General features: G+C 32.6%; 2 protein-coding genes, 1 non-coding gene and 2 pseudogenes across 4 annotated transcripts; 3 read left to right on the top strand and 2 right to left on the bottom strand.

Moving 5' to 3' along the window:
- Positions 1 to 36434: 36434 nt before the first annotated feature.
- On the top strand, positions 36435 to 39301 carry LOC120172217 (annotated as a pseudogene).
- A 3262-nt stretch (positions 39302 to 42563) lies between these two features.
- On the top strand, positions 42564 to 46354 carry LOC120172216 (ubiquitin receptor RAD23d-like). The gene is made up of 8 exons (XM_039179737.1): positions 42564 to 42597; positions 42704 to 42780; positions 43188 to 43349; positions 43400 to 43456; positions 43569 to 43620; positions 46011 to 46080; positions 46133 to 46190; positions 46307 to 46354. The coding sequence occupies exons 1-8, from the start codon at positions 42564 to 42566 to the stop codon at positions 46352 to 46354; spliced, it is 558 nt and encodes a 185-aa protein (XP_039035668.1).
- Positions 46355 to 46740: 386 nt separating this feature from the next.
- Positions 46741 to 46813, top strand: TRNAK-CUU. The gene has a single exon. It is a non-coding gene; the product is annotated as a tRNA-Lys (tRNA).
- A 1240-nt stretch (positions 46814 to 48053) lies between these two features.
- LOC120172233 lies at positions 48054 to 51652 on the bottom strand (annotated as a pseudogene).
- A 4568-nt stretch (positions 51653 to 56220) lies between these two features.
- LOC120172185 (50S ribosomal protein L19, chloroplastic-like) lies at positions 56221 to 58643 on the bottom strand. Of its 2 annotated transcripts, none has more exons than XM_039179713.1 (5): positions 58363 to 58643; positions 57958 to 58158; positions 57726 to 57812; positions 57494 to 57627; positions 56221 to 56412 (listed from the first exon to the last, which is right to left on the bottom strand). In XM_039179713.1, the coding sequence occupies exons 1-5, from the start codon at positions 58543 to 58545 to the stop codon at positions 56313 to 56315; spliced, it is 705 nt and encodes a 234-aa protein (XP_039035644.1). In that variant the 5' UTR covers positions 58546 to 58643; the 3' UTR covers positions 56221 to 56312. The 2 variants fall into 2 exon arrangements, with proteins under 2 accessions (XP_039035644.1, XP_039035646.1); XM_039179715.1 differs by having other exon boundaries at positions 57958 to 58155.
- Between the last annotated feature and the right edge of the window lie 13446 nt (positions 58644 to 72089).

Below are 72089 nucleotides of genomic sequence, written 5' to 3'. Positions count from 1 at the left end.
ATTTAAACATAATTAGTGACTAAAATGGAAAATTATAAAACTAGAGGGACTGTGAAGGGGTTTTCCCACTCACAAATTACATAGATACCCTACCCAAAATGACGCCATTTGGGAAGGGGTATAAATAGCCAAAACCAACCATTTTAGGCTTTAAGCCTTCATTTTCTCATTTCATTTCTCTCTCTAAGATAGAGAAGAGAGAATTCTCTCTCGCTTTTCTCTAGAAAACATCACTGGAGGGAAAGTCGGCCACTACCGGTCTCCGTCTGTCGTCGATTTTGGCCGCCGTCGGCCACCGTTCACGGTCGTAGAAAATAAAAAATAGCCCAAATTCTATTAAACCCGAATTCAACCTCGGTTTCTCCTAAAAATTCTCCAAACTCTCTAGATCTAAAGTGATACCTTCGAAGTTTCGACTCTCCAACTAAGTTTGAAGCCTCTGACGGTCGTGTATAAGTCTCTAGGTCTCCTCTTTTTGCTTTCGGCTTGGTACTGCTGGTTGTTGTCGTTGAGTTCCTCCCCTTTTTGTTCGTGTTTTTGTTTCCTCCTCCATTTCTCTCGTGTTTGTGTTTGTCTTTTTTCTTTGCAGGATGAATAGCCTTTTATAGGCCTCAGGATGCGTACTTTGGACCAGTTAATAGAGTGAACCCCGGTGAGTCACCGAAGCTATGGTGGTAACTCACCCTAGGGTGATGATGTGTGTGGTCACTGAACTTTTAGGGTGTTTGCATTTTGATCACTTAACTTTTGAAACTTGCAATATAGTCATTAAACTTTTAGTTCATTTTCAGTAAGGTCCCTACCATTACCTCCCGTTAGTTTTTACTAATGTAGCACTTAACGCTATTAACCCTCATTCTCCTTCTTCAAGAGCTTAAACCCATAGCTTCTTCAAATGTTGAAACCCATAGCAATTAAAAAATAAAACAATGTTAACCCTTTTTCCCATCTGGACTAAAGGTCCGAAACCATATCCGAATTACATTTATCTAGAATGTAAAAACTCATCATAAAACCAAAGAGATTGGGGTTCAAACAGTAAGAATATATCGATCCATGTTTTCAAAATGTGAACAATTTTGAGGTATTGGCCTTTGTTAGTCTTATCAAACAATGTCCCCCTCCCTGCGCCCCCACCACATGTGTTAAGAAACAGGTTTAGTTCTCATCAATCATCAACTTAAATGGTGATAATAAAGATTAAACACAAACATCCCCACTTAACAAGTGGAAATTACAATAATTTCCTCTAACAATCTTTTAAAGAAGAACTGAACCAATCAAAGCATTGATATTACAAAGAAAAACCCATGCACTGCTATTACAAAAAAAACTTACTATCAGCATCCCCACTCACCATTTTTTTGCAAAATTTCCCAAAATATTACCAAAATAATATGCACAAAAGCATCACCTTCCACGTCCCATTGCATGAAAAAATTTAAAAAAATAAAGATTCTTCTTCAGTTAGTTACTCAAATTTGCAATGAAAGGTCAGATATTTTTCCTGATCAAATGCATTATGAAGAAAAATCTATGTTTCTATTTGTTTGAGTAACTTAGATTACTAAAAACACAATAAATTCAAACTCCTAAAAAGATAATTGAAATGCTTAAACCCATAGCTTCTTCTTCTTATTATTATCAGGAGATAATTAGCTTAAAGAAAAGGAATCTAGGGTTTTTTCTTATTCTTTTTATTCTTTCTTCGAAGTGAAAAACATGAAAAGAAAAAAAAATCAAAGAATGTGAAGAGAGATGTAAAGATATAAGAAGAAGAAGAGGGGTTAACAAGGCTAATGGGAGTTAAGTGTCACATCAATAAAAAATAACGGGAGGTAACGACAGGGACATTACTGAAAACGAAATAAAAATTCAATGATTGTATTGCAAGTTTCAAAAGTTGGGTGACCAAAATGCAAGCGCCCTAAAGGTTTGGGGACTATTTATATGCTTTAACCTAAAAATAATATAAAGAAGAAGAATAAATCAAAAGACAAATATGAATACTTTACAATCTGACCTAATAAATGAATTATAGAGAGGGTTGAAAAATTAAAATAATATATAAAAATATTGATTTTTATAATTTAAATATATGTATGAATTTATCTTTACTAATTAAGTAATCATTGTATTAAGTAAAGTTATTAATGAATAATTTTCAATTATATATGAATTAAAGTGGAAGTTAAAAATGCAGAAACACACATAAAAAAGTATAATCCAAAAAATATGAAGTGAAAGATAAAAATATAGACGGGTACATAAATAAAGTTAAAATACAACTAAAAACATGAAGAAAATACAATTATAAGGTTTTATCATTTAGGTCAATATTTAGGAAGATACAAACAATGCTTTCTATTGTGGCCTTCACCCCAACAGTGACCACATAGCTATGGTAGATCTTTCTCTCTTTGAGGATCATCCATATCAGTATGAATTCGACTAGATTCAGGTTTATCCTTCAACTTCTTACGTAATTCTAGATTTGATAACCATTCTTTAGAAATAGTTGATGTAGGCCAATAAGCATCGTTTGAGAGATACTTAAACTCATAACTGTATATATTACACATATAATATAGGATATAACAATCATCAACATAAGAGTATGGGTCAACATTAACCTGAATACAAGCAGCGACAACGTAAGCGCATGAGACTCTAAAAGCTTGAAATCGATTGTAATCATATCATCTTCTATTTAGATTACCAATGTATACGGCAGAACTTCCTCCCTCATGTGGTCGAACAAGTGTTTGGATAGCGTAATCATAATCAAGTTTAGTGAAATTATGAATAAACATTGTTGTTATATGTGTTTGATTTTTTTCCATTTCCTTATCCAAATCTAAAGCCCAATTTCGCCTTTTTGTTAATCATGACATCTATTTGTACACTTTTGTCTGCCCAAACTTTACCCAACCTGATGTAAGTCTCCCTAACAATACTTGTTATCAGAAGATGTTGAGTCCCTTTAAGCACTAAGTTTATACATTTTACAAGGTTGATTGCCTAGGGATTTCGCTGCGAAGTTATAAACATCTTCTCCGTATCTTTTTAAATTTTCTAGTCGTGCACGGAAGTGCGATTGTAGTAAAGCATACCTTGAAAAATTGGATTTAAGAATGTAAAATGAAAAATATAAATGAAGCGTAAATAATTAACAAAAATTAATGTATTACTTACCTAAATTGATAATCTTTTTTTATCTTTTTGTTCTTAAACTTCTTCATAGTATTAGACACAATATAGCGTATATAATATGTCAGATATGCGTGGGAAGGCATCCATCTACTTCCCAATCTAGAAATTGTCTTTAACAAACCATTTGAATGATCCGATATCATGTAATCCTCATATTCAGTGACAACGTGAGAACGCAAATATGAGAGAAATAAATTTCAAATTTCGGCTGATTCATTTTTAACAATGAGAAGGAAAATGGAAAAATGTTTCTGTCACTATCTTATGCAACATCTATTGTCATGGTAAATTTGCATACCTCATACAAAAATGTCATATCGACTTGAAAAATTTATTTGAAAAATCGAAACCCTTTCAATAGATGATTTGAAAGCTCAAAATAAGCCACCAAAACTCTCTTTATAGGGATAACATATCCGTAAAGTGTGGTTGCATGAAGAATATAGGATCTTATAATGGTTCCCAAGATGAAAAAATTCATTGCTTGCAGCAGAAGTGGTATCTCATTATATGACTGATATCAATCATTATACAATAATTTCATTTCTTTCTTTCAGCCATATACTACTTGTAGTAAGACAAAATATAACTAAATGTATTTCAAATGGATGCCATTAACACTGAAACGAGTATTTTTGGATTTTTTTTATCAAAAGATTGATATATGAGCATATGACATCTGAATTTAAATGTTTGTGGTCTTGTATCAATGAGGTCATTGTACATGCGTGTTAACCATTAAACTTTATGACTTCCCATAACATCTTCTATTGTAAATATGAAACATGTATCCTCTAGTTACACCTGGTATCATGGTGTATACAAATTAAAGATATGTTTTTTATCAGAATCTACGACATAGAATTGAAGATGGACTTTGATACGGTACTCATTGATTACTAGTTGTGCATCCTTTATAGTTTCTAACTAGGATTCAATCGCTAACTCGGTTGATCCATTGTCTGAATAACCATAGTTGACAGCGCATATATCCAACATATCATGGATTTTAGGATTCCTCTTAGCATCGTAATTAATTTCATTCATTTTATCTGGATGATGATACTAAGACAAATTGTTTTTATGCATTTGGGGTTGAGGTTATGTTAGTGTATGGACCCAAACATTTGGAGCCTTTTGTAATCATGGTTCTTCTATTATCGGTGTAGTTGCTGATGAGATCGAAACATCTAATGCATTTTTCATTTCTATATAAATCTCGATCATATCATTATTTGTTAATTATTGCAGTCCAACCATAACAACAACATCGTTATCGTCATTAAGCCAGATTGTTGCATATGCGATTGAAATTGATGAGATCAGGTGCAAATAAATCAAACATGAAATAGAAGCTCCAAGTTTTCTTTCAATTTTGTTCTTCATTTGGCGATGAGATACATCTAGAGTGAGCATCATGTTAATGGGAATGGGCGACTTAAACACAACACCATCATCAATTTGTAAAATTTCACCATTGTAATGGAAAACTGTGAAGAATTTGTTGGTCATTGTTTGAAAGAGTTTTTTATAAATTTAACGAATGTGTCAAAATATAATTTTTTCAAGTAACATAAGCTAATTTATAATACCTTATCATAATATTTAAAAATGACAGAGAATCTTAACAATTTACATCTTTTACTTTTCAATGAAATAACACCTCAAATTAGAATATCTTTCATATTGAATGAAAAATCTTATTTGGTATAATAATAATTTTAAATGACCTAGAATCTTAACTATTCATGTCCATTTCTTTTTAGTTATATATTACGTCAATGGTTGTATGAAAGAGAACTTATAAGTCGTGTGCATGGTCATTTGACATTTAGTAATGTGAGAATGATGATATTGAGAGGGGTGGATAATTATTCAAACACAAATGAATTTGCAGGGCACATGTTATTTAACTGGAATATGTATTACGTTCAAAAGCTAAAGTCAGGTTTGAATCAGCCAAACCTACAGTTCTGATACCAATAAATGTAACACTCATTTTTATGTATACGTTTTTGCATACGAGTCCAGGATGTCTCATAGAATTTTCAAATCAGTTCTTTTTGGAAAACTAATAAAATTTTGTTTCTTTCTTAAATAATTCATTTATTATCAAGAATCTTTAAATATTTCATTTTGATAGCATTAAAAATCATTTATCTATAATATTAATTAGCTAATCTTTATTTATAAACAGTAATAATAAATACTATCCATCGAAACCAATTCAAACATAACTATTTTTAAGTATCACAAATATTTAGTATACAAGCCAACTAGTATAATCATCATTCAAAAAGATATCATACTGATTCTGGAGCAGACTTAATCTTCAAAAGTTTATGTTGAGCCTAGCTCTTTACTCTGTATGCTTACTTTTACCTACGCGTGAAAATCATCACACGCTAAGTATACACTTAGTGAGGCATTACAATGTTAATAGTAAGACATATGTTTAATAAAATATAGAACATGTGTCATAATAAGAAAACATTATATATAAAATGTTTAATAAAATCAATCTAACTGATCAAATTCATTTTCATATAAATTCACCTGTAAGTCAACAGTTCACATATAAGGCATTCAAAGCGAAATCAAAGTTCTCAGTGAAAACTTTGCTTTCAATAAAATCTATCAAACATGTATGTTTCATTTTCATTTTAATTTTAATACGCAACCCAATGTATGATGAATAATAATGAATGATAAATAAGCCATATTTGACTGTGCACAAATATGTAGTCGAAACTGTCGCGTAAATAATATGCACTTAAAGTGCCACGTAGAATATATAGGTACTGTAGAACACAACATCACTATATAAATCAGAAATATCATAATAATCAACATCATGAATTTCCTGAATGCACAAATAGTTCCACATAGAATTGCACATTTAGTGCCACATAGAATTGCGCATAAAGTGCCACGTAGAATTGCACATAAAGTGCCGCATAGAATGTACGAGTGTACCATGTAATATCGATCAATAATCACTCGAACTCTTGCCATGCCAATTATTCCACTTACTCTCAATGCACATACAATGGGCCTTATATTTAAATCCATATATCATTCTGTCCAGTTGACAGAAATCATGATATGATTATTTTATCAGATATTGTTTATCAGAATTTTCATTAGTTCAAGACTTAAAAGAAATCGACTTGGATAGGTTGGTTTGCCAGTTTAATGTTTTAATTCGAATTATTTTATTTATGTTTATTATATTTTTAGATTTTTTTCTTACCTTAGATTACTACTGCCTCACTAAGTTATACTTAGCGCGTGATGATTTTCATGAGTAAGTTCTAATAAGGATAAGTACGAGAAATAAGGAGCCATCGAAGTATCTTTTCGAAAAGTCATATCTATCATCAATATCAGTAAGATATCTATGTTGCTACTTTTTACTTTTAGTGGCATGTATAATTATGTCAGTAGTTCTATTTATCATATTTATTTTAAATAGTCTGTAATAGTAAACTATAACTAGTTTAGTTTATTTTACTTTGTTTAGTTTTATCAGTATTTATGCATAAAAAGAACAAATTATATTATTATGTTTTAAAAATATTTCACGAAAAGACTTGAATCGGTAAAATCATTGGTTAACCAATGGATTTATTTTCCTACAAACAAAGAATTTATTTATAAGTTGAGATATTCATAAAATAGTTTTTAAAGTTAAAATAAAATGTTTTAAAATTAAACAAATTTTTAGGCAAATTTCAATTCAGAGAATGTTTTATGAGTTGATGTAACATCTTTAACTCATATATCGAGATGTATACGGGTTAAGGGTGTTACATTATTTGTCTATAAACCATTCAATGCAATTTACACTATTTTTATTAAATTTTACTGTAAAATATAATAATTAAACTTGTATAGTTTCTTTTCCTATACTTACTCTTTTATTTCATGTACTAATATTTTCATTGTACTAATCTTTTTCCTATATCGTTCCTTTCACCGTATTGTTCCTTTTTCTGTGATGATTCCTTTACAGTATAATTTCTTTTATTATACTATTTCTCTTACTATTTCGTATCTTTTACAGTTATATATCTTTTACTTTTGTTTTATGGCCCAATGTATAATCATGAGAATACATGGCACGTGAGTCTATGCTTGAGTGTTATATGATATATGCAGTATAAATTGCATGTTTCTGTGTGACATATTTGTGCCCTATGTGCAACAGAGCTGTCTGTATTTTATGACTTTATGGCACATTTAGTGCCATCTGATTGCACCGCAAGTGTATTGTATTGTACTATATGCAACATAGTTGTCTGTGGTTTGTAGTTGTATGATACATTTAGTGCCCTATGATTGCATCGTAAGTGCATTGTGAATGTACAAGTACTGTAGAACACAACAACAGTGTATATATGATCCCGAATACATAAATGTGTCCGGTAACTATGTTGTACACGAATGTATCTATATATGTTCGATCAATAAAACTCCACCTTGCGTACCATTGTCTCTCAAGTCTTATACACTGGATTTAATTTTAAATCTTATATTATTCTTCCTATAAAAAATATTTATATAAAGATTATCAAATTTGTTTACTATTTTAATCATGTGTTCATACTTTAATTAATATAATAAAGTCATAATCGTATAAATATTCTTAAAATACCATTAATTTATATTCAATACTAATTGGCAAAAATTTGTTTAGGGAGTAAGGAGAAAGAAAAGATGGAAAAATAGGCACATCGATTTATAGTGGTTCGACTTCTCAACTAAGTCTACCTCCACTACCTTAGCTCCTCACTAAGGATTTTCCAAAAATTCACTAATTTGTTCTTTCTTTTTTAAGGGCAAAGAGATAACCTTTACAACTTTCTAGTTTTTCACTTGGCTAAACTAGAACCAATCCCCTTTTACAAAAGGAATAAAGAAGTAAACAAGAAAACCTCTCTAAGATAGGTGTTTACAAAATGAAACTCACAAGAACAAAAATATTTACAAGAGAATATAATAGAGAGTGAAAAGCTCTTCTCTTGTGTTTGATTGCTTTGATAGGTGTTCTCTAACCTTCTTCAAGTGTCTTGAATTTGTATTTATATGTTGGAATGAAGTTGTGGCCGTTTATAGCCGTTGGGAGTGATTTGGAGCCATTGGGGATGTTTTTCTCTGCAAAATAAAACTGCCCAGTACAGAGGGTATCGATAATCCTACATGGATTATCGATACTACCTTTGTTATTTTTAAATAAAACTAGTCGTTACTAGTTATTGGGCCTGACGATATCGATACTAAGCCTATGGTATCGATAGTACTATGTGAAGTAGTATCGGTGCCCCTTTGGGTATCAATATTATTTTTGCATTCTGGAATTTGAGCAATGTTGGTAGTATCGATACTACATAGTAAGTATCGATACTTCCCTTACCTTTGGTATCGGTACCATATGAAAAATATCGGTATTGTTCATGAGGTATCGATACTGTAAGAACAGTATCGGTACTTCTTGACCAGAAAAACATTTTGTGCTCAATTCCTAGTTAAATGGATTTTGAATTATTTTTGAAAACTTTGAATAAATTCAATTCAAGTCCAAAAATATTTTGTCATAAATTGCTATATCAAAACATAATTCAACAATCTCCCCCTTTTTGATATAACAAAATATTTGAAAATTTGTTTTTGGCAAAACCCCCCTTAATAAAATATTTAATAAAAAAGATATCAATTGTTGGAAAATATATGAAAATGTTCTACTTCCCCTTTTTCATTAAGAAATTGGATTTTTCAAACCATACTTCTCCCCCTTTTTGTTATATAAAAAATAATTCAACTTTAAAGTTCAAAAATAATTTTCGAGAGTAAGTGGTAATTTTGACATTAAAAATCATTTAAAAATCAAAGGCCCCCTCAAAAAGTGTTTTCCAAACAAAAAATTGACTTTTAAAAGATCGACACATAAACAAAATTGAATTTCAACAAAGAATAACAAACATGTTAGTAGCACATGAAATTCAATATATCCAAGTCTAATAAACTTTATGTAATATCAATTGTTGAAATTAAGTGCATATGCATAAAGCTTTCCAAAACTGTTATGCATTTGAAAATTTTGATATCAATTGTTAGAGAGATATCATTTTCATTTTGAATCACATGCATAAATATTTAATATTTAGGTAAAAAAATTAAAATTTGTAAAATCAAATCATTTGAAAATTTGATATCAATTGTAAGAGAGATATCATTTGCATTCAAAAACCAATTTTGACCAAAATTCATTATGATGAACTAAAAAATTATGAAAAACCATTAGAGCTTTAAAATGTTCATCAAAATATATATTTTCAGCATACATGAGATGAAAATATAAAATTATTTAAAATCAAAGCTCATGCATGCTTAAACCTAAATGAAAAACCAAATAACCAAAAACGAAAGCATTAAGCTTAGAGGTTACCCATTCCTTTTCAAGTGTGGCTAGAGCATTTGAGTGTCGTCACTTTCATCACCATTGCTCTCACACACCTACAAGAGACATTTAAGTAGATTTTGGCATTCAAATTGCTTTGGAACCTTGAACGCTAGTTTCAATGCCTCTTGTTCCCTTAGGAACCCATACTTGTCTAATTTTAAAAGATTTTCTTTTCTTTATAGGACAAGCATGTTCCATGTGACCATGAAAATGGCAATGTGATCATTTTGTCATTTTTAAACTTAATGAGTTATTTTTAGAAATTAATTTTTTTTCTTTTGTTAAGCTCTCAAGCTTAACTTTCAAATCAAAATTTTCTTTTTCTAAATCATTGATTTTGACTTTTGAAAGCTCTAAATCATTTTTAAAAGATTCATTTTGTTTTTCAAAATCAACTTTTGCTTTCAAAACCAAGTCATTTTCAACTTTAAGTTCTGAAATTAATTTCTTATATTTGATATTCATGGTCTCAAATTCTAAATACAACTCATGATAAGCAACTTGTAACTCATCAAAAGAATAAGAATCTAATTCATTTGAGTTATAAGTTACCATTGAATCTTCTTGGATGGCCATGAGGCATAGGTTGGCTACTTAATCTTCATCATTGGAGTCATCTTCATCACTCCAAGCTGCCACAAATGCCTTTTTTTGGTTGATCACTTCTTTAGGATGGGACAATCATACTTGACATGACTCATTCTTTGATAATTGAAGCACATCGGGGGACTATTCTTCTTGCTTGATTATTTTCCTTAGAAGTCATGAATCTCTTGAATCTTTTGAAGATCTTGGTCATCTCTTCTTCTTTATCATCGTCTTCATCCACCTCTTCACTTGAATCTTGATTGCTCTCATTGGTGGATTTTAATACAATGCCTATCTCATTCTTCTTCTTGTTTTGCTTCTCTTCTTTTTCTTCCTCTTCCTTCACCATCAACTCATGAGTGAGAAGAGAACCAATTAGCTCATCGAGAGTGAGAGACTTTAGATTCTTAGCCTCAATGATCGTCGTCTTCTTCGATTGCTACGACTTTGGAAGAGAGTATATCATCTTCCTCACAAGCTTCTCGTTAGGGATTACTTCTCCAAATACCTTTTAACCGTTGATAATCATGAAAAATCTATATGTCATAGCTTTGATATCTTCATCCGGTTTTGTCTTGAAATTCTTGTAGCTATGGTTGATAAGACTTATCTTGGTTCCCTCACTTCATTGGTTCCTTCATGAGTGACTTAGAGCTTATCTCATATATCATTGGCATTGGAACAAGAGGAGACTATTCCATATTCATTCGGGCCTAATGCACAAAAGAGGATGTGCATAGCCTTAGCATTGAGTTGGAACTTTATTCTCTCCATCACTCCAATATCCATCTCACCAGGTAGAATGAAGTATCCTTTCATGATTGAGTTCCAAGCTCATAGATCATTGGCTTGAATGAAGAACATCATCATATTCTTTCAATAGGCATAATTAGCTACATTGAAGCAATGTGCTTGTTGACCGGTTGTGAGTATTCAATGTAGTAAGAGCTAGAAGTTGAAGCCATTTTTTGTCAGTTGTGTCTGGAATCGATAGAACTTCTTCTAGGATCATCTCAAGGTTGTTAAATCTTATAATGAGTCAACCTCTGATACCAATTGTTAGGATTTATGAAGCTCGATTTGGACAACCAAAAATAGCACAAGGGGGTGAATTGGTAAAAATTTGTTTAGGGAGTAAGGAGAAAGAAAAGATGGAAAAATAGGCACAACAATTTATAGTGGTTCGACTTCTCAACTAAGTCTACCTCTACTACCTTAGCTCCTTACAAAGGATTTTCCAACAAATTCACTAATTTGTTCTTTCTTTTTAAGGACAAAGAGATAACCTTTACAACTCCCTAGTTTTTCACTTGGCTAAACTAGAACCAATCCTCTTTTACAAAAAGAATAAAAAAAAGTAAACAAGAAAGCCTCTATAAGGTAGGTGTTTACAAAATAAAGCTCATATGAACAAAAATATTTACAAGAGAATAGAATAAAGAGTGAAAAGCTCTTCTCTTGTGCTTGATTGCTTGGATAGGTGTTCTCTAACCTTCTTCAAGTGTCTTTAACTTGTATTTATACGTTGGAATGAAGTTGTGGTCGTTTCTAGATGTTGGGAGTAATTTGGAGCCGTTGGGGATGTTTTCCTCTACAAAATAAAACTGCCTAGTACAGAGGGTCGGCACTCCTACAGGGAGTATCGGTACTACCGTTGTTATTTTTAAATAAAACTAGCTGTTACTAGTCGTTGGGTCTGACGGTATCGATACTAAGCCTATGGTATCGATACTACTATGTGAAGTAGTATCGGTACCCCTTTGGGTATCGATACCATTTTTGCATTTTGGAATTTGAGCAATGCTGGTAGTATCGATACTACCTACTGAGTATCGATACTTCCCTTAGCTTAGTATGGTACCATATGAACATATCAATACTGTTCATGAGGTATCGATACTGTAATAACAGTATCGATACTTCTTGTCTAGAAAAACATTTTGTGCTCAATTCCAAGTTAAATGAACTTTGAATTATTTTTTGAAAACTTTAGAAACTTTGAATAAATTCAATTCAAGTCCAAAAACATTATCCCATAAATTGTTATATCAAAACAATTTCAACACTTCCAACATTTCACATTTAGCCACCATTAAAATTTCTTTCAATTATAATTCAATATTTCAAAATATCCAAATCAGTTCCTCAATATTCAATTTGAACCCATATAAATTATTTTCACACTATTTTTAATCTAATACATTAACTTATATATAATTATCATTTTACCGCCAACTTTCCTAAAACTTACAAACTATACCTCTATCTTATTCAACTGTCCATATTGATATAATTTCAATTTGCCCTCTTAATTATAATTTTCAATATACAAAATTTCTAACCTTTACAATTAATTCTTCAATTTATCAAGTAATGTAAAAATCCCCTTTTCAACTCAACCATAATTCAATTTGCCTTTCAAATCCCTCTAATAAACATTATTATTACTATTCACTTGAACCTCCCATATCATTTACACTAAATTTCTATTTTAATCCCATAATTTTTCCACCTTTTCAATTTGATCATTTGGCTTATACATATTTATAAATCAGTCTCAAATAATACTTTAATATCAGAGTCACCATTCTATTATTTACTACTCAAGTACTTTAATTATTCATATTTATTATGTAACCTTTAAGCTTACCTTTAAGCATTTTATATTTTTGTTCCCAAACTTTAACAAACTTACAAACTAGTCCAAAATCAACATTTCAATATTAAATCAATATTTTAATATTCGATTCCAATATGTTATTTAAAATCTTTTTTTAATAACTATACAATTGTATTTAAGTCTTCAATATCTTTCCATTTTGCGATTTAACTCTTATACCATTACAACTTTCCAAATTCAATTCTAAATCTATTATTCCATAATTTTAATCACAGGATACTTTTTTAAAAAAATTTCATCTCTACTTTTCTATTTTATTCAATACATCCTTTTTTTCTATCTAATCCTAAATTTAAGCATCATAAAATAAATTTGAACATTCCAATAACATGTTTAATTTCTACTTATTAACTTATACCAATTTCCATTTCATTAGTCTTCAATCTTAACAATCTTACATATTTAACTTCAATTCAAACTTTAATTAGCATAACCAAAGCTTCCAACATTTAACTAAAACATATCACTGCAAAAATTACAAAATTTTCACTTAAGTCCTTATCTTTTCCGTGTTTATGATTTAATCCCCAAACTATACTAATTTTCCAAAGTAATCCAATTTCATATTTTAACATTAATTCAATATTCTAAAAATATAATTTTTAGAATAGTACTTTAACTATTAAATAATTACACTTTAATCCTCATATTTTACAAGTATGAGAATTAGTTCTATTATTTTCATAATTTTAATATTTAATCCCAATAAATATCTTGATGTCAAATTCATCATTCCAACATTCAATTTCAACGTAACACATCAACTATTAAATAATTTCACATGAATCCCCATATTCTCAATTTATACAATTAAGTCCTCTTCTTTCAAAATTTTCCAAATTGGTCCTAATCATATTTTAAGCATGTAGAATCATTCACACATCATTTCTAGACCTTGTAAATTTTTCACAATTTTTCTTTGTCTTCTTTCCTTAGGCCTAATTGATTAAAGTATTAAGCTTGATTTTCAACTTGATTCAAGCATGATTTCATCTTCCTAACAACATTTCCATGGAATTTCAATCATTTCTATAACAAAAACTAATTAAAATGTTCATTCTTCATGAATCTTAACCATGACCGAATAGTATATAAAAATTTCTAAGTAATTTTGATCATTATTTAAACTTGAAAACAACTTTATAACATTAATAACACAAACATATATCCATAAACAATCAAAATCCAACTTTTTCATCATCCACTCTAGCAACAAGATCATTGATTCAAGCATTTAAATCATGTGATATTCATATTAAATGGTAGAGAATTTGATATAGATCATTTTTCTATTTCACACTTATTTCAAAAATTAAAGTAAAAAGGACTAAAATTAAGAAAAAAGGAAGAAAACATACCTTACTTTTTTTTCTATGGTGCAAGAAATTTATAGGGAGAAGAAGGAGCTTTCTTTATTTTTCGACAAAAATATTTGTGTACACTTGTTAAATTCTAATTAAAATGAATTTAAAATTCATTTTAGTCTAAAAGTCATTTCTACCCTTAATGAATCTTGATATTTGCCATTTTTCCATGCTTTCATCACCATTCTTACATCATCATATAAATATCAACATTTACTTGATTAATTTTATCTTAGCCCTTTCACTTTTCCAAATTTAATTTATCACTTAATTTCACTATTTAGCTTTAACATGGAAAAACCCCTTAATCTCACTATTCCATGTTAAATTATACTGATTAAAATTATAAATATAATATTTCAAACCCGTACTACCATTCTTCAAATTTTTGTAAACTTTCAATTCGATCCGATTATTCGAATATTTTATCGAACTTTATCGCTTACTAGTTCTTTCCACAAATTTCATATCGAAATGTTAATTGCATAAAGAATCTATTCTTAAAGATGAACTATTTATTTACAGAATAAATTTTCTTTTTTGGGAAAATTATCTCTTTGGACCTTGAACTTTTCTAAGTTTTTACTTTGACCACTAATCTTTCAAAAATTATGTTTTAGTCACTAATCATATTTTTGGGTTTCACACACTTACCTTTGAGTTTTATAAAATAAAATATGAAAAATTTAAATAAATAAAGAAGAAAATAAGATTGGGTTATTCTAACCTTTATTGCTTTGTTTTCAACCTTATTACAATAATTTCTCTCATTCCTCACTTTTTCTCTTTTCTTCTCTTCTTCTTTCTTTCCTATGTTTTTATGTGTGTTCTATGGAAAATGTCTCTATTTATAGATGAGCCTCCTTACTTCAAATGGTCTAGATTATTTACATCAACGACCTAGATTAAAAACATATCTACCCATTCACCTATTTAAGGAAATTAAATCAATCCTATCAATATATTTCATAGATATGAGATTACATAGGATAGGGAAAGAAATCAAAGGGAGTATTCTAACTATAATTAAATCCATTATTTTCTTACCATTTAAATTAAATTGATCGAATGAAAATAGGTGTCTACACTTAGTATCAATCTCTTTCTTTCATTTTTTTACCAAACCTCCTCTTATGAATATGACATTTGATATTTGCTTATCTGATTTCCCAAAGGAAAGCTTTAAGTTTGAAAAAACATCTAATGCACTATATAGAGAAGGTGTATCAGAGTTTTTGTTTCCAAAAATATTATGTCAATGGTGATATTGGGTGTGAGGTTTTGAAATAAGCATATACGATGGGTAAAATGAAAGCAATGTATACATTGGGAATCGATTGCTACATTTAGAGAGGAGGTTTTGAGAAGGATACAAAATGTTAAAAAATCTTCCTCGAATGCATGATATGAAGAGCCAAGGATAATTTGAACATTGTCAAAAAATAACTATGACAACCATATCCAAAATTCACTTAATTGCATCCATCGTTAGCAGCCATCGTTAAGTATCATAGACAAATATGCACATCGTTGGAATATGTTCATTGCCCAATGTTTATGCAATGACTAGAAATTTTAAATTCAAAAGAAATTCGTCAAGTGGGTGTAACAAGTTTCATATATTTAAAAAATTGTTTCACTCATAATTTAAGTAGTTACTTTTTCTCTGTAGCAATTACTTTCTTTTGTTGTCGGTTATCATAATTTTCTCTCTTCCAGGCAGCGACAATGGCTTTTTACGGCCATCTCCCTGCTATTTTTCTCTTTTCAGTTAATTATTATCTAATTTATTAGTTTTTAATTATATTAACATATTTATAATAATGTTTTTTCTTGGCCCTTTATCTGATAAAGAGTATCATGGCTATTAGTATTTTTGGATTTTAGGTGCATGATTTTTTATTGGTCTTCTTCCAGGTCTGTGATTCTACATGATTTCGTGGTTGGTTGCTTTCCTGATGTCTGGTTTCTCTGTTCGTTTATATATGACATTTCGTTGTTATCATTTATTTGTGCCTGATGAGATTGTTGTTAAAGGGAGATCAATTTTTCATTCATCTGTTTTGGATATTCTTTAAGTTTTTCTCCTCTATGTTTGGTGTTTGGGGACGTTGGAGTGATCCGTTTTTGTATGACATTGCCTCAAGTGTTCACGCTTTTACTTATCAGGCTATCACTAGTCGATCATTGTTATATTTTACTTATGATAGTCATGAATGTGTTTGTATAATATGTATTTGGCAAGACGTTGATGATGCTTTCGACAAATGAATATATCATAGTCCTACTTTCAAATAATTTTTAAATTAAAATTATTATTTTAATTAAATTTTTTAAATATATTTTTATAACTAATCACGTCGGTACGACGAGTTTAATGAAAAATACTCCCTTTGACCCTTTAAATTTGTCCCTTTTGTGTTTTAAAATTACCTCGTTTAAATGGTTTATTTAAAAAATCAACAACTTTATTCCTTTAAATTTGTACCTTTTGTGTTTTAAAATTATCTCATTTAAATTATTCATTTGAAAAAATCAATAACTTTTATGTTTCCTTTCTACTTTTTTTTTAGTTTACCAACAAAGTAAAATTTAACTTTTTCAAGATAAAATTATCATTTTAATTTTTTTATTATACATTTCTTACATAAACTTTTTATTCTTAAAACTATGTGAGAAATTAATAATAAAAAAATTAGTTGACCCTTATTCCCATATGTAATGGGATAAGGGGAGGTAGGATAGTAGATTGTCTCCAACACCAGGTTGAGAGTAGCTTCCGTAGGAGACCTCCGAATCATTTTAATTTTTTTATTATAAATTTCTTACATAAACTTTTTATTTTTAAAACTATGTGAGAAATTAACAATGAACAATATAAATTAGACAGAGAATAATAAAATGTTAAAACCCACAGACCCATAGACCTGTGGTCATTTAAAATATATATATATATAGCATTAGTTGTAGATTTCAAACTAAATTTACTGTTAATTTATTGGTCAATTAGTTAATCCGCTTTAATTATAAGTCCAAATTTTATGGGAAAAGTTGAGAGAGTGTCTTTCATCGGCATTTCGTCAAACACACAATCATCCAAGCACCTAACAATGGATTTTCAAACACTAACCAACCATCAGATCCACTAGTTCCGCGAATATTCCAAATTCGCTTTAAGAAAAGTGCGTGAGATTCCCTCGCACCTCCTTTAGATGTTTATTTGTTTCTTTTGCTTTTCCCCGTAATCGGCTGCGATCGAGAGCTACCTCTGTTATCGTGAAGCGCCAATGATCTCTGTTAACTCCATATATCGATGTCTTCCTTCTTGTTTACCCCCCACTCGACTCAGATCACGAATCGCTTCACTCGTTTTGGCGTTTATTTCCATCTGTGGAAGAAATCCCCCGCTCAGTAACTCGGTGAGTCTGTTGCCCCTGCGAGCTTCCTCCCTTTCACGTTTTAGATCTGTTGATTCTCTGTTGAATTTTGTTTTTGTTTTGAAGAATTAAAAGATGGAGCCGATGGATATCATAGGGAAATTGAAGGAGGACGCTTCGCTTCCCAAAGGTAAATGTTTTTCTTAGTTCCTCTGTTTTTCCGTCCTAATTTCCATTTTATTTATGTTTAATTATTCGGTGAATTTTCATGATATTTCGTCTAATTCCCCCTAAAACTTCCTCCTTTCTTTTTATTGTCTTATTATGTGCTAAATTTAAGAATTTGAAGTCTTGGATTTGCTGGGGGTTTTCTTATAGCTCCTATCAACATCAACTTAGAAGGGTAAATCATAGCAGTTTCGTAGCTCAATTCAGGTTTTGAATTATCTATGCCAACACATGCTGTGAATGAGTTGCCTTTAAAAGTTAATTAGTTCTTTATCCAAATTCAGCTACCTGAAGGATAGAGTTTTAATTTCATGATGCTAGGCTAGTATGATTTGATTAATTGAAGAAAGGTGCATCTTTAATGATATGATAGTCATGAATATGTTTGTTTAATATGTTCGTTTATGTTCATTCATTTATGTTTAACCCAATCTTCTTAAATAAATTTTGGTGACCAATTTGTAAGTATCTTAAAAATATTAATTAATCTGATATTCTGATGAACAACTCCATAATTAACCTAATTTTATTTGGAAAACCCAACAATATTAACATGGTTTAGTTTTTTTGAACGATCCATAAGCTGCATACCCAACACCGTCAACATCCACTGCGCCGGAACCCTATGTGACTGCACCACCAACAATACTTATGTTCGTGTTTTCGAGTTGAGTTGAGCTGACTTTGAAAGTTTTCGAGTTCGAGTCGAGCTCAGCAATATCGAGCTCGACTTGGCTCGTTTACACCCCTAGGTAGGGTCTCCAATGTTTATGTTCATTTATGTTCGTGTTCATTTATGTTCGTGTTCGTTTATGTTCGTTTATTTATTAAATGAACGAACATGAACAAGTTATATTCCTTAATAAACGAACATGAACAAAAAAAATTTTGTTCGTTTATGTTCGTGTTCGTTTATGTTCGTTTATTTATTAAATGAACGAACATGAACATACCTTCGTTCGTGTGTGTTCGGTTCGTTTACAGGCCTATCTCAAACCTAGTTTTGTTTTATGCTAGCTTTCTATTGTGAGGACTTTTAGATTCATGGGAGGCGATGTCTATATGATCGTTTTGTCTGTCAAAGGTGTCAGCTGGTCTTCCAATTTTTCTTTAAAATAATGTTGGTTGATTGTTCTATTTACAATCACCAAAAGAGGTTCTTGTCTAGAACATCTGTGTAGGGGAGCATTATGCTGGTTGGGGATGTGATGTCTTTGAGGATCGATGATAGAGGTTATTTAGAAAGGAGTTGATTTAAATGCTACCCAGGACATTATTAATTGAGAAACAATGAGCATATAGACAATTAAATTGAGAATGGTAGATTTTTTGGTTTTCTATGATGAACTTGTGTTACACAATGAAGTGGAGTTTCTGAGCTAATAACAAGGCTTTCATATTCTGAACAGTTTGCAGGGTTCACTTTTAGTGTAAGGATTTAAGATTTTGTGTTCCTTTTGTTTTTCAATGTAATAAAATAAGAATCAGGTTGTTTTCCTTTGTGTGCATGCAAATTATACTAACCCCATAACTTGTCCACCCATGGCTTTGCCTAGGCCCTGTTCTTTTGTTTGAGATTGGTTTATTTGCTTTATGATGTAAAATGTAAGTTATATGTAAATCTCTCCTTTTTGCAGCGACTATGACCAAAATTATAAAGGAAATGTTACCTCTAGATGTATGTGTTGCTAGAGATGCTCACGATCTTTTAATTAGTGTTGTGTAGGTAAGATAAGCTTTTTCTTTTCTTTTTAATCAGTACCAATTTAAGGTCTCTGTGGCCTCCATATTAATTTTAATTGTGGCACATCAAATTCCTTTCAAATGTTCTTCTCTAAAGTCGAGTGTCAACTTTTTTGTCAGTGATCTGTTAACCATTATTCTTTTTGTGCATACTATTGTTGCGGATGTCTTTCGGGTTGGTTCGGAATTGGGCTTCGACTTGAATAAAATGATTTAGAGTCGTCACTGATCATTTAAAAAAATATTTAGGTTGATCGGACACCAACCTACCTGATCTGAGTTTTACCAGAAATGTGTCGGGTTCGAGAGTCGGTTACAGTCAAGGAAGGATTAGCACCCTTGTACTGCTCTTTCGGTACTAATTAATTCGTCGGTTGTTTTAATTGCGAAAATTAAAATTTAAATCGAAATTTAAAAAGTCAATTCAAACTAATTACTTTTGATTGATTGAAAATATACCTAAAAAGTTGAAAATGTTGGATAAGAAATAATAAATAAATATTAAATAAATCAAAATATATATATATATATATATATATATATATAATATTAAATGAATCAAAGGGAAAAAATAAAAAAAGGTTAAATTCTAAAAGTAATAAAATAAAAATAATAAGAAGTAAAGAACATAAAATAAATAATAATAAAAAATGCTAAAATTAAAAAATAAAACCAACTTTTACACATACTATGATGGAGGATTTTATAATAATATAAAGTCAACCCTTTAGAGAATCAAGCGACGCTGCTTCGAGAAATAGTGAGCATCGAAGTCATCAAAGTCGAGCAGTGGCAGAGTGATACGGCAACATCGTTTCCAAGCAGAAACACGCTTCAACTGGACACCTAAAAATACAGTTGGGAGAGAGAACCCTTGATGACACATGGACGACGATGGTGCAGCGCTGGTTCCTGAATCATACTAAAATATTTTAATATGACTCAAATACGTTGGTTTGTTTTTGAATCATACTAAATCGGGGTTGTGAATCGTGGTGATGAGTATGGGGCCTGCAAAAATAATAAAATAAATAATAATAATAATAATATAAATAATAATAATATAATAAAATATTTTTGTAGACCCAGACAAAAACGGGTGTCTACAACTAGCATACTATTTGTTTTTCTCTTGCCCCCCAGACATGTGACTTTTAAACAAAAAATCCTATCTTATTAGTATGAATTTGTTTTGGTCAATTTCATTTTGTAACATTGCTTTTTCAAATAAGTGTATAAGAGGAAACATGGTATTTGCTATTCCATTGTTAATGTGGCTTTAAAACCTGATTCCTGATTTCATATAATGGGTAATCTTATGTGGTTATATGGGTGGGAAAACTTTGCTTGTTAGAATGTTGTTTGGCACATCGTTGGAATTTACTGTCTCTAACTATAATGTTATGATAGTATTATTTTTTTTTTTTGTGTAACTAACGTAAACTTCAATCCTCTTGCAGAGTTCATAATCTTATTTCATGAGAGTCCAATGAATTTTGTAACAGAGAGGATAAAACGAACAATAGCATGAGCATGTACGCACCTGAACATGTACTCAAGGCTTTAGCAGTTACCCTACACCCATGTTTCAATTTGTTCTTTATGTGTGTTATTTGTGCACATTGTTTTGTTAGGGTTGAAAAAGTAATGCCTTGAATAGGACATTTGGATTGCTGTTATGGTTTGTGAGCGCCTTTTCTTGTAGGCGCTTCGTCTGCATCTAATCAATGGTGGATCCATAAATATTTCGAGAATGGTCACATATATTAACAAGACAGTTTTTGTATGTGGGTGGGCACAAATAAAATCTCAAGGTGGGAACAATCAGTAAATAGATATCTAACATAAAGAAATTCAGATTTCAGGATGAGCAAATATAAGTTTCATCTGCCACTATATCTAATCTAGCTATCAAAGTAAGAAAGAAATTGTTGTTTCCATATCAAGCTATGGTTTTACTAGCACTCTCTCTTTTTAAATATGTTCTACATGTTTCATTTTCCTCTGTATAGGCGTAGTTTGAAGCAGAAGTTTTGTGACTTTCCTTAACGATTGGGTTGGTTCATTCCAGCAGTTTGTTTGCTAATAACGTGATCTGGTTACTATTATGCACTGTACTTGCATGTAGTCTTGATCATACCATGTTTTAGTCTAAGTATGTATAAAAGATTGCATGTAATTTACTTGTTACTAAAAATTAATGTACGCACGTGATTTGCCAGGCTCTTGGGTTCGGAGAGTACATTGAAGAGGTATATGTTGCATGTCGGAACCGTCTTTTGGTTGGGTTCCGGAATTGGGTTTCGACTTAGGAAAATTGATTGGAGTCCACCGATCATTTATTTTAAGAATAAAATGGGTTGATCGGATACCTCGATTTTTTACCTGATCTGCGTTTGACTAGAAATGTCGGGTTCGGGAGTCAGTTACGGTCGAGGAAGGATTAGTACCCTTGAATCGTCCTTTCGGTACCAAATAATTTTTCGGTGGTTTTTAATTGCGAAAATTAAAAAATTTAAATTAAAATTTAAAAACCCAATTCAAATTACTTACATTCGATTGATTAAAACATTCTCTTAAAAGTCAAAAAAATTATTAGAATGTACAATAAAAATAAATATGAAAAAAGAAAATTAATATAATAAATATAATAGATAAATAAATATAAATAAAATTTAGTAAAAAAGACTAATAAAAAAATAACAAAAAAGAAACGAAATAAAATAAAAGTGAAAAGAAAAAAAAATAATCAAATAAAATACAAATGCAAATACTTTAAAAACTTTATATACATTGAATGTACGACATAGGATGAAATGCATATGTATAAAATATTATAAATGTTTAGCTTATTCACAATGTGATATACACACACAAAATAATAGCCTAATATAGGGTATACATATCTAAAAAAAATAAAATTGACTTGACACATAGCATAATGAAAAGACAATGACACATCTCAAAGCAGAGCAAATCCTAAACTAGACACAAGGATCTAAAAAGCATATTGAACATGTCCTCGTGATGCAATAATATAAATAAATAAGCTTGACTTAAATGAGTAATTTAAATAAGAGAAAAAAGCGTCAGTGACCGAAAATATCTTATAATATACGATTTTAATCAACTTTTTTTTGATTTGCCAAAATGACCAACAAAATCGCAACGCGATATCAAAATCGCAACGCGATTTAAAAAAAACGCAACGTTGAAAAGAATATCGCAACGCGATCTTCCAAGAATCGCAATGCGATTCAGAAAATCGCAACGCGATCTTCCAAGAATCGCAATGCGATTCAGAAAATCGCAACGCGATTCCAAGAATCGCAACGCGATTCAGAAAATCGCAACGCGTTTCCAAGAATCGCAATGCGATTAAGAAAATCGCAACGCGATTCAGAAAATCGCAACGCGTTTCCAAGAATCGCAATGCGATTAAGAAAATCGCAACGCGATTCCAACAATTGTTCCCAAGCCAAAATATAGTATATGGTATATATAACAGTATACGCTCCATGTTATACGAGTAAATTCTTTCAAGAGTTGTTGCATTTGTGTCTTTCTTAAGAATTTTCTCTAAAAAGATAGTATCCGCGCGGACGTGTCGAAGACACGTATTACCACGACCACGACCACGACCCGAGACGAGACGGCGGCGGCGGCGGCGCGCGAGAGTCCCCCTTGTTCTCTTTCACTCAACAAGGAAATGGGAAATCCAAGCCTTAAATACACTTCCCAATAGTGTTTCCAATACTATGTGGGATTGAGCATTACTCAACACTTCAAAGAAAATATAGCAATTTTTGTAGCATTTTCCCACTTTATCCATATCTAAAAATATTAAAACATTTTATCATATTAAAACTATATGTATAAGTTTGAATTGAAATGTAGATATCTACAACTCTTTTAATTCTCTTGATAAAATGTTTTAATATTTTTATATATGGATTAAGTGGGAAAATGCTACAAAAATTGCTATATTTTCTTTGAAGTGTTGAGTAATGCTCAATCCCACATAGTATTGGAAACACTATTGGGAAGTGTATTTAAAGCTTGGATTTCCCATTTCCTTGTTGAGTGAAAGAGAACTCGCGCGCCGCCGCCGCCGCCGCCATCTCGTCTCGGGTCGTGGTCGTGGTCGTGGTCGTGGTCGTGGTCGTGGTCGTGGTCGTGGTAATACGTGTCTTCGACACGTCCGCGTGGATACTATCTTTTTAGAGAAAATTCTTAAGAAAGAAACAAATGCAACAACTCTTGAAAGAATTTACTCATATAACATGGAGCGTACACTGTTATATAATACTATATTTTTGGCTTGGGAACAATTGTTGGAATCGCGTTGCGATTTTCTGAATCGCATTGCGATTCTTGGAAACGCGTTGCGATTTTCTGAATCGCGTTGCGATTCTCTTAATCGCATTGCGATTCTTGGAATCGCGTTGCGATTTTCTGAATCGCATTGCGATTCTTGGAAACGCGTTGCGATTTTCTGAATCGCGTTGCGATTCTTGGAATCGCGTTGCGATTCTTGGAATCGCGTTGCGATTCTTGGAATCGCGTTGCGATTCTTGGAATCGCGTTGCGATTCTTGGAATCGCGTTGCGATTCTTGGAATCGCGTTGCGATTCTTGGAATCGCGTTGCGATTCTTGGAATCGCGTTGCGATTCTCTTGGAATCGCGTTGCGATTCTCTGAATCGCGTTGCGATTCTCTGAATCGCGTTGCGATTCTCTTAATCGCATTGCGATTCTTGGAATCGCGTTGCGATTTTCTGAATCGCATTGCGATTCTTGGAAGATCGCGTTGCGATTTTCTTTTCAACGTTGCGTTTTTCTAAATCGCGTTGCGATTTTGATATCGCGTTGCGATTTTGTTGGTCATTTTGGCAAATCAAAAAAAAGTTGATTAAAATCGTATATTATAAGATATTTTCGGTCACTGACGCTTTTTTCTCTTTAAATAAATACACACTGATTAAAAAAAAACGTAAATAAAGTGAGGAATATGATCAAAATTTGGAGGAAAATATTAAGAATTATATTGAAAATTTTCTAATTAAATACCATAGACGTGATTAGGACTAAAATAAAATTATAAAGAAAATGTAAGTCAAAACCAAAAGAAGAGAAAAGGAAAAATTAAAGGACTAAAATGAAATGTGACAAAATAAGAGAGATAACAAAAGCGATTTACACCAGGTCACTTCAAGAAAACGCGTGGGCCCCTTAACTTACTTCCTTAATGATAGTGTAAAAAGTAAATATGAAATAAACACGGCCCGTTTCCATCATTTAAAGAAAAAAAATAAAAAAACCTTTTAAAATTCTTTGAAATTTTCTTTGAAGCGTTCTTGCTATGTTATTCATCTTCCTCTATCGGCCACCATGGAAACGACACTGGCCACCACCTTAAGGAACCGATTTGCTTCTGTTTTGTACTCCTTTTTCGTTGCTCTCGTTGTTTCTCTTTCGACCTTGCTATTTTCCTCGCTCTTCTCCCTCTCCAATTTTTCTGTATATTTCCTCTTTTGTATCTCTCGTCCCCTTGATGTGTTCACCGTGGCTTTAATTTCTCGGTCGTTCTTTGGTTACCATTTTGTGTGTGTGTGGTGGTGGTTCTTTACTTGATGGTGTCTCGGTTCTCTGTGTTATTTCGGATTGGTACCCGATGATGGTTTCTGTTTTGTGTTTAATGTCTGTGGTAGTGTTGATTTTTGGTGATCGTTCTTGTGGCTTGTTCACCCCTCCCCCGATCTATGTTGGTCGTGGGTTCTTATAACCCCCACTGGCCGTTGTGAATCCTGAAAAGATTGGGATTTGCTGGCTGTTCGTGCATGTGTGGCCAGTCATCCCGGGATGGATCAGTCCCGGGATGTCGGCCGGCCGTTTCGCGTTTGGCTCCTGATTTCCCAGTCGTGCGGCGCCTTGACTGAAAATCACGTGGGAACCCTAACTCTCCCTTGGGCTTGGTCAGGCCTAACTGTTGGACTCTTGTTGAACCTTAAAAAACCAAAACAAAAATAATAATAAATAAAACGGGTGAATAATAATAAATATGAATAAATCATAAATAAAAACTATATAATATATATATATATATATTTTTTTTTTAAAAATATTGTTTTAAAACTATATATAATATATATTTCAAAATAAAATATTTCCAAAATAATATTATTTAATTTTAAAAGATGTTTTCGAACTATATGTTATATAGTTTTCAAAAACGTTTTAAAACTATATTATATGTTTTTAAAAATGTTTTTTTTCAAAAATTATATATTATATATACTTTCAAAATTATTTTCTAAACTATATATATTACATATATTTTCTAAAATGTTTTAAAAATCTATTTATTATATAATTTTCAAAAATGTTTTTTAAAAACTATATAATATATACATTTTCAAAAATATTTTGAAAACTATATATTATACCCGTATTTTCAAAAACTATTTGCAAACTATATAATATATAGATATATATATAAAAAAGGGGACGAAAATTAGTGTCTACAGCAGCCCCTCTTTATCCTTTTTCGTGGAACGAAAAACATGACAAAGATAAAAAGACACAAATTTTCGTTTGGTGGAGTTGAAGAATAACTCCATGTCGAATTGAGTTGCAGATGGCTCCTCCATCGCGAAGTCGAGTCCATCTTGAAATGATATAGAATTGAAGACGTAGTTCTAAATTTGAATCGAGATGCGGCTTTTCGTTGTCCAAACGCAGTCAACCTTGGTCCTCTTCTCGGTTTAAAGATCTTGGTTAAAGATTCGACTGGAAAGTAGTTCATTTACTCCACCATGTGGTTGATAGGCCCTCGAGCTGAATGAAATCGAACTTGAGATGTCTTCGTTGACATATAGCTTTTCTCGACTTGAGTTATGCTGTCGAAAAATAGTTTATTGTCACTAAGGCACAGTTAACCCAGGTCTTCTTCTTTACTTGAAAGCCTTGATTGCAGCCAGACAATAGTGTGATTGATGTGTCATCGAGCTGAATGGAGTCGAACTCGACCAATTTATTGACAGATAGCCCTTATTGCCTTGGGCTATGCTGTAAATGATGTGCCTAAGAGCTGAGCGTAGTCGAACTCGAAGGTCTTTGTTGGCAGATAACCCTTCTAGCCTTGAGTTATGCCGCAAATGATGTGCCTTGGAGCTGAACGTAGTCGAACTCGAAGGTCTTTTGGTGACATATAACCCTTCTAGCCTTGAGTTATGCTGTAAATGATGTGCCTTGGAGCTGAGCGTAGTCGAACTCGAAGGTCTTTGGTGACAGATAACCCTTCTAACCTTGAGTTATGCTGTAAATGATGTGCCTTGGAGCTGAGCGTAGTCGAACTCGAAGGTCTTTGGTTGGCAGATAACCCTTCTCGACTTAAGTTATGTTGCAAATAATGTGCCCTCGAAGCTTAGTGTAATCGAAATCGGGGGTCTTTGGCAGATAGCCCTTCTCGACTTAAGCTATGCTGCAAATGATGTGCCGTTGAGCTGAGCGTAGTCAAACTCAAAGGTATTGTGTTGCCAGACAACCCTTCTAGACTTAAGTTGTGCTGCAAATGATATGCCTTGGAGCTGAGCGTAGTCGAACTCGAAGGTCTTTGGTGACAGATAACCCTTCTAGCCTTGAGTCAAGTTGTAAATGATGTACCGTTGAGCTGAGCGTAGTCGAACTCAAAGGTCTTTTGTTGGTAGACAACCCTTTTAGACTTAAGTTGTGTTGTAAATGATATGCCTTGGAGCTGAGCGTAGTCGAACTCGAAGGTCTTTTGGAGACAGATAACCCTTCTAGCCTTGAGTTATACTGTAAATGATATGCCCTCAAAGCTGAGTGTAATCGAACTCGGGGGTCTTTGGCAGATAGCCCTTATCGACTTAATCTATGCTGCAAATGATGTGCCTTGGAGCTGAACGTAGTCGAACTCGAAGGTATTTGGTAGGCAAATAGCCCTTCTTGTTTTGAGCTATATTGCAAATGTCGTCTTAAAAAAATGGCTTCTCTTCACAGGTCTAAGCCGGTCGTAGTTCTTCAGGTGGTTCCTCTGAGCTAGTCTGAACCAAATGAGATGATCTTTGGATGACTCCCCTTTTATGGGAAAGCCCACTGATGAATTGTGTCAGTCGGATATCTTCCGTCGTGGAATTGAAATCTGGCTTGAAGACATTAACTTGAAATATGTTGTTCGTTGTTGAGTTGAGCCGAACTGGATTTGTTCTGAACTGGTTCTCGAACTCATCTAAAGTTAACTTTAAGATCTGTAAATATGTCAAGTCGATCACTACTGAGTTAAGTAACCACCATCGTCCTTTAAAGGCGTTTGTAAATCGAGTATCCTTCATCATGAAGTCAAAACTTGACTCTAAAAGTTGCAAAAAACGTGTATGCCAAATGATAAATGTGATGCACCTAAGTGTGTCTAAGATGCATGTAAGATCTGTAAATATGTCAAGTCGATCACTACTGAGTTAAGTAACCACCATCGTCCTTTAAAGGCGTTTGTAAATCGAGTATCCTTCATCATGAAGTCAAAACTTGACTCTAAAAGTTGCAAAAAACGTGTATGCCAAAATGATAAATGTGATGCACCTAAGTGTGTCTAAGATGCATGCAATATGAATGAATTATGTGTTATCTCCTGGATGGAGTCTCGTGCTTTGTCTGTCAATCAGGTCCTTAGAATCGATCGTGCCCCACTATCTTCTCAAGCTTTGGCATTACAGACCTCTCAAATCTGAGACTGTTCTGTTTGATAATGTTTTTCTCCTTTTTCTTGTTTTAGGAGGAAAAATGATAAAAATGATATAAAATATTGTTCGCAGTTGAATCAAATTGTAAATGTGAGTTCAAAGAATATCAAAGGAATCAAGAGCTATTTTAATGCTTTCAAAGTTACATCTCTTTGACAATGTTCAAATGGATGAGTTGGCTTAGGTTGGCCTCCTTTCTAAGGGCTTGGCATTTTAATTGGATGCGGATAAAATGACAACTAGCATGATCAATTACTAGACCCTTTCGGTCCTCTGAAATCATTCGTTTGTTCAAGCTTTGTAGCTCCTCTAATAAAGGCAGTGTAAAAACATTGGTTTAAAAATGAAATTCTTGAGTGCTCGTGTGTAGTTGACTATAACAGGTGTTTCTTAACTCCCTAGTCCATCATTACCAAAATTTCTTGCTTAGATAAATTTGATTTAATTTGTCGTTATCTAGCTAGCTGAATTCATAAAGCCGGGCGTTTAACCAATTGCTTTAGAGGGACAACTTAACATTATAATCAGTTTTATCAAGTTCACTGAAGGTTCATCTCATCACAAAGTCTTCGACCGGACAATAACATGGAGCAAACCCGAATTGCCAGTGTTCAAGCAATGTCATGGTTTGAATGTAATCTACTCATAGGCCAGGGCTTTCAAGTTTCCTTTATAACCAATTGTCTTAGTGGAATAGCTCAGCTTTACGGATTTATTTCTTAAGATTTTCAAGAAGAAATGTTATAGTCAAGTGTTTACTGGAAGTCAAAAATTTCATCGTTAGAGTTCAATTTTCAAACAACTGACCTAAACTAGATTCACTTACTTGACTATTCCATCTGTAAAGATCATGACCATCACTGAACGTCTTAAATGAAAAGCTAGTAATTGTCAATGCAAATGATTCCCTATGTTGTTCGTACCTTATGAAAGGAAAAGGTTGTATGGTTAATTGTAAGAGCAAGGTACGATGTTTGAGGGTATATTCTGGGTAAGGTCAAGGTCCTTGTTTTAAAACATGTACTTTGTCAAGATTCGTAACTTTGAATCATTCACAGAATTCTTAATTCAATGATATTCAAGAATTGCAAGTTTGCAAATGATTCATTGCTCGTCATCATTAAAGTAACATAAATTTATTCAAATGTTTTTACAAAAACTTGAAAAAGTGGAAAAAAAAATAAGTTCAAACAGAATGCCTCGAATGATGAAATGATATTTCTCACTTGGATGCCCCCAAGTTGTTGAAGTCAATCCAGTTGTGGTTACGCATCTTCTGTACGACTCTTTGAATGCGTAACAGTTCTCAATTGTGTGCCCTGGGACACCGCCATGATATTCACAATGTGCATTCCTCATCATACCACTTGGGGTATGGGGGCTTCATGGGTTCCACCGGATATGGTGACACTACGTGGGTGTCAAGAAGTGCTGATAGAGTTCCTTGTATGTCATCAGAATAGGGTCGAAATGTTCCCTTTCCTTTCTGGGTTCTCTGGAATCTTGTTTTGAAGTACCTGACGATACAGCTGCAGTTGATTTTAGTTTGGAGATCGTAACACCTTTACTGGCATGATTGATGTTGTTAATCTCTCCATCCCGCTCTCGCATAGGAGGTTTCCTTCTGGCCTTCCTATCCTTAATTTTGCCTTGCTTTATGGTCGACTCAATTATTTCTCCAGCCATAACAAAGTCTGAAAAGCTTCCTGATGTGATCGCAACCAGGTGCCTGAAGTATGGAGCCTTCAGGGTCTGTACGAAGAGCTTTCAGGTTTCTTTTTCATCCAACGGTGGATGAACTTGCACAGCCAAATCCCTCTATTTTTGTGCGTACTACCTGAAACTCTCGTTATGCTTCTTTTCCATGCTTTGTAGCATAACTCGATCTGGCCTTATGTCATTGATATGCTTGTATTGTTCCAGAAATGACTTGGCCAGGTCCTTCCAGGTCTTGATATTTGATCGGCTTAGCTGGTTGTACCACCGAATGGCTGAGCCCGACAGACTCTCCTGGAAGCAGTGAATCAGGAGTTGGTCGTTTCCTCCATATCCTGTCATCTTTCGGCAGAACATGGTGATGTGAGCGGATGGACAACTGTTCCCGTCAAACTTCTCAAATTCCGGGGACTTAAATTTCGAAGGAAGAACCAAGTGTAGAACTAGACTGAGTTTCACGGCATCGATTTCATGGTAGTCATGGTCTCCTTTGACTACCTTCATTTGGTCCTCCAATTGTTTGATTTTTTTTCTCCATGTTCTTCGCTTTGTCATCTTCGTTCAAATCCGGTATATGATAATAACCCAGATTATTCTTAGGGTTAAATACAGATGACGAGGGCTTCGCTTTTTCAGCAGATGAGTCCCCTCGAAGTTCTGGTGAGATAACCACTTGCGGGGTAGGTTGTATAGTTACCCCCTCCGGTGAACCTGCCCAGGCGCACTGGTCTGTTGTAGGCCAACTAACTTGGCAACGATCTGATCAACCAAGGACTCTTGGTTCTTTGTGATTGTTTCTAGAGTATTTCGACTGTTCTGGTTTATCTTGTCTTCTAGCTCTTTCTGTAGTTTCAAAATATTTTCCTCGATTTGTGTAATTCTGGCTTCCATCATCTTCTTCTTCAAACGAGTGTTATGCGGATGGGGTGTGTCCAACGCTTGCGGTGGTGTATCCATTATTTTCTCATTTTGATGAGACATGTTTATGTTAGTTAATGTGAATGCAAAGAAATAACAAATGCAAGAAATAACAAAATACAAAATGTCTAAATGTATGATGCATGAAATGATCGAGGCATTAATCTAAAAATGTGTATGTTATAAGAAATAATCCTTATTGGGGACAAAAGTGTTTTATCTTTAAAGAGACAAAATTATTCTAACAACTTCTGACATGTTGACTAGTCTTCTGCCTTCGTCTGTCACCGGTTGGATAACCTGTCGAACCGCTCCGACTTATGTAGATGACGAGTTGTTTGCCCAAAAAAGAGTCTCGAAGGACTACACCTCCGGCTTCCACTCTCTGTCGGATCTGTTCCCTAGCAGCAACACCATTGGAGCCCTCCATCGATAGAAACTATTTGAATTCGTCAGCAATGACATTTAGCTCAGCTAGGGTTTCGCCATCTTGTTCTCGTAGTTTTCGAAAGGAACATCCGGGTTTCTAACCTTTTCCTCGTTTTGCTCTGGAACCTTTGACAGTCAGTTATTCAAAGATAGACTTTCATTGCTTGATGTAGACCCGGTTCATCATGAGTCCTTTATAATGCACCAGAGTGATATACCCTTCAATTATGGGCACCACATCTTCTGGCTTGAATGTGACACATAGCCGCCTTGTAGACTATCCTCTGCATTTTCATCTCTTGTATTACAACCCCTTTGTCCATTAATACAGATTATTCATGTTTAACAAACACGTTTTTGGTGGATCAACACCTCATTTTAAATGATGCAAATGATGAAAACAAAATAAAGGAAAAGAAAATAAAAAGAGTTAGTGAGGTAAATTAAACAATAATAAAAATGAAAAATCCTACCCATATGATATCTACCCGAACATGCTTAATATTCCTACCGGACATTATTTCTATTCCGCATGCTAATTCCAAACAAATCCTAACCGCATATTTGTCTAGTTCGCATGCTTTGAACATATAATAAAGTCGGAAACAAAGTAGCCTAGGGTTTGGAATGAGGTTTTGGGGTGGGCTCTAATTCTCTGCACTCTCCCGGTTTAGGTTCTAAAAAAGTACTCGAGTTCTCCTTGCCGGTGCCCCATTGAGCTTGCTAGACCCTTCGTCCTAAGCCCATTACAAGCTTGCGTGGACTAAGTTAAACTCGAGAGGACACATTCCTTTATGTCTGTGCGATGAATAAATTCACACGAAGACGTAAGGTATATGAATCCCGAAGGCTACTTGCTAGACATATGCGATGAATAAATTCACACGAATGCGTCGCTTTCACCCCCACTTAAAACGGGTTTGGAGCTCGGGTATAAAACTAGAGATGACAATTTTGAAAAATATCTGAAATCATTAAAAAACGTTAGTACAACTATTTATTTGAAAAAATAATCAAAGATAAATAATAAGAATCGAATAAATAAATTAAAATTTAAACTTGTAATTTTCGCTAAAAAAGACAACCGAAAATTAATTTCGGCCTGACTCACTTACCTGTCCCCAGCAGAGTCGCCAAGCTGTCGGAACCGTCTTTCGATTGGGCCCCGGAATTGGGCTTCGACTTAGGAAAATTGATTGGAGTCGCCACTGATCATTTATTTTAAGAATAAAATGGGTTGATCGGATACTTCGATTTTTTACCTGATCTGCGTTTGACTAGAAATGTCGGGTTCGGGAGTTGGTTACGATCGAGGAAAGATTAGCACCCTTGAACCGCCCTTTCGGTACCAATTAATTTTTCGGTTGTCTTTAATTGCGAAAATTGAAAAATTTAAATTGAAATTTAAAAACCCAATTCAAATTACTTACCTTCGATTGATTAAAAATTCCCTTAAAAGTCAAAAATATTGTTAGAATGTACAATAAAAAATAAATATGAAAAAAGAAAAATTAATATAATAATATAATAGATAAATAAATATAAATAAATTTAGTAAAAAAGACTAATAATAAAAATAACAAAAAGAAACGAAATAAAATAAAAGTGAAAAGAAAAAAATAATCAAAATAAAATACAAATGCAAATACTTTAAAAACTTTTATATACATTGATGTACGTAATGCATATGTATAAAATATTATAAATGTGTAGCTTATTCACAACGTGATATATACTACACACAAAATAATAGCCTAATGTAGGGTATATACATATCTAAAAAAAAAATTGACTTGACACAATAGCATAATGAAAAGACAATGACCACACATCTCAAATGCATAGCAAATCCTGAACTAGACACAAGGATCTAAAAAGCATATTGAACATGTCCTTGTGATGCAGTAATATAAATAAATAAACTTGACTTAAATGAGCATGAATTTAAATAAATACACACTGATTCAAAAAAAATAATAAAAAACGTAAATAAAGTGAGGAATATGATCAAAATTTGGAGGAAAATATTAAGAATTCTATTGAAAATTTTCTAATTAAATACCATAGACGTGATTAAGACTAAAATAAAATTATAAAGAAAATGTAAGCCAAAACCAAAAGAAGAGAAAAGGAAAAATTAAAGGACTAAAATGAAATGTGACAAAATATGAGAGATAGCAGAAGCGATTTACACCAGGTCACTTCAAGAAAACGTGTGGGCCCCTTAACTTACTTCCTTAATGATAGTGTAAAAAGTAAACATGAAATAAACACAGCCCGTTTCCATCATTTAAAGAAAAAAAAATAAAAAAAAAAACCTTTTAAATTTTTTTAAAATTTTCTTCGAAGCGTTCTTGCCATGTTCTTCATCTTCCTCTGTCTGCCACCATGGAAATGACACTGGCCACCACCTTAAGGAACCAATTTGCTTCTGTTTTGTACTCCTTTTTCCTTGCTCTCGTTGTTTCTCTTTCGACCTTGCTATTTTCCTCGTTCTTCTCCCTCACCAATTTTTCTGTATATTTCCTCTTTTGTATCTCTCGTCCCCTTGATGTGTTCACTGTGGCTTTAATTTCTCGGTCGTTCTTTGGTTACGATTTTGTGTGTGTGTGGTGGTGGTTCTTTACTTGATGGTGTCTCGGTTCTCTGTGTTATTGCGGTTTGGTACCCAATGATGGTTTCTGTTTTGTGTTTAATGTCTGTGGTAGTGTTGATTTTTGGTGATCGTTCTTGTGGCTTGTTCACCCCTCCCCCGATCTATGTTGGCCGTGGGTTCTTATAAACTCCACTGGCCATTGTGAATCCCGAATAGATTGGGATTTGCTGGCCGTTCGTGCATGCGTGGGCCGGTCATCCTGGGATGGGTCAGTCCAGGGATATCGGCCGGCCGTTTCGCGTTTGGCTCCTGATTTCCCAGTCGTACGGCGCCTTGACTGAAAATCATGTGGGAACCCTAACTCTCCCTTGGGCTGGGTCAGGCCTAACTGTTGGACTCTTGTTGGACCAAAACGATGGACCCTAAAAAACCAAAACAAAAATAATAATAAATAAAACGGGTGGATAATAATAAATATAAATAAATCATAAATAAAAACTATATAATATATATATATAATATATATATATATATATATATATATATATATATATATTTTAAAAATATTGTTTTAAAACTATATATAATATATATTTCAAAAAAAATATTTCCAAAACAATATTATAAATTTTAAAAGATGTTTTCGAACTATATGTTATATAGTTTTCAAAAACGTTTTAAAACTATATTATATGTTTTCAAAAATATTTTTTTTCAAAAATGTTTTTTTTCAAAAATATATATATATTTCAAAATTATTTTCAAAACTATATATATATATATAAAATGTTCTAAAATCTATAAAATATTTTTTTAAAACTATATAATATATACATTTTTAAAAATATTTTAAAAACTATATATTATATCCGTATTTTCAAAAACTATTTACAAACTATATAAATATATATAAAAAAGAGGACGAAAATTAGAGTCTACACTGCATATGAGCAACACAAGATTGAGACAATGGTAAATATTTTTGTCTTGCTCCTCATTTGGGTTTAGCATTCTACGATGTAAACCTTTCGGAAGTGGAGTAATAATTTCTTAAAATAGATACTTCCATCCAGAAGACCGAGGAAGCAGCAGTAGCTGAACAGCAGAGAATGTTTGCGGAGGCATGTGCGAGTAGGGCTGTAAATGAGATGAGACAAATTGCGAGCTACTCGAAATCGACTCGGTCAAGGCTCGATAAATATTCGGATCGAATGGATTCGACTCGAACTCGACTCGAATTCTTAACGAGCCGAAACGAGCTACTTGATACTCGACTCGAAAAGCTCGTGAGCAGCTCGAAAATATAATATATTAAGATTTTATTTTTAAAAAAATAAATTATTAATAATATTAACATTTATGTGTTGATTTTTTTTAAAAATAATACAATAAGGGTTTTATGTATTTAAGGTTCAGGTTCGAATTTGAGGATTCAATCTTGTTAAGTTTAAGATTTTTTTTTTCATTTCGAGCCTTTTCGAGCTGCTCACGAGCTTCAGTTCAAAATTTTGAGTTCGAGTCGAGCTTAAAAATTTTAAGCTCGCGAGTTTTCGAGTCGAGTCGATCTCCATTTCAGAATTTTCGAATCGAGTCGAGCTCAGCGATACTCGAGCTCGACTCGGCTCGTTTACACCCCTATGTGCGAGAATGAACGGTGGTGCCGTTTCCCCAAACCAACCAGATCCTGACCCAAGTGTAGAAAGCTAATCCTTTAGGACCATTTTAGCGTAGGCAAGCATCCTTAACTCTTCTAATTTGTGATGTCATTTATTATGTACAAAAAATAGAGAGAAAAAAGCCATTGGTTAGTGTAATGGCGTTTGTGGATAATTTTACCTTTTATTTTGTCCAGAATTGGTTAGTTACGGAGAGTTTTCTCATTTCCCCAAACCTTGATATGTAATCGTTTGTCAACCATATAAGTAGTATTTTAGTTGACAAATCTAGCTGATGTAACAAGGCGCTAGCTCTAGCTGACCATCTCACTTGGAAACACCGCATCCGAATGCACGTGTTCGAACGACTGTTTTATATGAATATGTATTTGATTCGAATATATTTACTTTTTTTAAAAAAAACATTATTATTTAATTCTATTGAATACATGATTGATAAGGAATTTGCAAATATTTCACCGTTCAACTATTAAATTTTTATTTATTTAAAAAAATATTAAATTTTTATTTTAGTAATGTTATATTATGATATGACTAACAACCGTTGAAAACCAATATAGCCGTTTAGTGCAGATAACTTGAGAGCCTTCTGATCCATGAAAATTTATTAAATAGTCGTTATAATTTTTAAGACATGGTTAAAACGTCATCTGAATTCAATTTTCTAAGAGTTCTGTGAAATTTGCAGTGTCTCATAATTGATGAAGCTGACAGGATATTGGAAGCAAATTTTGAGGAAGAAATGAAGCAGATTATTGAACATCTTCCTAAGGTGAATCATTTAGCTATTTACATTGTTATGTCAGGAATATGATTTTGGATTATGTCATTTAATTCATATCTAGAACTTCTGAAAATCAAATCCCGTTCGATTGACAGTTGGAATATATTTAGTGAACTAGTACATGACTAAGATTAAAGAGCTAGGTTCCATTGGTTAACTGACTTGTTGAACACGTTTCAATTGTTTTGCGTTGACTAGGTATGTCAATGTGTGATGAATCTTTATCCGGGCGAAATGGTGTTATTTCTAATAATTATGTTGAACAATGATGAAGCAACACATCAAGCTTCTAAAAAAGGCATTTCTGCCTGATCGGCTTTTCTTGAAAATTTAGGGTAGCCTAAAGAATTAGTGTAAATGTTCTTAATAACTTAAATGAAAGGGGTGTAGAAGTAAGCCTTAAGTTGAAAGTTAGGATATATGTTGTACGCGAGTAAAAAAATATTTGCGATTGACTGATTTGCTTTTTTAAGTACTAGCAAGCTCAGTTGCATTTGCATTTTGGCTTATTTGCAGCCTAGTGGAAAAAATGTAATGAAATGTTAGCACATTTTTGGCTCTAATAAAATCGGCTTTTTATATCTCTAGTCTAGAATTTGTAACTTGGAAGCTGTTTATAGCTTACTAGCTTCCTATTTGATGTGCAGCAAAACAGGAAAACAGCTCTATTTTCAGCTACCCAGACTAAGAAGGTTTGCCCTTACTCATGTCTTTGTGCCATTTCCCCCTCAAATTTTATTATCAATCCCACATAAGCTAGCATTCAGCATTTTTCAGAAAACCTGTTTTCCAAGTTTAGTCAAAGGTTTTTACCTTCATTTTTTTGGAGCAAAATTATTATTTAACCATGTGACATTTATTGTGGGTTTACTTAAATATGCAGGTTGAGGACCTTGCCCGTTTGTCATTTCAGACAACTCCTATTTATATTGATGTAGATCATGGGAGAAAGAAGGTGGTATGAACATAGTCGAAGTTGATCTTTAGATCGTCAAGTTTACAATCCTTATCCTTTTGACATAACTCGATTCTATCATTATTGTAGGTCACTAATGAAGGGCTGCAGCAAGGCTATTGTGTTGTGCATAGTTCCAAGAGATTTGTCCTTTTGTACTCGTTTTTGAAGAGGAACCTGTCCAAGAAAGTGACTGTCTTTTTCTCTTCATGTAACTCGGTCAAGTTTCATGCGGAACTTCTTAGATATATTCATGTGGATTGCCATGATATCCATGGAAAGCAGAAGCAGCAAAAGCGGACCACTACCTTCTTTGACTTCTGCAAAGCAGAAAAGGGAATTTTGCTTTGCACTGTCGTTGCTGCTCGTGGACTTGGTATTCCCGCTGTGGTATGTTACCTTGTTAGCTGTGAGTTGCTTGTGGTTCTAATTATGTATCATTTTCGATTTGTTGCTTGAATGTCTATTATTAAGGTTGTTTCTCCTTTATAAAAATGTATACACAGTTTGTATAGGTGTATCTTAAGTAACTCGGTTTAAACTTGAGGAAGAATCATTATAACTGGATTTTTGTTTTCCACTGTGTAGGATTGGATTCTGCAGTACGATCCTCTGGATGAACCAAAGGTCTGTGCTCTATATATATAAATATATTGCTATTCGTATCTTGCTATCTTCCAGCCATGTTGAGTATTTCGGAATGTTGCTTTTAGGAATATATTCATAGGGTTGGTCGAACTGCCCGTGGGGAAGGTGCAAAAGGAAACGCTCTTCTGTTCTTGATCCCAGAGGAACTGCAATTTCTTCGATATTTAAAGGTGCATTATCTCTGCCAAACGAGTTCTTATTTTTCTTGGAGAGACATAGTGGGGCAAGGGGTGGGGATTAAAGGCACTTGGCATTAAGAAACTTTGAGCAATCAAATATTCAGTGTCATTAAGAATTAAATGCTTTTGCAAAGCATCGGTAAATAAAAAAACCGATTCTGATTTGTTTATTTTGGTTCTCTATTTCTAATGACAGCCAGCAAAAGTTCCAGTTAAGGAATACGAGTTTGATGAGAAGAAGCTGGCAAATGTGCAGTCTCATCTGGTAATGTTTCACTTTTTACTCGCTACAGTTTCTTGAAATGGCAATTTTTCGAGGATCTTATATTGTCTGCTTGCAATAATGCCAGGAGAAGTTGGTGGCAAACAACTATTATCTAAACAAGTCAGCTAAAGATGCATATCGATCTTACATTTTAGCGTACAATTCACACTCAATGAAAGATATATTTAACGTGCATCGCCTTGATCTGCAGGTACGAATATGATCTTTCTTTTGGCATACAAAAATGTAGCTCTCCATTCTGCATAAGTGTTTGTACACTGTGTTAGAATCTTAAGTGGATCATTAACGGGGGAGAGAATGTCCTGACACAGAAATAAGCGTGTTAAGCCGACTAACAAGAAACAAAAATTGTTGTTTTCGAGCAGGCTGTCGCTTCTTCCTTCTGCTTTTCATGCCCTCCGAAGGTTTATCCGATCATAGATAGCAATGCATCCAAATTTAGAAAGAAAACACGCGAATTCAAATGAACACAAAACAGTTTTAGTGAAAGCGATCCGTACAGAAGGCAAGGAAGCGAAGACGACAAGTGGCAATTCATGAGGTATTATCATTATAACGCCCTTTTTTAAGGCATAAGCAGCAGTATTGGTGAAAGCCACTGCACCAGTCTGCAACAAAGGAGTGTTTAAGATAGCTTTATTAGTTTCTTCAAAGTTTATTACTTGAACATCAATACAGATTCTTGACTTTGAAATGAATCAATGTTTTTACCTAAATTGTGTTATTCTTGCTCATCGTTCTCTCAAGGAAATAATTCAGAGTGAAAAATATCACATGATATATCTTCAAAGTAATTCTCTATGAGCTTTCTGCCAAATATATTTACAACCTCTTCATGTAATCTGTGTTGCTCAGATTTGGGAGCACAATGTTTCTTCTCTCTAAAATTTCTTATTTGACACTCGTATTCAATGCATACGCTCATTAAACTTTCATTGGATAATAAAAGTAGAAATATGTACGGGTGTAAATGAATAGAGTGTTCGGTGAATTATTTGTGAAATGTTCATATAGCGTTAGTATGTTTGTTTGGTTAAACAAACAAGTATAAACAAAATTTTTATGTTCATTTAATAAATAAACGAATGTGAACAAACACAAAATAAAGTATGCCGGGTTCGTTTATGTTTATGAACAAACTTGTTTATGTGGTCATTTATCGACTTGTTTGTTTATGTTCATTAATAAACTTGTTTAATGGCTTGTTCATAAACTTGTTTAGACGTTCATTTACTTTTTTATTAAATTTTAAATATTGATGAATGTAGAGACTAAATTGAACACATAGTGAAATTTGAAGTTTAAAGTATGAAACTTAAGGTATTTAAGCATTAGTGGTGTATTTTTATCATATTTTAACTGGTAAAAGAGCATGTTCATGAACGTTAAATGAACATGTTTGCGAACATATAAACAAATGTATGAACATGTTCACTAAATGAACATATTCGTTAATGTTAAACGAACATGTTTGCAAACACTAAACGAATATATTTACGAACGAACACGTCAAAAAATAAAGGGTAAACTACTTCAAATATCACTAACCTTTAAGCGGAGGCTCGAAAATGCCACTGACGTTTCAATTTTGTCAATTTTAGCACTTACGTTTATGTTTAACTCTAATTGTGTCACCCCGTCGTTAATATGTTAACGAAACACATGCATTACGTCTCCTTACCGTGACGGTGATGATGTGACTTCCTCACCAAAACAATGTCATTTTGACAATGATCATTTTGATGCTCAAAAATATCAAAACAATGTCGTTTTGTTGATGGGAAAAAAAAACTTTCTATGAGATTCAAACCATAAACATTTAGGAACCAAAACTAAATACCCAATCACTAAGATAACTTTGTTTACAGATTAAATCCCACACCCAAACTTACAAAATCTTTGCTTACAGATTCTAAAATTGTCCTTTTCTTCCATAACAAAACCTTAAAAAATTTGAGTTTTTAACCCAATCTCAAAAAATATTTGCTTACATATTCTAAAATTCTCCTTTTTTTTCCCTAACAAAACCCTAAATTTTTTGAGTTTTTAACCTAAACTCACAAAATCTTTGCTTGAAGATTCACTTTATATTATTTTCTTTTTCCTTTTCCAACTAGTTCCATCAAAAGAAGACCGTTCTCCATATTTATACCTTTCTAATTTTCATCATTTTCTTTAATTTAGAGTTGGTTCCTCTCTTATTATCTCAACGTTCCTTTTTCTTTCACCCTTGTTTTCAATTACTCGAAAACTTCAGAAATTCCCAAGTTTAACGCTTCACTTTCTGAAAAGCTAACCAGACAAGGACGTTGAGTCGAATATCCACCATCTCGTTATGCTTCTTTCACAGTCAAACTTTCCCTTGTGATTTTTAATTTCTGTCGTTGATAAGAAGAGAAGAGAATGAGACAAATGAATTTGGGATTTAAGGATAGAGTTGTAAATTAGGATTTTATATCAAATAAACTATTGTTAAAATACCAACAAAGATCTTATTTGGATTAAATGATTTTAATGAAACCTTCCATGTCATCACCATCACGATAAGTAGATGTTATGTAAGCGTCCCGTTAATAGATTAACGAAGAGGTGACATAATTAGAGTTAAACATAAACGTCAGTGTTAAAATTGGTAAAATATAAATGTGAGTGACATTTTTGAGTCTGCACTTAAAGGTCAGTGATATTTGAAGTGGTTTACCTAAAAATAAATAAATTATTACGAACACGAACATGATATTAATTTTAATCGAACATAAATACAATATTTTTCGTTTAAATTCGGTTCATTTATAATCTTAGAAATATGTAAAAAAAATAAACATTTAAAGGTGTCCATCCACAAGGATCATGATAGAGATTTGAGCCTTCCTATAAGTTGCCCACATATCCTTAATGGCGTTTGGTTTGAGAAAAAGATTATTAGTAAGTGAAATAATCTTTTCTAGGATTACACTCCACGTTTGCTTCATAAAAAAATATTATTATCGGACAATAACTTATTACTAATAGTAGTATTTGTTTTTGTTAAAATAGTGGGATGTCATTACCTCTAAAATATTAAGTCTTGAGCAATGAATTCTTTTCATATAGACCCTTTTTAATTCTTATTCTTCATGTTTTACTCATAATTATAAACATAATAATAGTATACAAGGAGTTTGATTTAGTAAAACATGAAGTAATAATTTTAAGTATTTAAAATTATTTTATATTTTTAATATTTAAGATATTAATTATTAATAATTTTATGAGGAGAAAAATGATATTATTATAAAAAGTAATTATCTAAAATAATATTTAATTTTGAGTTATTAAAAAATAGATCTTTTACGTTGAAAAACAATATATTGGTCTACTCGAGACAACAATATTATTTTTAAATTATATATTATATTTTATATAAATAAATATGATACTTATGAAAATTATTTAAAAATATAAGCTTGATATACTAATTATATTAATTATATGTTAAATATTTTTTCTCAAAAGTTAGATAGTGTAACGATTAAATATTTCACTACAGCAAAACTGTTCTACAGCGGTGTTTTGAGAGTAAACGCCACTAACTTTAAACATATAGCGGCGTTTACATTCCAAACGCCAAAATGGTAACTTTAGCGGCGTTTTTATACAAACGTCGCAATAGGGTTAATCTATAGTGGCCTTTTTAAAAAAATGCCATAAAAGAGTAATCTTTAGCGGTATTTTATACAAACGCCACAATATGGTTCATATATAGTGGCATTTATTAACAAACGCCGCAACATAGTAGTATTTTAGCGGCATTTTAATACAAACGCCGCAATAGTTTGGTATGTTTGTGGCGCTTGGGTCTAGAAACGCCGCAAAATTTAAACGTTCTATCTCCCTAACCCTTAAGCTAAATCTCACCTTTTATTTGCCCTAACATTTTATGCTCCCCGCCGTTTATTAAATCGACTCTTTACGCTCAAATGCGACTTCTTCATACCGATCACTCCCGGTCAGGTATGTTTCCACTCTCCTCAGCATTCTCTGAAGCTATCGGATCTTGCATTTTAAACCTTTTTTTCTTAAATAATTATGAAATGTTGTTGCTTGAATTGTTTAATAGGTTTCGTTTTTTCTCGGCATATTTCTGGTGATTTCAACTTGGATCTACGCGGAATAGAGGGCGTTAGGACAATGAGGGTAATTTTTTTATTCTCAGGTTGGAATCTGCAGCAAATGTTCACTGAAAGTAGTGAATAACATATTGTTTTCGGGCTTTAGTTTTGCTTGATTATTTGATTCACTTGTGTCCTTTAACAAGAATATATAGATTTCCATGCCAATGGTAGTTTTTGTATACAATATATAAGGTACAAGTAGAAAATAAACAAACATTGAACATGTAAATATTGTTCGATAGAGTGAGATAAAGTTCTGCATTCTGAGTTAAGCCATAATCTAGGGTTTTTCCTCGGAATGGTGTGGATATCCTATTGTTTGATGGACTTTATTAATTCTTTTGTTTTTGCTATGATTTTTTGGCGATTATATTTATGCCTAGTGATGTTATACAATTCTGCTATTAATATTTGTGAGTTTCCTTCCAGGTAGGTGATGTAAAAAATAAAATAGAAACTGTTCAAGGAGCAGAAATTTATTTTGCTGCACAAGAAATGCTTATCCATAAGGATAAAGTTCTTAAAGATGAGACGACTCTGTCAGAGAATAGTGTTGCTGAAAATAGATTTATAGTGATCATGTTGGCAAAGGTGAAATTAGTTATTCTCCTATTCCCCCTCTCTTTCTCTCACTCCCTCAGGTGTTTGTAAGTTCTTATCTAATGCTTCCTAACCTTGCTGGCCAGTTATGTTTGCTTGTAAGAAATACGTAAACTGAAATAAATTTTCACTCAGTTGTTGGATTCAGAAGCTATCTTAGTTTTGGTTTAGGGTTTCATTAAATCTTTTGGAATGTGTTTGTTCCCTTAGTTGCATGCTCCAAAATGTCAATTTGCTGCTAAACAAGAAACAATACTTCTTGGTATTTTTTGGGGCCATTAACCTACCTACTTGTATCCTTGTTTATTTTCATTATTTTCAATTTGGCACTGATTCTACAATGTTTTCTCTTGTGCTAGAATAAGGGTTCATCTGGTGATTGTGCAACTGCTTCAACAACTAAAGTAATATTATTATTTTTTTCACCTCTCCTGCTCTGTTTTCCATAATCTTTTTTTGAATATTAATTTAATTTAGGCATAATTGCTTATAAGCTGTTATTCTGCTATGATTTTTTTATCTATATTACTGAAAAGACATTTTCATTTGACATGACCTGAAAAAGGCATTAGGATTTTGTTTCTTAGTGGAAGATGTTTTGTTCAATACTATGATGACTGATGAGAAACAACTTGGGTAAATGCAATTTGTACATGTTTAAATCATTAAATGTTGTAGGTAGTGAATAGCGGTGCTTTAAGTATTTTAGATAAAGGGCATTGTTGAGTTGTTTTGTGTCCAAATGCTCACCATCTGACTCACAATATTGAATGATAAACAGAATGCATAATGTTGGAATCTTAGTTATTCTATTACTAACTTGGTCCTACTTTTAACATTTGTGAGTTACTTGGTTTCCTATTGTTTTCTCACCTCTTCCCTTCTAATATCACATTAACAATAAAATTGCCACCATCATAATCACTCTTCATGGACTCTGTTGGTTTTTGGCAAAAGTCCCACATTGGTTGTGTATAAGGAGGAGGGGAAATTCTTTTGTTATAAATAAAGCCCTCCTCCTCCTTAGTTAATCATCCCACAAATATAAGCCTTCTTCTATTTTAAAGGCTATTTGTATTCTTTCTCTCTTTGTAATATTTCCTCTATTAGTGAAATATTTTGGTGTTCTCTTTTATGTCTATTTAATAGCTATTGTCGGGTATAGTTGTTGTCAATTATTGTCCTATTAAAATTACTTGTCTTGGTAGTTCTGTCTAAGGAAAGTGGGTTTTAAGATGGACCATTGTGACCCCTCCTCTTTCCTGGGAATCTACCTTGGGGTGATTTTAGTACAATCGTTTTCACACTAGTCACCTAGATAATAGTTTTCAAGGTGAATCTGTTATTGGTGGAAATTAACCCGAATTTCACAACAATTGGTATCAGCGCTCTTGGTTTATTTTAGTATGCTCTGTGGTTGCGGCTTAGGCTGATCTTCCACATCAGAAAAATTTCCTTGGGATAATTGACATTCTGTATTGGCAGCTATTAAATAGAATTTGTAGCAGAAATGGCAGACGCTTCTTCATCTTCAATTTTGGCAAGAAATGCTGTGACAAATGTTAGATTTGCAGTGGAGATTTTTTATGGCACCGGTCATTTCGGCATGTGGCAAAGCGAGGTTCTAGATGCCCTATTTCAGCAGGGTCTAGACATTGCTATTGAAGGAGAGAAACCATATGATGTTGAGGAGAAAGAATGGAAGAGGATCAATAGAATGGCATGTGGTACTATTCGATCGTGTCTTTCTAGAGAGCAGAAGTATGCATTTTCTAAGGAAACTTCTGCAAGTAAATTGTGGAAGGCACTGGAGGAGAAATTTTTGAAGAAAAGCGGTCAGAACAAACTCTACATGATGGTTGAGATTGTTTTTTTTAGAGATGTGTGTGGAATTTGCCAAGGTGGAGATTTGTTGGTTTTTGGCAAAAGTCCCACATTGGTTGTGTATAAGGAGGAGGGGAAATTCTTTTGTTATAAATAAAGCCCTCCTCCTCCTTAGTTAATCATCCCACAAATATAAGCCTTCTTCTATTTTAAAGGCTATTTGTATTCTTTCTCTCTTTGTAATATTTCCTCTATTAGTGAAATATTTTGGTGTTCTCTTTTATGTCTATTTAATAGCTATTGTCGGGTATAGTTGTTGTCAATTATTGTCCTATTAAAATTACTTGTCTTGGTAGTTCTGTCTAAGGAAAGTGGGTTTTAAGAGGGACCATTGTGACCCCTCCTCTTTCCTGGGAATCTACCTTGGGGTGATTTTTAGTACAATCGTTTTCACACTAGTCACCTAGATAATAGTTTTCAAGGTGAATCTGTTATTGGTGGAAATTAACCCGAATTTCACAACAGACTCCACTAGAACAGTTTAATTAGTTAATTTTCTTTGTTGATCTACTTAATGCCATAATAATGTGTGAATCTGTTAAAACTATGCACTCTCACAAAACCATTATGCGAATTTTGATCTTCAAATTTCTTTTTGAGCATGAATAGAAATGTATTTTTTTCCTCTCTGCTATAAAGTGCGGAGTGATTTTTGGTTAGTTACTTCTGGAAAACTGTGCATGTATTTGCACAGGTTAATGAGTAGTGATTTTGGGTGCAAGTATTTCTTTCCCTTCTCTCATAGTTGATAAAATGTATTCTTTGTAGACTCCCACACAATTGTACCACCAGTGGCTCCAACACCAGCTTCTACTGCTCCAGCTGCAACTCCAGCTATGTATGTCTAGTCCAGCTGCTGATAAAATGAATTCTTATCAAATCTTTTTCAGGGCTACAACTGCACCTGTTGCTGAATCTAGTCCTGTTACATCAACTACTATAACGCGTGTAACTTACTCTCCTATAATAACTGTGAATAATGTTGAACTATGTTACATCAACTACTATAACGCGTGTAACTTACTCTCCTATAATAACTATGTTTCATATCCATAAAAAAGCAGACAACCCAACAAGCAAAAACAGAAGAAAACTCTTGTTGGTTACAGTGAGATTCATGGCCTGAAGCTCCTATACAAAGGAACCCAAAGAACAAACAATTATACAAACATGTTGTCTTTACCGATAGCCAAAACCTTCTCTTGCTTGTCTTTATCAATATCTATAACCATAAACAAATTGTCATTAAAAACTTCTAATGTTGTAAATGAGACGAGACAGATCGCTAGTTATTTAAGTTTAATTCGGTCAAAGTTCGATCAGCATTCGAATTGAATAGACTTAATTTCAACTCAAGCTTTTACTTGATATGTTACTCAAAAAGTTTGCAAGTAACTCAAAAAAATAATATAGTAAATTTTTATTTCTAAAATTAAATTATTTATAACATTAATATTTATATAAATTTTTAAAAAATACAATATAAAACTTTCGAATTGCCCGTCCAGCTCAGTTGGTAGAGCGCAAGGCTCTTAACCTTGTGGTCGTGGGATCGAGTCCCACGGTGGGTAATTCATAATTCTGATTGTCGGAGGTCTTTCACGGAAGCTACTCTCAACCTGGCGTTGGGGTAGCCTACTACCTTACCTCCCCCTCACCCTATTACATATATGAATAGGGTCAGCTAATTTTTAATATAAAACTTTCATGTACTTAAAGTTCAGGTTCGAACTTGAATCAAGTTCGAGTTAGAACTTCAATTGAGCTAAGTCTAAGAATGTTTAGAGTTTAGATTTTTTCGAACTCAAATCTTGCTTAAATTTTTTATTTCTAATCGAGCTTGAAAATTTTAAGCTTGAGAGCTTTCAAGTCGTGTCGAGCTTCAATTTTTATTTTGATTTCGAATTGACCTTGACAATTTTAAACTCATGAGTTTTCGAGTCGAGCTTAGCTTTAAACTTTTCAAATCGAGTTTGACAATACTCAAGTTCGACTCGACTCATTTACAATCATAAAAATGCCTTCAACCCGCCACGTGTTTATCAGAAGTCCTAAACCAACTACCTCCACTTGATCTTTGTATGAACTTATCATGAGCCTTACAACGTGTATGAATTAGGTGTTTATGATATTTGTTTACAACATTCCGGCGAGAATTCATTGATGATGGTTGAGAAAGATAATTTGTAAATCAGGCTAGGGTGTTGAATTTGTTCTCATCTAAAAGAAACAACTCTAGATTTGGGTTCGTGTATATTGAAGATGTTAAGAAAGTCGGTAGGAATTCTATATCCAAATTTCGTTTGACCCGACCCTAAAATTTGCAGTACAATTTGTTTAGTAAGACCATTCGTACTAGTATATGCTCCTGTGGAAGTTTTTGAAAGAACTATCAAATTAAACCACATTCAGTATAAAAAAGAAGCTTGTGCATCCATGATGTGCAGAAATCCTCAGACATCCAAACTATATTACATATATACACACTATATTACATATATACACATGACTTGCAGGAACAATGGCTCACCTCGATAGCACCCCGGAATTTTTCGAAACCAAGGTTTCAGCCTAATTGTCCTTTCCTTTGACTCACCATGCGATGTGCTGCCGTTATAGTTCTAGTTACAGTCACAGAGCATTGTTGATCTCGTCTCACCTCTGGATACGAGGCATTCCTGCAGGTTTGTCAGCTACAGACACACTGTCCGATTTAACCAACAAATTGCAGCTCTCTTCAGCAGTAATGGAGTGTCTGTTAGTACCATCATTCCATCTATGATTCCCCACCATTATGAAACTGCAATATCAAAGAGACTCGAGTCTGGTATGTCGGATGCACATTTAGCGGTTTGTGTCGTTTTGAATAGTATAATCTGGAATCTTCATCTTACATGTAGCCAAAACCTTTTCACAGGTTTCCTGAGATAGTTCTTTCAGAAGGTCTGATATGGCTAATTGGTGCTTCTTCTTTAGCTCATCAATCTCCATTTGCTGATTAAACACAGAGACTCGAGTCTCTCTGTTATTGCCTTCACTCCTGATTCAGCATCCTTTAATGGCTTGCAGTTCTCATTCGAAAAATGTTTTCGATTAGCATCATTTTCTTTCCCATGACCATCATCGTCCCCACCATTGTGATGTGTGAACTCATTGTCAAGTCGTCCGGATGAAGTACTACTGTTTATTTTACCTCCAATTTCATAGCTATCATGAGATTGTTCATTCAGTTCAATCATGCTATTTGCAGACCATACAAAATCCACTCGAAAAGCAACATTTGAGCCACCTAAACTGGTCGAAGAGTTTCCACCAGCTGCCTTGAGTGGCTCAGACCAGAATCTTCTACCAGAAGGTAATCTCTCTGATGAGATGAGGTCAGCTCATAAGCCAATGGAGATCCATCACCCTTATTTTCTGAAAGATAGTTCCCAGAGTTTGCAACTTCTCCCAAAGTATTATCACTAAGAGTTTCTTTTGGAACCCAATCAGGAATATGAGACCGGATTTCTGATTCAATCATTTTGGAAATTGTTGAAACATATGGATCTGTCAAGTCCAACTCTTCAACCATTTCTCGAGCAACTGCTGTCGTTGTATCTACTTCAATATCAAAGGAGGGAATGGATGTTGCGGATATGACCTAGTTCCAGTGGGAAGTGTTAGAGTATAACCATAGACCAATCATATGATGATTGTAATAATACTTTTATTTACCGATTTTATTGAATAAAGGCATTGCCACTATTATTTTCATTTATATATATGTGTTTAACATAAACTGAAAGATAATAAAATCCATATAATGACATAATTGTTATTATTAAAAGATCCATAGTCAAGTATTATTATGGGCATGGACAATAATAATACGCTTAAGACTAACATGTTATTGATTGATGACAATGAGTTGTTATTGATATAGAGATGTCAGAATTAATACATGATTATATTGTTAGAGAACAATGTATTGGATTGACCGACCACGAGCATATGTCTTGGATTATTATGTGACAGTCATAACATTGCTCATGGTGATAACTATATATGATCCTCAGACTTGAGATCAATACTATCCCAACATATCTTGTTGTATGTTTTGATGAAGCTAAACAAGTTCCATAACTGGTTGCTCTATAAAGACTGTTATTGAATATATCTCAATATATGTAGTGGGTGTGTATGATTAAGATATGATTTTTCCTTCCTACATAATAGGAAATATATCACAAGCCACTTGATTGAGTAAGACTAGAAACGTATGGCCATGATCGAATAAGTTAATATGAGATATCATAAACTATTCGTTAATTAAAGTCTACTCTAGATATCAAGAAACAATAGATGGGCTATACAAGTGTAACTATTCCAAGACTTGTGCATATTCTAGATATAAAGGACATAAGGATGTAATACATAAAAGAGTAATCACCAAGATGATATGTCGAATCATATTTTCTTGTAACTTAGGTGACAATGATATATTGCTAGATGTCACTCATTGTATGTAATATTAGAATTGTTCTAATAATTACTGTTAACGTTACAAGAACCTATAAGGTCACACCCTAGGATTGAAACGAGCAAAGATGTACAATTGTTGTACGTTACTAAAATATATATCTAGAGTTAATTAAATATATGTTTTAATAATCCTGAATATTTAATTTTAATTAATTAAATATAGATTTAATTAATTTGAAATAATAAAATCCCTAATATGATTAGGGTAACTTGAATATAAGAGGATTATTAAATTTCAATTAATTAAATATAGATTTAATTAATATGAAATAATAAAACCCTAATATGATTAGGGTAACTTGGCTATAAAAGGGTGTGTTAGGTCTAGCAGCCATTGAACAACACACATCAAAACCTTCAGCCGTTTTCTCTCAAAAGAGTTTTGGGGAAAACAAAGATTACACTCAATTGGGTGAACTGAGTAGAGGCTGAGACGTGATTTCGTGGAGACTTAAGATTCGAACCGATCTACACAGCCAGTATTCACTGTTGTCCTTGCTGTTTTTCAAGGAACCCACTTTAAGTATTCGCATCTCTTCATCCCGATTTCAGTTTTTCGTACTTGGATCGTTGGTGAGACCGTCGAGTTTTGTTTCCGCTGCGCCATGGGGTGCGCCGATGTTCCCAACAGGAAGCATCTCAGTTTTCAATAAGAAAAACGACTGTGAATGCGAATGAATGAAATATTTCCTTACCTGTAGAATCCGATATACGTAGCTTAAGAAATATCATGTTAACGTAATTCCTCTAACCTTGCACTTTGACATCCACGCCTGTCTCAGATAAGATCCTTGGTATTTACCCTTAAATTAGTCTGATCAGAAGTATTATCTGCATTTATCATGTAAAATTGAGGCTAAAAAAATACTCAAAGCCTTCAAGCTCCAAAAAATTGCTCTAGAATTCTACCTGAAGACTGGACATTAGCTTGTAAAGAACAACCTACATTGTCATTTTCCTCGTCAGGTTGAAGAAATGGATCCCTTAAAGGCTCCTTTGCAGACAAACGATCTGAGACTTTAGCAAGACATTTTTCAATAAATAACTTCACTCTAGGATCCGTCACTTTCCCCAATGCTGCTGGCTTTATTCCCTGCCGAAGGAAGGAACAAATCATGAAGCAAGATGGATAAAGGGTTTATATTTGATATTCTATACATTGATGGTAAGTAATATGCCTTACCGATGTCACTTTCTTGTATGTTTGAGCTGCATTAGCACATTCAACATATGGGTGCTAGAAAATTACTAACTCGAGCAAGCACATGCCGAAAGAATAAATATCTACAAGCTCATTGTATTCCTCCTCGTAGAGTTCCGGTGCCATAAACTCGGGTGTGCCTACATGACATCAACACTTGCTTTATCATTTGCATTTATATATCAGCAATAGTTCTGAATCTTGTAGTATTGACAGTATTTAAGGACATTATGATCCCCACCGATAACACTATGTGCATAACGGGCCTGGTGAAGAATAGCAGCCAACCCTAGATCTCCGATCTTCACCTCACCTTGGTTACCATTGACAAAGATGTTATCACATTTCAGATCCCGGTGAATCACCGGGGGATCGTGACTGTGAAGATAGAGAAGACCCTCCAAGATCTGCCTAGACCAGTTCTTCAATGCCCTCAAATCGACATGCTTATGCTTCTTTCAATACCTACACAATCAAACAAACTCAAACTTTTCCATAAAACCGAAACAATATGGGAAACTTCAAACACAAGAAAACATCCTGCCCGAGAAAATCGAGAAAGACTTACTGCCGCAATGTTCCTGAAGTGAAAATCTCGGTGATGAAGTTGATATGTTCATTTTTGGTATCAACCCAGGAATTGTAAAATTTCATTATGTTCTTATGCTTCAATGTTTTAAGTAAATGAACTTTCGAATAAAGGCATTCGAAATCTTCCGAATGTCGCAAAAGATCCGTGACCTTAACCTGATTCCATGCTACTTCTATACCTTCAAGTTCATCAAATGCCTTGTACCTAAGTTCCCACAACTTAATCAAGGATTCAACAAAAGCTTAAACTCGCAAATTAAGCCTCAAAATGTATTCCAATACAACACCCATATATCTTCAAGTTCATCAAATCCTGGAAATCAAGGATTCAACAGTAGCTTAAACTAGAAATTAAGCCTCAAAATGCAGTCATAAACCCCAAACCTATAAACTATGAAAAAAAGGGGAAATCAAAGGATACACCTTCTTGAAAGCTCCTCTTCCTAAGACCTTCTTGTACTGCAAGCAATCAATTCGGAAGAAAAAGAAAAAAAGAAGCAACCCATTAAAGGTAACATCAATTAAAGCTAACCCAAATGGCAAACAACATCAAATATAGTTCAAAGTGAGAGAAAACAAACCCGGCCGTAACGACCTATGGGATCAACCTCGACGAATTCAGCATCCGAATCATCTTGTTCTTGGTCGGACGTTGCCTAGAGTCTTTTCATATATATATATATATATATATATATATATATATATATATATATATAATTTTGATTTAATAGTATTTTGGTTTAGGTAAAAGTAAATATTTAAATTTAAAAAATATAAAAATTTACTAAATATTTAATCAAGTAGTTGTCTAACTAAATAATGATAAGTATGTGTTATTAAATTTTTAGTCTAATTATAATTTAGAATTTAGGTCATTGTAAGTTTAAATATTAGATAAATTAGAAGTTGTCTTGTGAATTTGGAGTTTCTTATTATAAATTTAATGTGAATACAAGATAGTATGTACAAAGTCTTTCAACTATTTGACAATGAACGCTTATACTCCTACATACGCAGTGCTTGAACTCAATTCCTCAAGAATAACAACAATCCCCTTAATCACTAAGATCGCTTGTTCATGCTGAATCTCGAATTTAAATACTTAATAAGTCTTTATATTTGTCTTAAATAATCTAATATTTTGGTTTCTGTCAATATTTAATTTTAGCTTCGACCTTTACGGACATGTTTAGTAATCACAAGTAAAACTAAGAAACAAAAAGTTTACCTCTTTAGTTGGAGTTGAAGCTTCATGGCTTATAGCTCTTTACAACAGTTTTTTTTTGTACGACAACTCAAGTTTCAAGGATGTAATTTCTGGAAGATTTCGTTCAGTATAGCTTTAGCAACTGCAAGTTTGAGCTGATTTTCAACCTTATCTTTAATCGTTTAGTTTGGTAATTTCTTTTACCGGAAAAATCATTAACCTACGACGAAAAGAGTAGTGACGTTTGTTAATTTATAAGAAGAAAAGATTTTAAAATTTCTTTTTAGAACAAAAAGATTTTAACGTGCTATATCAATTGTTCTTAAGGCGCTTAGCTGATTACAAATGATCGTAATGCAATGGAATTTAAATGTTAATGATTGTATTGTAAATCTGAAAAGTTCAATGGCTAAAAGGTATATATCTTAAAAGTTTGGTGATTATTTATTTTCTTTGTCCTGATCTTTACTTTGATAAAAATAGTTTTTGGAGATTTTCATTCTAAAATTTTGAAGTTTGGTTTTTTAATAACAAACAAAAAATAATTCGAATATAATATAAAATAAATCAAAACAGGATAGACAAATAAAACTGTCAAATTCTTCAATCAGTCCATGTATTATACAAATTTTTTATTTAGTTTTTGCGCTCTAATTTGATCATTTTATTTGACTAAATTGTTTTCTTAAGGGAATAGAAGTAACTTATAAAATTTTAAGAGGCTAAAATATAATTTAATCTTTAGTTTAAAATTTTATAACTTTTAATAGGACCAAATTGAAAATTTATGAAATAAGGGGTAAAATATAATTTTCCCATCTCTCAACCATAAACATTAGAATATAAAGGGATTAAAATTGAAAAATGACCATTTTAGGGGGGTTATGTCCCCTACTAGCCCCTAAATATGCTTCTGTTTTTTAATTTTATACTTTCCAATTTTAAAATTTCAATTCTGAACATAAAATTATATTAAATAAAATTTAAATTTTTAAGTTGTAGATTGTATTACGTCTCTAAGCTAATTATTTTAAGCTCTTTAATTTAGTCATATTATACTTTAAATTGAAATTGAAATTTAAAACCTAAAACATATAGAGATTAAAATCGACTAAAGTGATTAAATTCAAAATTTATACATAGTACATGGACTAAAAACAACATTTAACGGAGTGAAATATAAAAATATGCGAATAAAAAATTATGTGGATATATTTCAAATTTATATTTGTAAGTCAAAAGTCAACTTTTATAGAGATTTTGCCACCTCTTGGTGGAGCCAGTCCTATCTGCTGTAGATGCTACGTGGCACCTTCGTGATCGTTTCTTTTATATATATTTTACGCCAACAGAGTACGAATTTCATATATAATCGAACTTAATAATATTTAATTTAAATTTCGATATTAAAATTATAAAAAAAAATATTTTAATTTTTTAATATATATATATATTGAAATTAATTTAATTAACACAATAGACGATATATTCCTATTGATATATTTATTTCGTTTCATAATTATATCATGTCTTAACTTTTTAAAGTAATATCAATAGTTACATTTGTAATATTTTAGATTAAAGTATAAATTTTTAAAATATTGTAGATTTGAAAGATACAAAATTACGTACATAAAACTAAATCAATAAAAAAATAAAATATTTGAATTACATAAGGATTTAAAATTTTCAAAATATGATCTTTCCAACATTCTTCCATCCATCATGCTAATAGTATTAAGGGTAAATTGCTTATTTAGTCACCAATATATTACTTAATTCTTGTTTTGATTACCTAATTATTAATTTTTTTTTCAAAATCATATCTAACGTTACATTTTGATCACTCACCATAAAAAGTAATATGATGCTAATGTGGTACTATTTTATTATTTTTTAATGCTAACGTGACGTTATCTTATGGTGACATATTAACATTATCATTATTTTTTTAATAACATGTGATCTAAATTGAACCAAGATATAACAGTATGTATAATTTTAAAAAAATAATAGTTGAGTGATTAAATAGATAATTTACCCTAATATTAAATTTATCAAAATAAATAGTATTAAATCATTAAAAGATTATCATTGTCAAATTGAACTTATTATAAGAGTTGCCAATGGTTCAAGTAATTACTTGGGAATGAAGTAAGTATATTCGTTATATGATGTGCCAAGAAATAATACATATTTTTAAGTTATAATCACAATACATTTGAATTGTAATACAAGAATGAACATATTGAAAAGAGTGAACTACACATTTAGTATTTAAATTATTAATTTTTATAAAAAATATCTAAACTTTTAAATTTTTTAAAATTGTACTTAACGTTTATTTTTTTTATCTCATTATAATACATTGCCATTAAAAACTCAATGCATTTAGTACCTAAATTATTAATTTTGGTCCATTTTAGTACTTAATGTTTCAAAAAAAATCAAAATTTAGCGTAAAGTTTTTTAACAAGAGTACTACAATGAAACAAAAACTAAACGTTAAACATGAATTTGAAAAATTTAAAAGTTTAAATACTAAAACAGATTAAAATTAATAATTTAGGAAGTAAACGAGTAACTTATCCAATTGATAATTAGAATATATCCGAATTTCTGGACATATATTAGAATGAATCTGAACAGAAGTTATCGGTAGTGGCAATAGTCGACAAATAGGGAACAAAAGCTATTTGGAAAAATAAAGAGAAAATGATTGGAATATTTGTCTAAGTGTAATGGAGTTGCAATCATCATAAATGGCTAAGCTTCCACCTAATCAACCAACAATAAAGGTGAAGCACTTGTAACAGATGCTGCAAATGATTCATCCATCATGAGGTTATATGGGGATGGATGCATGCCCATAAGGCACATGGGTAGAGATGCACATAGCCGGATTTAAATCCAATCCGGATCGGATAAAAATCGATTCGATTTTTTCACTAAGCCAAAAAACCGGTTTATAAAAAAACCGGTTCGGATCATAACCGGTTTGGAGGGCCGGATGATATAACCGGTGTAACCGGTTTCGGTTTAAAAAAACCGGTTTTTAATCAGGTAAAAAATCCGGTCATCCAATTTTTTAAACCTCAGACCGGATTTTTAAACCCGACCGGATTTTTTTCTGGATAAAAAATCAGTTTTTTATCCGGTTTTTTTCAAACCGGTTTTTAATCCGGTAAAAAATCCGGTCGTCCAATTTTTTCCCAAACCGGTTATACTATCCGGTTTTAAAATATCCGATCCGGTTTAAAAAAAAACCAGTTTTTCCCAAATCCGGTTTCGGATATTTTTTTGCTCAAAATCGGATATTCGGATTTTTTGTGCACCTCTACACATGGGCATAACATGTAATGTCTTCTTCAAAACAGATTCACATGATATCAAGATGCATGCATGCATGCCCTCCATAGAATAACTTTTTAGCAAGTCAAACAACACTCGCAATAGAAATCAAGATAATAAGAATTTCTCATCCAAAAAACAACTCGAAACACCATCTTTTTCGCAATGAAACCGCATTCGATTTCTTATTTAAAGATCATCTAAGAGCATTCATCTTGTTCCTGAGATAGTAAAGTTTAGCCCTTCGCACTTTCTTCTTGTCCAGCACCTTTATCTCCTTTATATTTGGGGAATACCTGTCATCCATCGTCACCCAATCTTGTTTATGCTATGAGTATAAGCAAATCAAATAGATAATCACAAGTTATGCTGTTCGGACTCTTTGATTTTTCTTTGAGCACCTATATCCGACATATTTATGTCTAGTACATGCCGTTAGTTGATACTCACACTTGAGTCCGAATAACATAGATTAGAACTAGAAAATGCTTTCAGACTTCTTTCCATAGAAGATCACATGTGAATCATTTCAAATGGAAAGAAAGTGAAATGCATTAGGATTTAGGATCTTATGAGAAATCACAAAAATCACCTAGAAATCTCGGGGATCAATGAGTTTGAGACAGAGGGCATTTTATTCTGGAATAAAAAAGAAAAGAGTCTAATAACCGAACCCATATCTCTGAATCGGAGGATGAAAGGATGAAGTTAAAATTAAAATATTGACAAGGGGTGCTGGTTTCTAGTTTAGATCAAAAGTTTCGTTCATGTCTTATGTTTATCACAGATTCTCTTAAAACTGAGAGAGTTGAACCACAAAAAAATCCTATACCGAAACTGGGTTTACCAAAAAGGCTACTGCGAATGTTAGATCAGAGACACGCATGCTTAAAACAACTACGAGAATGCAACTTGAGCAAATTGGAAGTCAGCAAAAACTACAAGAAAGTTCATTCTTAACGCTTCACGATACACCTTTAACAGAGGAGACACTCGTGGAAACACAACGAAGAAGACACTTTTACAGTGAGTTATACATTCTTTTATCGTATCTTTAATAACATATATACTAAACTATTAGTCCAAGAAAATGTTCAAGTCTTGTAGAAACATTTGTTTCGGAGCAAAACTAATCTGGGCATTACATATTCTAGTAATAATTTATGTTCAGTACCAACCATAGTTCTTAATGCTATGTTTTTGGTTAATATAGTCAACATCCATATTATAACACAACTAGTGACACAAAATCTTGGCATTTTACCCCTACAACAGGTAATCTGGTAGAACAGTAGCATGCTTTCTTTCCAGGTAGATAAATTGAATCTTAAACAACATACTTTTCGAGGGAAGAGCATAAGGTTGAATGTTACTTACAATGGGAAGAGAGATTCAACCCCAACTCCGGCTACCATTCTCCGTATACGGAATGTAGTATTCAGGCCAGCATTACGTCTTGCGATAACAATGCCTTTTATTGTTGAAAGGCGCCGCTTGTTTTCAGGTACTTCCTGCTCTCACCAACAGAACACTGGTTACCTTAACCAGCTCGAAAATATGTTAACAATCACGTGTAGTAATAACACCTCAAATGCGTAACGTGTCATACCACTTTGAGTTGCACAATGTAGCCAGGTTTTATCTCAGGTATCTCCCTTTGACCCTTCACTTCCTCCACTGATTCCTTATCCACAATCTGCAAACACGGAATTCATACAATTCAAAACCGGAAAGAATTAACTCAGTCGACTCATATATACATCATCACAGCAACCAGCAGGTCTGCGATTTGAATAAAAACAAGAAAAACAACAACATTACAAAAGGAACAAGGAGCCTTCCTGCATTATGTGCTTGGCAGTTTTATCAAGTCTCTTAAATTTAATTCGAGTCGGCACATCGGCAACAGGCTCGTGAGAATCCATATTAGGCAAAGCAGCTGTTATCATATATCTGCTTGAAGATGAAGACATAATTGCAGCCAAAGGAGACAAAACTGGAAACGAACAAACGCCATTTGCTTGGGATCCGAATGTTGTCTGCTAAAACAAATTCCAAGCTTACATCAAAATTAGACTTACAAAAACACGAGAAAACAACGTGAATTGGAAATTTTCAACCTAGTAACATTCTAAAATGCATATTGTACTTTTTAAAAAAGTAGGAAAAATGACATTTTGAAGCAAGAAAATTATTTAAGCAACAAAACCCAGAAAAATTAAAGCAAAGAAAAAAAGAATTCATACTCCTATAAACTGCAGGAGATGATTCCTGGAAGATTTGAATGAATTGTTGGTTCCTTGGACTACATTGCTGCTACTTTGTGAAGGCAGATAAGCTATTGCTGAGGATTTGATATGAGCACTGCTCCATCTGGAAAAACCTTGTCGTTGACCTAAACGGATACTCCCACCAATGAACGACTGCATTCTAGCTCCTCACCCCCGTTTGGTTGATGAGAAAACGCGAGAAAGTGATGGGAAAAAGAAAACGAAATTCCGGCCAACCAACAAGGCCGCTGCTCAAAACCCTACTAGAACGAACAGGGGTTAGTAATCAGACTGTGTTATGACAAATATACCCCTATTTTGGTATAGGATTTGCTGGATTGAACCTGTTGTTTGTCAAACTACTTTCACTATAATACAATCTCATTCCAGCCCAGCCCATTATATCTTCTAACTCAAACATAAAAAGGGCAGATCACATAAATGACTACTAAACGTTTAGGATGCTTGTTTTTGGTCATTAAACTTTATAAAATTATAATACAATCACTATACTTTTATAGTCACTATTATTGTCAATTGCGGTAAAAAAGGATGGTATGACACATTATCTTTTTCTTGCATGGTTGAATCTTCTCTTTTAATACTTGATTTGAAGGCTATTGTTCATCACCTAATAACTCAGTTCCGCACTCACAAAGTTTTAATTATATAAAAATGAACTTTAGAAATATTAAAACCACAATCACCATCAAAAGACGATCAAAACATGCTTTACCACACATTATAACACTCGTAAAAAACTATACTTTTGTGAGACTAAGAAAAGTATGTTTGAGAGCCGAATTGGGAAAAAATAATGAATCAGAGAAATAAATAAATAAATTATATATATATATATAATGCATATACTACGTGTCAAAGATATGTCAGTATAAGTACAAGTCAAGTTGAGTAGTAGTAATTATGGGTGTACATTTATGGATATCAGATATTATCTCATCTTAAATTTGAATTATTAAAATTGTGATTCGTATCAGATCTAAAAAGTTAGATATTTAATATTTTTGAATTGGATATTTGAATATCTAGATTCAAATATAATTTGACAAAAAATTTAAATTTTACATTTTATTACTTTATGTAACTCATCTATATCTCTACTATAGTCTTTTATATATTTAATTAATCACACTCAATAAATAATTAAATATCTTAATTTTGTAGGGCTACAACCTTAGTGGGTTAGTGGATTACTCACTAAGGGTCCATTTGCTTTGTATAAAATAGATTTTAGGAAATTATTTTCGTAAAATGAATTATATTTTTTGGATTTATGAATTATTAATGGTGTTTTGACGGTATGTGTAAATCATTTTTAATTTCTTAAAAAACTAGTTATAAAAAATATTGAATATAATAAAATAAAATTATTTATTAAAAATATAATATTATTATTTTAAAGTAATAAAATAATTTATTTAATATTATGTCACACCCCAACTTAGTGGTTAAATATTTCCTAAATTAATTTTGGGGATTAAATTAAAAGTTTGATTTAATTTGGGGACTAAAATGAACTTTTAATTAAATTTAGAATCAAATTTAAAAAAGTCTAAGGACCCCATGAGTAATTCTACCATTTTCTTTTTTGGATGGGTTTAAAACCCAAAATGTGAAAGTTTATATTTCTAAAACCCCAAAACTCTTTTCTCTCTCTTTTCCTTTATAGAAAGTTTAAGCCAATAATCTTCAACCGTCGATTTGTCGTCGATCGTAGCTTCGTTTGCTACACCGCCCGTATCATTAGAGTCTTTTTGTCGTCGCGAGTCCACTGATGTGCCTCTTGTAGTGATCGTTGTCGGCGTGTGGAAGGGTGAGCAATAATAAGTTTCCAACGTAGCGTAATTAAGCTCGCCGTTTTCGTTTTTTAACTGAGATAGGTAAGTGTCTCAAAACGCTTTAAAATAATTTTTAGAAATTTTCTATAATTTTTTTTATCCAAATCAACCCCACACGCCCCCTACATGCCACTATTGTGTGTGGGATCATCCATCGACTGGTGGACCTTCCAAAAGTGGGTTAACCTGACCTGCTGACCCGTGTCCGACTCAACTGCCCGATCGGACTCGTCTGACCCATCTTAACCAAATTCCAAACTGGGCCAATACCGAATCGAGCTAAACAAATCGAACCAAACTGATAAAGTCGAACATTGACCCTTGACCGACGTTGAATTTTATCGTTAACTAAATTTAACTTTTTTCCGAAAACCTCCCTTTTATAGTGCGTTGCCAAAATTCTTATCCGAAATCCCCGAAATAAGCCCGTTAATCCAAAAATGCTTAGTATTTTTAGCATTTTTACTTGATTACTTGGGCATTGATTATATAATTAATTTGGAAATATATTTTTATGAAGGTACCCGAGTTTCCCTCGATAAAAGGGCAACTAGGTCTGACGCTACCTGTTCAGCAGATTCGTACGATCCACATTCTTCGAGAGCTACTCGTAAGTTTCTGTAAATTATTTAAGGATAATTTATTAATTAATATGTTTGGATTTTAATATAATTCTTCCGATTCGTATGATCTAGCATTACCACTGATCGTGATAGGCAGACTCGATAGTAGGCTATCATATCTGACTTCTCAGACCAATACAAGTATGTTCCTGATGGTGTTACAATATTGTTTTGAACTATTTCTATGGACTATTTTAGAATTCTGATCATGTTAAATATTTTGACTTCATGTTATCTGATTTACCGTATGCTTCCAACATGATCTCCGGCTACCATATTTTTTTGTATATGATTCTGGAGTATGGAATGTTTTAATGTTTTAATAAATTAAAATATTGTTTTCAATCAAATATATGCATATTTACTATCATTGGGGGTATGATTGGAGGAAGTATCTCAGGCTTAGTCTATGACTTGTAAGACCTTATCGCAGGCTCCTCTGCTATGTGCACAAGGTAAGTTTTTACCACAGATTCTTATGCTATCAGTATAACGTCTTTACCGAATATACATGTGGGTGTATGGTTCAGGGGAACCTACACATTCTGGCATTTGGATATAGGTAGTGTTCACATTTTAGAAACATGTAAGGGGCGCACGTTTTAGCCCACTCTTTAATTTTTAATTTTTCAAATATTACCTGACGGTAGGCTAGCAGACTTGTCATCAAGAGGATCAACTTTTCTCCATTTTGTACCACTATATATTTCTATATGATATTCTGTTATCTTTTGGTGACACATGTTTTTACTACAATATGTATATATCTATATTACTGATATTTTGTTCTAAACATATTTTATACGAGCTTTTGATGTTGATATATATATATGTTTACCGTATGAACCCTACTGTTATATATATATTTCTCTATTTTATCGTTATATGCATTTTATTCACTGAAATGAATTTTTAATTACATTTTGAATATGTAAATGATATCTGAATACGATATGTGATAATCTAGACTCGATCGTACAATCTAGGCCGAGTCTAAGGGGTTACACTTGGTGGTATCAGAGTTTTTGGTTTTAAACACTTGGACTATGGATGAGTCCTAAATACCATGTTTTCAAAAGATATTTTCTAATATTTATAAATATCATGTCACCTTATTTTGCAATTTTAAATGGATTCAAAATTTCTAATGCCAATCTAACTTAGGTTTAAATTTCTCCTGTAGAACCTTGTAGATTGGTTAGATGAGTGCTTGAGGTCCTAGGTCAGGTAGTGGTCGTGGTAGTGGACGAGTGACTCGACCTTCTATTTCTATAGAGGACCTAATGCTAGCTAGATATCCTCCTACTCCACGTGTCCATCTGTATACTTCCCTAGAGGATCCAATTACACTTGAGAGAGACCTTCATCTCACTGAGGACAAGTATACTGAGATGGATAAGGGTGCCATTTATAAAGTTGTCAATCACATGTTTCAGAGGGTGGCTAGAGCTTCTGCTAATATGTTTATCTCTAGTGACTACTGGAGTAGTTCTTTTCGAGGGCATTACTGGGGGACCTCCGAAAGATGTTGAGTGCTAGTTGGAGGATACAGAGAGGATTATGGATGTAACATCCATTTCCTGTATCTGTCCTCGAACATGAGTCAGAGATGTCACATGAACATATAAGAAAACTCTTATCAAAAATTGATAAAATTTGTTTCTTTAAAAATCATCAAATTTAACCTTATTAATTAAAAAAATATTTTATCGCGTACAACCCAAAGATAATATTTTAACATCTATATTAAATACAATTTCAGACAGAAACATGGCAGTTCAATACTCTTTCATACAATAAGTGAAACTACCTAAATAAAAATTCATCTTTATACTAATGAAATATAACTTTATCAAAATATAAAATCAAAATTTTATATTAATAACTATATATTACTTACTAATGTCTACACATATAAATTATTATAAACCATTTAAATATTATAGACATATCAGAGCATTTTTGACCCAATTAAATCTAGCTATATAAAAATATTACTAACACGTATACACATATACATGGCAACTAGAAAATCAAAACAACAATAGGATATCATTACTAATACCGATAAGTAGTCTTCGATAAATGATGCCAAGCTAGCCTCCTTACTCCACTCGATCTATTTGTCTTACGCGTGAAAATCATCACACACTAAGTACAACCTTAGTGATGCATTATCATAAATAAAGTAAGGCGTATAAAAATATAAAATATCGTATAAATCATAATACTATAAGTATCATATGATAACGTATAAACATGTGAAACAAACTTGTCAAGGTCTTTGCCTTATCAAATAACCTGTAAAACAACAAATCATATATATATAACCAATAAGAAGACTCAATGGAAGATTTACTTTCCACTGAACCAATCAACATGTACTTTTCAATTCATGTAAACTATAGCCCAATGTCTAACAAATGAGAATGCATGGTACATGAGTCATATACAAGTGCACTATATGGAGTTTAATTGCATGTGAAATAAATTGCACATTTAGTGCCCTATGGATCATTTCCACCATATGTTCCATATAAGTGTACATGTACTGTAGAACACAACAACACTATACCTATAACCAGGAATACATCGCACCATCATCATATACATGCAGGAAACATATCATATATGTGCCATAAAATGTATCCTATCACTACGATGTATACGAATGTACCTATATAGAATCGATCGATAAACACTCCAACTAATGGCATGTCAATTGTACCAATAACTCTCAATGCACATAGAATAGGTTGTTATCAAATATCATATAACATTGCATTGGGCAATTCATACTCTAAATTATTCAATATCATTTAGCAAAATAATATGAAAATACACTAAATACTATTTAAAAATTATTTTTCAAATCATTCGAGGTTGACTTACCTGTTATACTTAGCTTACACACTTTATTTAACGATATAAACTTTACTTTTGCACTTTTCCTTAGCTTTTAGCTCAGTTCGATATCGATCTTGGTCTATAAAAGCATCATTCATATAACACATATGTTACAAAGCACATGTTAGTATCTTGCAAACATAGGCGCACATTAGTAATAAAACTCATAAAAATTCTTTCGATACTTGTTCGATACTAATTTTATTTCGTACGATCAATGCCAACCTTTACTTTTAAATAAAGCTTTAATCCTCCTAATATTCATTTCAACCTATAGCTGACATAATCATTTCAAAGTCCACAATCTAACCATTAGAATGAATTCTTTTAGAATTCATCCCAACATTTCTAATTTATTCAAAATTGTCCCTTGTCATTTAACTTCAAATTCAAGTATCTAATAACATAATCAGTATCCCAACAATGCATGTAAACATTATACATCAACTTCATACCAATTTTCATTTCAAATCCATATTTCCTACACATTGTTTTCTGGTTCCTCTAACTTTAACAAACTTTCAAAATGGTCCAAACAATTTTCCAAAGCTTGTAAAATCATCCTTTCGCCATGTTTAACCTTAAAATAATTTTTCCAAAATTTCCCCTAATTTTCTTCATTAGGTCAAACCATAAAGGGTATCTTAGACACGGTTTCCAACTTGATTTAAGCATGAAATCAACATTAAAACATTATTCCAAGAAATTAATATCAATCCCATATCAATTTCAATTCATCTTGAATTTTATACAAAGACCTTAGCATGACCAAATGCTTTAAACACAATTTCTAATAGTTTTCAATCAACTTTCAAGCATGAAAATGAATCAACAACGTCAACTACATTATAATCCAACCTTAGACTGTAAAAGCCTAACAACCCCTTTATCCATCCAATTCAAGAACTTAGGTTTTCAAGCAAGGAAAGCATGAACAAATGGTACCAAAGGATATAAATTTTCATGTAGAAAAATTTTATATTTCATGCTTTCATCCAAAATCCAAAGGAATTAGCTTAAAAATTGAAAAGAAAAACTTTCTCCCTTACATATGGAAGTCACAACTTGGAGAATAAAATGCACAAAGTCTCTTAATATTTAAAAAAAAAACTTAAGCCATGAATTAATCTTTTAATAATAAAATGAATTAAAATTTCATTTAATGCCAAATAACCATTTTTCCCTTGAAATGTCATGTTTACTACCATGCCCCATATCAATTTTATTCATCCAAAGTTCAAATATGAACCAACAATTTAATATCTTCCAAAATTTCCCTTATAGTTTTCCAAAATTACAATATTGCCATTTTAATCCAACGATTCCGATTTAACATGGAAAATCAACTTAAATCCAATGATCCATGTTAAATCCTTCCATATTAAGGTATGAAAAATTAAATTATTAACTTTCATCTATCATACTTAAAAATATCTCAAAAATCTGATTCAATCTGATTATTTGAATTTTTCTTGGACTTTTTTGCTTCATAGCTTTTAATACAAACTTCGTACGAAAAATATAAAAGAAACAAAAATTTCATTCTTGGGAGTAAACTATTCGTTTATGGGGTCAAAATATATAACTTTTGAAAATTACACTTTGGTCCCTAAACTTTTCCAAAATTTATACATTGGCTACTAAACTTCTAATTTATTCATTTTGGTCACTAGTCAAAGTTTTGGGGTATTACAATTATCCCATTAAGAAAATTCATCCTTGAATTTTCAACACGTATTTGATCCAAAAAGATGAGGATGTTACATTTTTCATATTTTATTCTCTTTACCAAATAGTTTTCTCGACTTTATGATTTCTCCAAAGACCTTAACAAATGGTATTGTCTTATTCTTTAGTTCATTAACTTCATGCTCTAATATCTTCACCGTCTCTTCTTTGTCTGTCAAATCTAGTTGAATCTAAAATTCTTCTGATGTAATAATATGTGAATTATCTTAACTATATCTTCGAAACATCGATTCATGTAATAAATTTACAGATCTTGTTCATTTCAGGAGGTAAAGCCAGTTGATAAATCTACTGGACCAAATATTTTCACGATCTCAAAAAGAGTAATAATTCTTGGGTTTACTTTTTCTGTTTGCCTCAAATTACAATACTTTCTTCCACGGTGATACTTTAATAAATACTTTATCACCAACTTAATACTCAATCTCTTACTTTCAAATTCGAATACAACTTTTATCAATAGTAGCAATCTTCATATTATCTTGGATAATCTTCACTTTGTTTTTAACTTTCTTAATTAGGTCAGGGCTAAATGTCTCGATTCTTAAGTTCGTATCCGTTTAAAAGAGTTCAACACTTTCTTCCATATAAAGTTTCATAAGGAGCCATCTTGATGCTTGCTTGATAACTTTTATTATAAGCAAGCTCCACTTATGGAAAACATTTTCTCCATGATCCTTTAAATTCAACCACACCTACCCTTAGCATATCTTATAGAATCTGAATGGTTCGCTCTGATTGTCCATCCGTCTGAGGATAAAAAGCGATACTAAAGTTAAGTCGAGTACCCAAGGCTTTATGCAAAGATTTCCAAAATCTCGAAGTGAACTTTGAGTCTCTATCTAATATTATTGAGGCATGCACTTTATGTAGTCGAACAATATCTTTAATGTGTAAATCAACATACTTGTCCATAGAGTAGTCAGTTAGAACTAGAATGAAGTGCACCGACTTGGTTAATCTATCCACAATCACCTTAATAAAATCCTTTTCATTGGGTGTCAATGGTAGTCCTATGAAAAAATCCATTGTAATTATTTCCCATTCCCATTGAGGAATGAAAATAGGATGCAATTATCCTAAAGACACTTGATGTTTTGCTTGAACTTGATGACATGTTAGGCATTTAGAAACAAACTCAGTTATAGCTCTTGACATGCTTGACCACCAATACCAACTCTTTAAATCCATATACATCTTGGTTTCTCTAGGATACATACTTATAGGTTTATAATGCGATTCAGAGAGAAGCTCTTTCTTTAATTTCCTCATCAATTGAATTATAAACCTTTTCCTTGATAAAATAAACACCCCTTATACTTAACTTCAAAGTCTTTGATTTCACCTTTTTTCATTTGTTCAATTCTTGACATACACTTCTCACCCTTTCTTTAAAGGTCCTTTATCCAATCCAATAAAGTAGACTATAATTTTAATTATGTGATTAGGGCGACATCTTTCTTCATGGATAATCATGCATCCAAGGCTCTAAAAGTAGAAAATATCTTTCGACTTAACACATCGACTACCATATTAGATTTTACTGGATGATAGTCGATAGCCAACCTATAATCTTTAAGAAGTTCGATCCATTTCTTTTGTCTCGAGTTTGACACATTTTGAGTCAACAAGTACTTTAGACTTTTTTGATCGATGTAGACATAGTATTGTTCACCATATAGGTAGCGACAACATGTGTTTAAAGCAAACATGACTGTTGTAAATTCTAAATCTTGAGTAAGATAATTTCTCTTATGCGTCTTAAGTTACCTCGATACTTAAGCCATGATTTTTCCTTTTTACATTAGTACGCGTCCCAAGACATTTTGAGAAGCATCACTATAAATCACATAATCTTTGCTTAATTCTGGTTGCACTAGCACTTGGGCTTCTGTCAATATATTTTTTAACGTTTTGAAACTTTCTTGGAACTTGTTAGTCCAAATAACTGGTACTTCTTTCCTCAATAACTTGGTAAGTGGGGAGGCGATCATCAAGAAGTTCTTCATGAACCTTAGATAATAACCAACGAGTCCCAAGAAACTCCGAACTTCAAAAACATTCTTTGGAGTTTTTCATTGAAAATAGCTTGTACTTTCTTGGGATCCACTTTTATCCCCATTTGCTAAAAGAACATAACCAATGAAGCAACTTTCGACAACTAGAATTCAAACTTTAACAACCTAACATATAACTTATTATCTTGTAGAGTTTGAAGAACAATGAGAAGAAGCACATCATGGTCCTTCTTTCTCTTAGAATAGACATGAATATCATCAATAAATACAACCATGAACTTATTCAAATATGGTCGAAATACTCGATTTATTAAATCCATAAATGTTGTAGGAGCATTAGTTAATCCAAATGGCATCACTATAAACTAATAGTGGTCGTATCAGGTCTTGAAAGTCATTTTAGGAATATCTTCCTCTTTGATCTTTAAATGATAATAACCAGATTAGAGATCGATCTTAGAAAACATTTATATTCCTTTTAGCTGTTCAAAGAGGCCATCGATCCTTGGGAGAGGGTAGTTGTTGTAATTGTTCCTTTAATTTCTGTAACTCAGTCGGGATAGATGTAGTACCTAGTATAATCTGTATCTTAAAATTTACCTCTTGATCTAGAGGTAATTCAGGTAACTCATATGAAAATACATTTATATACTCTTGAACAATCAAAATATCTTATAACTTAACCTTTGAAACTTAAGTGTTCACCATATTAGCCAAGTAAGCTTGGCAACCTGACAAAAACTACTTCTTAGACCGAAATCACATTCGTTAATGGATTTACCCTTTTATTGATCACTATGATCTCATAACCTTTCAAATGGCTTTGAATTAATCGCTTTAAAGGACATTTTGTTGTGACATGGTAGGGGAGTAACCAACCCATGCCCATAATTTTATCTAATTCTTCAAAGGGGCAAATCCATCAGATTCACTAAAAATTCAACTCCTTGAATCATTAATGGACAATTTCTACAAATACGACTCACCCTCAAACTTTAGCCTAAAAGGTTAGTAGCTATTGATTCTAATAGAATGTTTCTTTATTTAATCAACTCATTACTTATGCATGAAAGATGGTTCCTTAATCTTGCATTGGCACTTCTTGTCGTATCGATGAACCACTTTGATCAGACTAAACATGAGGATTGTGTTTAACTTAATTACTTCCACTACTCACTTATTTTTAAATCTCCTATTCAGTTGATTGTCTTAAATCTTCTATCTCAGACATCTAATTCAATTACATATCTATTTATATTAGTAATAAGTGACATGAATCAAATAAACACCATATAAGTAATAATGACATCCTAGTAGCATGTATACACTTTTTGACTCAAAATATACTCGGTTTATGCTATAATCGGCTAAACCTGTAGCTCTGATACAAATAAATGTAACACCTCTTTCCCATATTCGTCCCAAACACGTGTAAGAGTTGTCTCATTGACATATAAGACAACTCTTATTCAAAAATTAGTAAAATTTTGTTTCTTTACAATCATCAAATTTAACTTTATTAATTAAAAATTATTTTATTGCGTAAAATCCAAAGATAATATTTTAGCATCCAAACCAAATACAATTTCAAGCAGCAACATTGCAATTCAATAGTGTTTCATATCATATGTGAAATTGCCTAAAAACTGTCTAAATAAAAATTCATCTTTATACTAATAAAAATATAACTTTATCAAATTATAAAATCAAAATTTATATTTATAACCATATATTACTTACTAATTTATACTCGTATGAATTATTATAAACCATCTAAACATTATAGACATATCAAAATATTTTTAAACAAGTAAATCTAGCCATATGAAAACATTACTAACACTTATACACATATACATGCTAACTAAAAAATCAAAACAATAGTAGGATGTCATTAACGATGCTTTGAACACATTCAATGTAATTTGTTAGTCACTAAGATGCAATATGAGTTCTTATTTTTCAACATCAATCAATGTTTGTCCAGTAGCAAGGAATGGCCTTCCTAGTATTATAGGCACATTTTTGTCGGCTTCATAGTCTAAGACAATGAAGTCCACTGGATAGATAAATTTATCCACTCGTATTAACACATTATCAGTCTTGCCTTCGGGATGGATAATGGATCGGTCAGCAAGTTGAAGTGTAACTGCTGTAGGTTGTGCTTTACCAATCTCAAGTTTCTTGAAAATAAACAAAAGCATTAAGTTAATGCTGAAACCTAAGTCACACAAAGCTCTACATATGTATTGATTGCCAACAGAACAATGAATAGTAAAACTCTGTGGATCCTTTAACTTTTGGGGAAATTTACTCGTGGCAATGGCGCTACACCCTTCAATGAGTGTAACAGTCTCAAAATCACCAATCTTACATTTCTTAGATAGCACCTCATTCATAAATTTAATGTAGTTTGGCGTTTTCTCCAATTCTTTTAACAATGGTATGTTAACGCACAATTTTCGCAACATATCAATGAATTTTTCTAAATTGTCGATTCTTCTTGCTTTTCTAGAATCATTGAGGAAATGAAGGTGGAGTCTTAAATTCTACTACATTTGCAATATTGGTGGCATCACATGCAGTGTTGTCGGCATTGCTGGAGGCAATATCCCAGAAGTATTGCTCTGTCCTACATCCCTTGCTGCAACATCCATTGTTGGTGTCTTAATCTTTACTTTCAACTTCTTGCTCTTTGCTTGCTATCCAGGCTTCTCATCCTTATCATTCTTGTTTTTATCTTTTATTTTTCCAAGGTAGAGTCCACTAAGAGCTGTGAGGGCTTTGCAATGCACATTGCAAGCAACTTTTTTATGAGCTTTTGAAACTTTAGTATCACTCGGCAATGTTCTTTGTGCTCTGTTGCCAAGTGCATTAGCTAGATGTCTAACTTGATTATCCAATGCTCTCAATTGATGCTGATTGACATTGGATCACGACTTCATTTCTCGAGATGTACTCCTTTAGTAGAGACTCAAGCAATATCGATGTTGAAACTGAGGCTTGGTTGGAAAACTGTCCTTGAAAATTTTATTGAATGTTGTGTTGTTGCTGTGGCATTGACTGATGATATGATTAATGATGTTACAACATCGGTTGATGTTGAGTATAGTATTGTTGCAAATAATGTTGTGCATTCCCAAAAGTAGATTGCAATGCTACATTAGGGTTGGGATAGTTATAGAAATTTGGATAATAGGTGTTCCCATATATGTTGGCATGGTTATTTCTGCTATAATTTCTCAAAACAAATACACAGACTCAGGGTTTTGTGGACATTCTTCAAAATTATAGTTATCACCATAATAAACACAATTAACAAAAGATGTAGCTTTTACCTCATAGATACCTCTAGACTTTTTCATTTTCTTCATCATTTTAGTTAATGTTGTCACATGTGTGGTTAATATGTTCAGAGCATCATTTTTCACTGTTGCAGTAATGCGTCTACCTGACATAATCCTTATAGTATGGGGTATTTGTAATAATTATTGGAAATCATCTCCAAGATATCATAAGCTTCGTTGTAGGACTTGTCCAACAATGCTCCATTGGCAGAATGATCTACAACCATCATTGTTTACATGTTAAGTCCATTATAGAATATCTCCATTTGCATCAAATGCTGGAAACCATGCATCAGAAATTGCCGGTGTAAGTCTTTAAATCGTTCCCAAGCTTCATACAAGTTCTCATCCTTCAATTACTTGAAAGATTTATGTTGGGAGGGCTAAATCGTAGCAAGAACTTTTAGTCAAGTTCATTCAATGATGCTATAGCACTAGGTGGCAGCAAATTGAGCAGCACTTTGGCTTTTGAATAAAGTGAGTATAGGAATAATTTCATCTTCAAGGCTTCTTTAGGCACTCTTTGATATATAAGTGAATCACATACTTCCATAAATACTCTCAAGTGTGCTCTAGAGTCCTCAGTGTGCATCCTACTCTATTGCACTATTGACTGTAACATTTAGAGCATCACCAATTTCAATTTAAAGTGGGCAGCATGGATGGTCGATCGAATAATTCCATGATTTAAGTCGTCCTATGTGGGAACAACATGTTCTCGGATTGGCCTATTTTTTCATCAATGTTGTGGTAAAATGACAACATCAAAATTTTGCAAATGAGGAATCAATCTAGCATTATCCTAATTGATCTTGCTAAAGTTGTTCTCCCTCTATCGGTTATTGTTTTGAGTTATGACTTGACAATAACTTGTTAAAATCTACATACAAAAGAAAATTTTAAACTATGTTAGTAAAAAACAATTCTAAAAGTTATGACACTAGTCCTCGATAACGGCGCCAAAAACTTGATACTTCGAATAATGTAACAACAATCAGTGCTCATATCAAGTAATAAAGTGGATGCAAATTCATGCATTGAGTATCGTATCCATAGAGACTAGCATTACTCAAAGAATTGCTATAGCACTAAATTAGTAAAATAACAAAATTGAGTAGGTGATACTGGGAACAAAGCAATAAAATATAATAACAAAAAAATATGAATAAATATATGAAGGGATGAAAGAAATCATAGTAG

This window comes from Hibiscus syriacus, unplaced genomic scaffold (genome assembly GCF_006381635.1).
Source record: "Hibiscus syriacus cultivar Baekdansim isolate YM2019G1 unplaced genomic scaffold, ASM638163v2 tig00111847_pilon, whole genome shotgun sequence".
NCBI lineage: Eukaryota > Viridiplantae > Streptophyta > Magnoliopsida > Malvales > Malvaceae > Hibiscus > Hibiscus syriacus.
Note: the sequence above shows the minus strand (reverse complement) of the source record. Positions and strands in the feature narration are given on the sequence as shown.

Excerpts from the sequence above, each read along its gene's own strand:
- LOC120172185 (XM_039179713.1), bottom strand. The coding sequence starts at position 58,545 with ATGCAGTCGTTCATTGGTGGGAGTATCCGTTTAGGTCAACGACAAGGT. Across the intron at positions 57,813-57,957 it reads CTGCCAAGCACATAATGCAG|ATTGTGGATAAGGAATCAGT; the intron begins GAAGGCTCCTTG and ends CCGTGTTTGCAG. Across the intron at positions 56,413-57,493 it reads GTTGAATCTCTCTTCCCATT|GTATTCCCCAAATATAAAGG; the intron begins GTAAGTAACATT and ends GATGGATGACAG.
- LOC120172216 (XM_039179737.1), top strand. The coding sequence starts at position 42,564 with ATGCGACTTCTTCATACCGATCACTCCCGGTCAG. Across the intron at positions 43,621-46,010 it reads ACAAGAAACAATACTTCTTG|ACTCCCACACAATTGTACCA; the intron begins GTATTTTTTGGG and ends TATTCTTTGTAG. Across the intron at positions 46,191-46,306 it reads CATCAACTACTATAACGCGT|ACAACCCAACAAGCAAAAAC; the intron begins GTAACTTACTCT and ends ATAAAAAAGCAG.